This window comes from Ostrinia furnacalis, unplaced genomic scaffold (assembly GCF_004193835.3).
Source record: "Ostrinia furnacalis isolate ACB-3 unplaced genomic scaffold, ASM419383v2 OfSCF6084, whole genome shotgun sequence".
NCBI lineage: Eukaryota > Metazoa > Arthropoda > Insecta > Lepidoptera > Crambidae > Ostrinia > Ostrinia furnacalis.
Window position 1 is genome coordinate 1 of NW_021136323.1, and position 69,817 is coordinate 69,817.

The 69,817-nt window shown below is 37.1% G+C and overlaps 3 protein-coding genes across 3 annotated transcripts; 2 read left to right on the forward strand and 1 right to left on the reverse strand.

Annotated features, from left to right (window-relative positions):
* The first annotated feature begins 20,654 nt into the window (after positions 1-20,654).
* Positions 20,655-25,032, forward strand: LOC114361995 (glucose dehydrogenase [FAD, quinone]). The gene is made up of 3 exons (XM_028317228.1): positions 20,655-20,975; positions 22,181-22,314; positions 22,840-25,032. The coding sequence occupies exons 1-3, from the start codon at positions 20,840-20,842 to the stop codon at positions 24,364-24,366; spliced, it is 1,797 nt and encodes a 598-aa protein (XP_028173029.1). The 5' UTR covers positions 20,655-20,839; the 3' UTR covers positions 24,367-25,032.
* Positions 25,033-31,862: 6,830 nt separating this feature from the next.
* Swt1 (Swt1 RNA endoribonuclease) lies at positions 31,863-44,819 on the reverse strand. The gene is made up of 12 exons (XM_028317227.1): positions 44,618-44,819; positions 44,304-44,433; positions 43,264-44,069; positions 43,044-43,185; positions 42,751-42,909; positions 41,897-42,000; positions 41,181-41,363; positions 40,754-40,940; positions 39,705-39,933; positions 36,953-37,084; positions 32,737-32,877; positions 31,863-32,164 (listed from the first exon to the last, which is right to left on the reverse strand). The coding sequence occupies exons 1-12, from the start codon at positions 44,744-44,746 to the stop codon at positions 32,080-32,082; spliced, it is 2,427 nt and encodes an 808-aa protein (XP_028173028.1). The 5' UTR covers positions 44,747-44,819; the 3' UTR covers positions 31,863-32,079.
* A 2,639-nt stretch (positions 44,820-47,458) lies between these two features.
* Positions 47,459-57,423, forward strand: LOC114361993 (probable phytanoyl-CoA dioxygenase). Its single transcript, XM_028317226.1, has 7 exons — positions 47,459-47,498; positions 50,432-50,539; positions 51,085-51,196; positions 51,941-52,096; positions 54,667-54,813; positions 55,720-55,866; positions 57,358-57,423. The coding sequence occupies exons 1-7, from the start codon at positions 47,491-47,493 to the stop codon at positions 57,421-57,423; spliced, it is 744 nt and encodes a 247-aa protein (XP_028173027.1). The 5' UTR covers positions 47,459-47,490.
* Positions 57,424-69,817: the final 12,394 nt, after the last annotated feature.

Consider the following 69,817-nt stretch of genomic DNA (forward strand, 5'->3'; position numbering starts at 1 on the left):
GAATTCGTAAATTTAATGTACAAGACTGCGGGGTGTCATAAAACCGCTGTAATATTTGCTAAAAGCTTCACTACAAGTCGTATCTTTCAACATTTTAAAATGAAAATTGGTAAGGACATAGATATTATCTCTAAGCGAGACCTGGACATTCCATTTGATGATATTATTATTTATGATACAAATCTATTTTATTATGAACCATTTAACATTTTGATAGGTATTATACCTATGACAGTCGGTTTTTGTTTTGCCTTGCGCCTTTTCTGATTACTGCTGCAATTAAGGAATAATGACAGTGAGAAAACAATTGTAATGAGAAATGCAACTAAGAAGAAACTAGTTGGTAACATTTTTCTAATACATTGTATACAAAGCCTCACAAAGTTTTACCGACACACCTACGTATCTAAGATCTTCGTAGTGATTTACAAATAATATTGAAAAACGTTAACAAAAGCAGGTCGATTTATATAAAACGTTGTACGAAGAATAACAGTAAATTCTTTATCAATAGGTAAGGATTTTTCTATTCTTCTCTACAAAAAGTCACCTAGCAAGAAATGTTTAACTAAACGTTTTTGTAGTTTGACTTTCACACTTATTCAAAGCGGGAATTGACGCCCTTCTTTCGCCGTCTTACGTTTTTCCTTTGTTGGATTTATACACGAGCTTCTTTCATGTTTCGGTCCTTTTTGTAAAAGCTTTGCCTTGTCGCTGTAAAGCTGTGAAAGGTGATAGACTACCCAGATTTAGGCAATTGTAAAATATTTGTATTTTACGAGAATCTCAATAAATGACGAATATTTTTTGGTACAGGAACGTTGAGCGTAGATATACATACAGTCATACAGGGTGTCCCAAAATGTCCCAAAGAAACCCTGTATGTAGGCATTTAAATAGAGAGTCAAATACTATAATTTTCAGCCTCTGACTTGTGTGAATGGGCCACCAAGCAAAAGACGTCTGGTTATCTCTAAAAGCGCTAAGCCCGCGCTATAAAGCTTAGCATGGGGAACACGATAATAATTATCTTATTCACCGATTATAAGGTGCATAAGAATTAAAATAAGATTTTAATAATAGATTCTAGTCTATGGCAGCTTGTCTGGTGGATGTTAGTAACTATTTATGCATAAGCAATTTATGGGCCAAAATAAGTAGAACTGCTTATACGCTAATGAAACGAAACGAAGAATGATTCCTAGAAGCATATCAATACAATACTTTCTATATAATATTAACAACTAAAATTTAGTGGGTTAGGTAGGTACCTACTGGAAAACAAATAGCACAGTAAACATTACGTCAGCCGTTTCTTATTGCTCCGGAATTCCATTAATTACTCAAATCTGCGAGTTGCAAATAGATATCCTAACCACATTCCGAGTTTGCCTGTCGAATTTGTTTACTTTTGGCGTAGGCCGATCCACAGCTAAGATACATCAGTATTTCTATACTGCCACGTCTTTTCCTAATAAATTAAAACATCTACCAATCAGTCTATCGCCATAATAACAATGTTAACAGTATTGTTTTGTATTTCGGTTATTAAGATCATGAAGGAAATAGGTAACGTCGTTTCATCAGGCGAGATGCAGGCCAAAAGCTACCCCGTTGTGGACTTTAATGGTACTTATTGGACGGGGATACTATGTGAAGCCAATCATCACTTAGGTATTATATTTTTGACAATGTAACATAGAGCTACTGCTCTATGTTTCAATATGGCTTTAATTTTACTTAATTAAAGCCATGTTGTAAAGTAGGTATAGCATAATTTACTTGTGTGTTTATGTGTACATGCATGCACATAACGACAGTGTAATGTCTATCAAAACTTTTGAAAAACGAACAGTAGCAAGCCACCACCACAGGTAAATCTCACTTGCCTTCCGTGAATAAGGGTTTTCGCGATTGAAAAATCCGCCAGATGGCAATACGTAGACGCGAGGTCCAAATGCTGCATGATTGGTTATTTTTGACATGACATCATGTAGCATTTGGACCTCCCGTCTACGCATTGCCATCTGGCGGATTTTTAATCGCGAAAACCCTCATTGCAACAACTATACAAAAATGATGCTGTTGTTTTTTTGGGCTGTAGCAGTACGTTCCCAAACAATTCAATTAGTGAGAGTTCACTGTCAATATCAATCTTAGCCAATCATTCTGTAGTTCATTCTGCGATAGTATGCCAAAGCTTCAAGCTCTACCTGAATGATATTATGTATATTGAGTTTCTCTTAGCTTATAGTTATGTATAAGTTATTTACGTGAAAGTGAAATTTGGGTACAGAAAAGGGCTTTACTGGGATAAAATACCTTTTACCTTACCGAAAATTTTCAGTTTTACATTTGTGTACCTACATTTTACTTTTATCGGATGTGATTTAAACACATCATTGAAAGATTCAGAAGCTCTGTTTAACAGCTATGAAACACAGTGGAAAATTAAGTTTTAATTTAATCGTTTTTTTTAAATCAGTAACAATCAGTTTGGTTAGGACATTGCATCATGCATTAATGAATCCGATTGTGAAGAAATAAGATTCCATGCTTCAAGGGCAACTTTTGTTTGTCTGATTGAGCCATATGAGACGTGCCATTCATTTATTGGACCCAATCTCAAATCACGCTGTGTCATGCTATAATTTGTACTGTTAGTTAATATAAAAGATCATCCATGAATAACTATACATTTTGCCCGTGTCTTCCCCTGCATGAATTTCGGCCTGTGGCCGAAAGACCAAGATGAACCTTATCCTAAATGTTTTTCGTTGGATCTAATCTATAAACTAAATACTTTGGTAAATTATTTATGTAAAAAATTAAAGTATGGGTAACTTTGTGCAACGGAGAGGCGTAAAAAGTTACTTTCACATTTTTAATATTAATGGATCGAGACGTGAAAAACTTCACAATGCCAGTTCTTCATCAAGCAGTATCTATACTAATATTATAAAGCTAAAGTTGTGGAACATGACGCTCAACCACCATAAGGAAGCTATGGTGTTAGTGCATCTATTTTACACTATCTTGGTTTGTCTATATATACTGGGCAGGGTAAAAACTTCGTCACCGCGATGCAGGATTGTATGCGCGGTGGAGTTTGCCATAGTAAGATCATAACAGCGCCATCTGTTGGTACGGTTTGTAGTGGCGCAATTTATTAATCACAGTTTGTTTATTTGGTTGAACGCGCTAATCTCAGGAACTACTGGACCAATTTGAAAAATTCTTTTTGTGTTGGATAGTCCGTTAATCCCTGAAGGCTTTAGGCTATATATCATCACGCTAAGACCACTAGGAGCGGAGCACCAATGAAGAATGTTTCAAATCAGTGATTTTTTTCCTTTTGAGAGCTGACGCTGCGTAAACGGTTAAAGTTTCGCATAAATTATGTATGATAGGATTTTCCCCTTTAAAAGTTCTACAAAAAAGTCCGCGACAGCATATGTCTATCTTTTATGGTTGGCTCACTGTAACCTTTTTGTCTGGATGTCTGNCAAGCTAACATATACGCTACAATTTATGACGATATGTGACAAACTAAATTTCAATAAATAGTTAAGAGGTGAGAAATATCTTTAAAAACGCCATCTATCGACGTGCTTTTGACGGTCGTAAACATTCATGAGAGCGAAGCCGTGAAACGTATCATTAGTCCTAATTAGGAACTAAATATTACATTTATAGAACCTGTTCATAATATTTAAAATTTAGTCAATAAAGATATTTTATGTAATTGAATAATTCACTGTGTTTAAACGAGCAAATCAAAGTCTAAATTAGTGACCGCCATCTATCGACGTGCTTTTGACGGTCGTTAACATTCATGAGAGCGAAGCCGTGAAAAGGTATCATTAAAAATTTATGTAATTAAATCATTCACTGTGTTTAAACGATCAAATAGTATTCAAACATTTAGATAATAACGTTAAAAACCATTTAAAAATCCTATGAGAACTTTTTCGACTTCTACACGGACAAAGTCGCGGGCAAAAGCTATTTGTAGAATCATCATCATCATCATCATCATTTCAGCCATAGGACGTCCACTGCTGAACATAGGCCTTTGTAAAATAATTAGACTAAATTATTAAAAGTGCCTACCCAAAGTCATTAGTCCACGCGGACGAAGTCGCGGGCACAGCTAGTATTTATATATTTGAAATTCCTAGTCACAACAATCATTCCATTCAATGGCACGGATGGGCGGGCGTTGTATTATGTAAATGAAGTATTTACCCCAACAATATTTCAGTCGCCATTCAGGGCTCCCATTGTGACGTTATGTATGCTAATGAGGCTTTGACAGGACGGTTCATGCATCGATAGCGTTGTCACTTCGGCGTAACGTGAAGGAATAGCGCCCGCAATGTGTGTGGAACTCAATGGACTTGATCATAATGAATTAATGGGTTGAAAGAAACTTTGTACAGATGACAGCATCAGATTAAATACTGGCATCTTGTCAACTTAGTCAGTGCCTGAGGTATGGAAGCAGCACAGTGGGTCTAGACAAAGTGCAAATTTTAATCGCAAACCAGTCGAAAAGTGGTCGAAAAGCCCCTTTTTTGTATGGAGTTTTGACGGATTCGATTTTCGATTCGATCAAAAAGTGCGTTTTGTCTAGGGGGGCAGGAGAGTGATTTTGTTGTGGTCAAACGTCAGCAATACTTCAGATTTTTATGCACTGTCACGTCATAATTATGTCAATATCACCTAGCGTTGCCAGTTTTTTTTTTCGCCAAGTCGGGACTTTGGTACTTTTTGAGTGAAAATAGCGGGATTCTTCCGTCAGAAGCAGGACATAGTAAAAAAACGTATATAATCAAAAGTTTTCAAATATTTATCTTTTTATTTGACTTAAAATTAAGTTTACGTGACAATAGATAGCTTGGACAGATTTACCTACTCTATCGTTAAATTCGTCTTTAGAATAAAAAAATAAAAAAAAATCGAAAAAAAAAAATATTCTTTAGAATAATATGGGCGTTTCAAACAATAGTCTGGTGAAGTGAGTGTCTCTCTCCGAAAAGCGGGACAGAGGCTGTACCGCGCGGGACATTTAAATTTGATTTAAAAATCGGGACGTCCCGCCAAAATCGGGACGTCTGGCAACGCTGACGTGATATTATCACCCCTCAGCACTGAGTTAAGCAACCTTTAGTTGTGATAAGTGCTATTTTGCGACAAAAATCTAAAAATTTATTGTCATCATTGCATGCATTACTAAGTCACAAACAAGTCTTGTTTATAAAATAAAATACTACTAAAATACTTTGTGATATTAATTACAATTTTGAAAAGGATAAATGCAGTGATAGATACTACTTGCCGCTTTGTGTTTCAAAAACTGTTCAAGAGACTTTAGGATTGAACTTGATATTCCAATGGAGACTTTAGATCATTATCTTGCACAAAACATCTCCAAAAGTCAGATATAGTTTCTGAGATCGTTTGCCTGTAACTCGATTGTTAAGTCTCTTGCTGTCTCAATTTACCCTCTACGTGATCGTTAAAGAAATAGCGTGTGGTTTTCAAGGCAAGTGACATGTCATTAGTAAATAATAGATCCTGACCGTATTCAGCCAGTGACTTGGGATGCGATAAATTAGAGCGCTATTGTGTCTCATGTACCGGTATACCACAATATTTATAGCTGCAGTATGTCAGTATATTTTATGACGAGGAGCACTTACTATTATGTCATCCATTAACCACTTTTTATTTCTTATTCATAATATCAGGTCTTCATCAATCTTTTCGTTGTACGAGTTATAACTACCTAGCTAGTAATTTATTAAAAGGAAGATTGAACCTGGCAAAGTTTTTAAGTTGACTGGAAATACAATGGCATAAAATATTTCCTGAACATAACATTGATTTATTGCGGTTTTTCACTCGCGCGCGCGCCATTGCCGCGTCTTCTCGTAGTTTCGATACGAGCAGCGCCCTCTCGTGGCGTGACAGCGTACTCATTTTTAGTTGGCTAGAGTTTGGAATAAACAATAATTTTTAATTAGTTCTTTATCTTCGAATGAATGGCGCTGTATAAAATTGTCCAAAGATTCCTTAGTTAGCTACCACTTTGGGTTCACAACTTTGTAGTGCAGGAATTGTCCGTTTCCACTACCCCACTGTTATGTGGGTATTTCTCCGGAGGCAAAATTTTCGATGTCTTTGGGTATAGTTCTGTAACCAACTAACAAAATGGCATGCAATATTTTTTTTAGTATAGCTTAGGTTGATCCCTATCTGGCGCAAATTACATTTTTGAAATAATTGCTGTCTTTTTACATAATAAAAATATTTGAAGTGTGATTCTCTGATTCATATGGTGTGTCCGTTAGCCATTTTCCGGAACAAAATGGTTGATGTAGCATTTTCCTTTTGATATATCAATATAAATTAAAATTATTTCGATAGCCAATGAGTTGTCCTTCTACAGAAAAAATGTTTCATAATTTTAATTAACTTAGTGTGTTCGCAAAAAAATAAATAAGCAGTGTCCGGCGTAAAATACTGATTCATATGTCGTCAGCTGTCCTTGACCATAACTGGTCAGGTTTTAATCATAAGAGTCTGGTTTCTGGCGTGGAGGCAAGCCCATCTTGCAACGGATTAGCTAGAAGGCAGACGTGGAGCTGGTTGGCTTAGAACCCGGTGTGACGAAGGCAAATACTTGATTCATCTGTGCTTGGTTCAGGTGGCATGCTGATTACAATGCCTACTTTATAAAATTACATTATTGCATTAAAAATCTAATCTGTCTTTCTTGTGATGCTTTTGGGTTATATAATCATGTAGAAAAATGACAACACTGTAGTCTGTATGTATGACGAGTTTTGCTCGATTTTAGGCAAAAAACTGATTTATCTGTGCGTGATTCATATGGTCAGGGCCCTATATGAATCATAAAATAAATTAGTTTTTGGTCTTTCAAGCACCAAAAAAGGGTTTTTTAACTAAGAATGACATCCCAGACTGCATCTCACTTAAGACCAGGTGCGATTGCGGTCTTGTTATGAATTAAAAAAAACCTTATCATTTTTATGTTAATAATAATTTGTGTTTAAGCAGTAAATAAGTAGTATATCCGTTAAGCTAGCAACCATAATACAAGCATAATTTGTTGCTTATTTTGTGGCTAAATGGCGCTGTATGAAATTGCCCAACGATTTATTTATTTTTATAATTATTTCAGCTACACTTAAGGCGTCCATAGCACATAATAATATACTGCTGAGCATAGGCCTCCAATGATTTCGAGATTAACTGATTGCCATTGCCACAACCTCTATAAGCTCATCTCACCTTCTTCACCTTGTAGGTGGACGTCTTAACAACAATAGCTTGGATAAGTGATACAGCTCGGTAGAGTCATCTAAAATACCTAAGTGCCATAAGATGAAAGTCTACATCCAGTGTGTTTTATCAGTGATGACAAATTGTACTGAAAAGCGGCCTCTCACTGTAGGCTTACGAACCACAAAGTTGCATAGTGTACTATGGAGTGGACTATGCGTTTTTTTTTTTCATGCAATCGAATCTGAAATAAGGAGATCCGTAAACGATCTAAAGTCGCATGGTGGCATAGTCCGATGTTTTAGCAAGCTGAAGTGATAATGGGCAAGACACATAGTATACAGAAATGATGGCCGATGGGATAGAACGTTTCTAGAGTGGAAGCCACGTGCCGGAAAGCTCAGTGTAGAACGTCCTCCCACAGGCAACAGTCCTCATGCAGGGCGCTACCCACCGGTCATTATGGAAATCATTGGGAGAGGCTTATGTTCAGTTGAAATGATTATGATGATGACAAAATATTATGGATGTATACTAAAGTTTCAAAAAAATGATTTTTCACGAATTATTGTGGAATCGTTGCATTTTCTTGTAACAACAGATGATTGTTTTTGTTATAATATGATTATTTTCTTAATTTAGAGCCAATTGTACATAAAGATTATAAATTTTATTTCTATTTTTTAATTAATATGTAACAAATTCTGATTCATATGGGCACAAAATATTTGAACGTCGATATCTTGAAAACTACTTTACAAAAACGAGTCCCTTATCCAAATATATGTTATTGGGTGTACCTATTTTCATATGAGTCTATGTTACAAACCTAAAATTGAATTTGAAATTTGTCCATATAAATCAGCCGAAGAATGCGATTTTGAAGAAGTGCCCATGTACAAGATTTCATGCTAAAGACAGCATTATAAAGGCGTGCAATACGATATTTTACGGGGAAACGTCATTTCACCGTCACGCCATCAACTCTGCGCGGCATTTTCACCTATGTGCAGTACAAAATACGAAGGCAAAACGAAGCTTTGTTTTATATTACACTCTTCAGACATGCAAGCTTTCTTGGCACGAAACTTTCTTTCAGAAGAAACATCTACTAGACTATTCAGGTGCAAACTTCAGACGGCTTCTTTGTTTTATTTTTGTGCTGTGTTTTTGTTTTGGACATATCTGAAAATCTTTTAAATTAAAACAATTTTCAAACATGTCTGTAACAGAAAGCACCACAAACGATTTTGAAAGCTCAGTTAATAAAAAACGGTAAATAAAATTTTCATTTTAGGTCAGTGAAAAGCGTTATTAAAATGGAGAGACATAGCCCGCATACATTTATTTATTTGACGTGTCAAACTGGCTTTGATTAAAAATGAAAGGAGTTAAATTTTATTCAATCTATTTGATTCTTCATTTTCAATCAATAATTGATAAAGCTACACAGTTTTATTGTGTGTCAACAAATGTCAAGTTATATACGATATATAAAGCTAAAATTACAAGCAAAACAATTCTTCCAACACCTCCCTAACAAGAGATGTACCTACCTTCAAAATATCGATAATGAAAAACTAGAAGATTGATTTACTCCATTAATGAGATGGGTACACTCGACAAGTAAATCAATTTAAAATTCAGATTCTCAACCTTATTCCGAACTGTAGTGGAGCGTACCTAATCTACGACTGATAGCCTATTTCCGACCGATCACTGAGTACAATCGGACGCTTACTTAGGATCGAATTTTCCTTCTGATTGTAATGTTATCAGTTAGTAATGTTCGTAGAATCTTACTTCTAAATTCAAGTAGATATTTCATTATTGATTGTAAACTTAACGAAGATATTTAAAGATATTAACTGTTTAACTGGTTTAACTAACTGTTTCACTGATTAAGCTTGTTTTTTTTTCTTCTAAATCTTTATTTAGGTAATCATGGTTTCTTGAAAAGACGCATTTAAAAACAATTTTTGATATTTTCAATGAAAAAATACGAAAGGATAGTGCCAGGGTCTGGACCAAGTGCTGCCCAGAATCAACCTATAGTGCATTTTGTTCCTCAGACCAATACTAATGTGTAAACCGAAGCGCACTGCAATCTATCCCTGGAGTTAAGAGAAAAAAAGAGTTTTGTTTTGAAATATTTTCATACAAAATATCATCGATGTATACGTACTACGCATAAGATTTCGTGATTTTGGCATTAAATAACACTCGCTATGTTGAACTTAACCATACTGCATCCGTACACCTTACTTTAGTGCGACTTAGACATTCTTTATTAGCGATCTAGCGCTGTTGCAATAGTTTGGTTACTTGACAGAAATCATTATTTCCAAAATGAATCAAGAAGTTTTAGTTCTCTATCCTTGCGAAAAAACAATTTATTGGTGTATTACAATCGATTATTGAAGTTATTGTAAGCTAAAACTTCTTGCTCTATTTTGGAAATAATTAATTTCGGTCAACTAACCAAACTACTGCAACAGCGCTTGATCGCTTATAAATAATGTCGAAGTCGTACTAAAGTAAGGTGTACGGATGTAGTATGGTTAAGTTCAACATAACGAGTGTTATTTAATGCCAAAATCGCAAAATCTTATGCGTAGTAGGTATACATCGATGATATTTTGTATGTAAATAATTCCAAACAAAACTCTTTTTTTCTCTTAACTCCAGGGATCGATTTCAGTGCTCTCCAGTTTACAAATTAGTATTGGCCTGAGGAACAAAATGCACTATAGTTTCATTCTGGGCAGCACTTGGTCCAACTTCCATACATGGATTGGCACTGTCCTTTACTAAACATTTACCTATTTAATTACTCTTTAATAATAGAAAAATAATAAAGCTGTTTTTCAATTTCTTCCTAATTATTCAGCGCTGAATAGGCGGCAATCAACTTAATAACTCCCACGAATACAAAGATGCTAAATGTATTCAACGACGAAAAACTTCGCGAACATAAAGTTCAAATTAATTTTGGAAACTTCTCCGTGAGCGTACATTGTGCTTAAGGAGAGCCATATTGTGGAAGCTTGACGTAAGAAATAAATATACTTGTGTTGTTGGCATAAAAGACGATATAAGCCAGGAATGGAGAACCATATGGCACGCTACCAATCACAAAATTAACTATGAAATAAAATTGTAAATAAAGTATTTTGAATGAAGGCTAACGTATTTGCCCTCATCAGTTCATTTTAGTCACTGAACAGTAAGCTCCTATCAGTCGCTGTATAGTAGCTACAACGATGGCGTCAACTGGTGAACAATGAAAAGGGTGAAAAATTATCATAATTGCACTCACTAGAGTGGCGCATCTGTAGAGTAAGGTCCTGTCACTCGCCAATAGCACCACTTGTATGATGGCCATTGATGACACGTCAGATGCTTGGCGTTTCCCTACAAGATCACAAAAGGAACGAGTGGATCAGAGAAAAGACAGGGATCAGCGAATTGGTGGAAGAGATTGAGAGCCGTAGATGGAGATGGGCAGGGCACATTGCACGGATGAACCAGGAGCGCTGGGCCAGAAAGACCCTGGATTGGAGACCCCGCAACAACACCCGCGGCAGGGAATACCGCCTAAACGGTAGACAGACGACATCCGGCTGAACTGGATGCGTGTGGCCAGGGACAGAAGTCGTTGGAGGGTTGAAGAGGAGGCCTATGTTTGAAGGCGAACCCCCTAAAGGCTGCTATAGATAGCTAGATAGATAGAGATGACACGTCTATGACTACATCAAATTTTTTTTTAGAAAAGCGGCACGTTGGTACATAAAGTTCGCCATCCCTGCAACACTGCCTGCTAACCTTGAGATAGCCCGTATTCTCTGCGACATAAGAGCGACATTTGCAGCGACCGTCACGCTTGATGTGCCAGTACAACACAAAGGCATAATCGCGCAAACAATTTATAAGCAATACATTTAGCTGTATCGACCTCTAATCCGAGGGGGCGCGTCACTATAGGGCTGTCAAGAGTCTCATATTGTGGATATAAATGAATAAGTTTAACTAGCCAGGCAAAAATAAAACTAAATTCAGCCTAAATGTTGCCCCAAATTGATAATAATCGGCTGCTACAATATCACTCAATTCGATATACAGCCTTCAAATTCAACGATAACGTGACGATCTCTATTGTCAAAATTAGTTTCATGCTACCATTTCTCATGGTAAGTTAACTTGACGTTCAGACAGGCACTGTTAAAGTGTTTAAATACTAAATATTTTGATGGTAATTCGAATACTGTCGCTAAAGTTACTGCTCAAATCCGGAAACTTTGGGTTCGCAGATGACATAACTATGACAGCCAAATATCTGTCCAGAAAAAGCCAGCAGGCGCGAGGCCGAGTCATTTATTGAACGCCTGAATTTGGCTCTACACAGTGTCTCTGATTGGGGCTATGCCAATCTGGTCCAACGCGTCAAAGAAAACTTACCAACATTACCAACTGAATTGAGAATCTCTTCCTTTTGTTGAAGTCTGTTAAAATACACATATTTAAGACCTATGTCTCTGGGACAGTTTTATCACTAGACTAGAGAGCTGGTAAACAATGTTTATCCCCTACTAAACCATTGTCCACTCACTCACAAACTTACATCTGGCAGTTTTCTTTACAATGAAAAGAACGTCATCGCTTCAGGCGTAGCCCTATAGCAAGTTTTAATTAAATTACAAGAGTCACGTGTTCCACTAAGTAAATTAAAAGGGTTGTCGCGTTGGCGTAAGTGCTGAGCAATAAGCCCTGTATTAGCTTAGCAGGGGAACGTTAGCCTTATTTCAGTACTAAACTCGTATTTGTATCCAACTTCAGTTGATTACTGTACTGTATTATGCTAGAAACGTGATGTAGTTAATTTTGTTGTTTGATTGGTTCTTCATTTAGTCAAAGATGTTTTTTTGACTATCCTTACGGTTGATGACCCTATAGTTTTGTACTTTGTAAAGTGCGTTCTGTTACTGAACTACACATACCTAACTTGCTCTAATAAAGACGTTCTTACCTATTTTTAGGGATAACAAAATGTCACCCGTAGATTTTCATAGTATGATGGTTTTATGTCCCACTAATTTAATGTCAACTGTGCATTTAAACTGAGCAAAGGTTTATGTGATGATTCCTAATATACTTACTCGTATTAAATTCTTAATAGTTTTTTAGTCAGCTAAGCTTTGCTTGTTTTCAAAGTTTATTAAAAGTAAAAGAAAAGTACCTACGCATTATACGAGTTTGTAATCATTAACGAAACCAATCAAGAGCTCCGATCTCAAATTAGTTAAAACAAAACCTGTACTTAAATTTTATAAAGTTTTACACTAATTGTTAATTGCTTTACCAATTCTTATTGCGTTTTTCAGAGCTTCAACCGAAACATTTTAAACTTTCAAAACAAAAAAGCAAATTCAATTACGACTATTGTATTTGAGCAATGCATTACAGTCCGGCGCGTGAAAATATTTCAAATTTAAAAGCGGTTAACAATTTTATTGAATAAAAACAAAAACTTTGGCCAATCAACAGCTGGATTGCTCTGAATATTGAATCTGTGGGTCACCTCCAGCAATTGAGTCTTAATTAATCGTTTTTAGCTTTAGTAATTGGGCACTGTCCTCTATTTTATTACTCTTCCTCAATAAACTGTTTGCCTGGCTAACAGATGATGCTCAGCTTTCGGAAAGTATACACGTGAACCAGAGATATACCTATTCGTTGAGTGTTTTTGAAGGGATAATATGGAAAAACCACGATTGTTTTAGGCTAATTCAAGGTTTGCTTTTAATATCTCATCTATACCTAAATAATTTATAAAGTACATAATGATTGTTTCAACGCTTTTTTGAGTTTTGTCAAACAAGAGCCAAATAGGCCTTCTTAATATTTAATGCTCAGAATTTTTCATCTTATTTGGAAAACTCTGAACAGTTTTCTAAGTAGGTACTAATGAGTGTGTTAATTAATCGTGAGCACAAGTAAGCTCGGGACCATTAAGTATACTTAAGTGATTAATGCCCGTTTTCACCATCAATCCGTAAATTTTAAGTGACCCCTATGGTAACACATAACAGGAATTTTGGTTTCATAGGGGTCACTTAAAATTAGGGATTATGGTGAAAACGGGAATAAAATTAAGCTTCTTATAAAACAAGGTATTTTTAAAAGAGAGCGTCAAAACCATTACTTGCTCAGTGGAGAGCGTTTTATAATCGAGATTACAACTGCGTCTTCCTTTACGAAATACCCGAGTGCGGTTTAAATTTAACGACTGCAGTTATGAATGAGTTGGATCGTAAAAAAGATAAATTACTTTGGATATAATATGATAATTTAAATAATATTCAGACACTTTTGTGCAAGCTCAAAATGTAATTAGGTTTTTTTAGATTTAAATAAATATGTGGAACTCTCTTCACTCTTCTTATAGATGTCGTAAGATGGGAGAAACTAAGGGATAATGATAATATTATTATGGGAACATCAGGCCTTCCCAACCCGTCTGGCCAAATCCTATATGCCTTTGGAAAATTTGAAGGTTATGTTACTGCAGTGGAGACCTGATGATTATGATGACGACAGCTTTGAATAATCTCAGATGCCTATGGCAGTTCTGACGTTCTGAAACCATTTTTAATTCAGCTCATGCGATATAAGAAACAAAACTTGCTAAAAGACATTCACGGTAGGTACGAGTCCATTTCACTTAATGTTATTTTAGCCACAATCTTCAAATTACCTTGCTAAAGTAGTATTGTGATAAAGTGAAAAGTTTTTAGTGTTAATCCAGAGATTCGAGAGTAAATAAAATCTGAAGTTTCGTCAAATTAATGTACAGCATTACCAGAATACAAAGAAGAACAATACCCCACAAGTTTGAAGGACGAAATCTTGGAAGCTGCGAAGTAAGTTGGAGAATTTTGGCAGAAATGGTATACAGTTTCTAAAAATATAATGAACTAAGTTCGTAATAAAATGTCTCAATTTTTAGGGTACAGTTTGTCTTATAAATTTATGAATTAGCTATCAAAAGTCGATTGAATCATAATAGTTCCTGAATAAATAAAATATTGAAACTCAACCAATTAAAGCCCATAATTTATGTGCATTAAGGCTGAGGATTCAATGTTGAACAACCTTGATTATATTCTCTAAAAACACACCTAAAAACTTTTTAAGCACATATTGTTCAAAATAGATGAAAGATTTACGCAGCATGTCGCGATGTTAATATCAATGAAGGCTTGGATGTTATTAATACCTGTGCTAATACTCACGCCCGTATTCACAAACGATGCTTGCAGAAGTGAAACAGGAAATCGAACGCACAGCGTTGAATAGAGCTCGTGATTGGTTCGTGTGTCACCCTGTGCGTCCACGAGCCCTGTGAGATCTCATAGCAATGTTTGTGAATACGGGCATCAGTCTTTTACCATAAGACTGGCAGTATAAACTTCTCAGAAATGACATCCGATCGATTGACGGGACATGTAGGTAATATCTTCATTTATACATAGAAAGTAGGTAAAACTTTTTGCTGAGGGTCAAATAGTTTGAATTATCGGAAAAGTTCTAAAACACAAGTTTCAGTCTGCATAAGGAAAAGGCTCGATATTGGCTCTGTGCACGATTACAGCGCCAACTAGCGTCCACAACTTTGTGGGCTCTGTCACATTGACATTTAGGTCGTTTATTTGTGAAAATATAGCGAAATGAAAAAATAACAAATATTTTCGACTAATAAATTGTTGTGATACCACGATTTGGGTGGAAAAAAGGTTTTGAAATCATTTTGGTCATTCAAATCAAATGAGGTAAGTCCAAAAAGTGTGTTTAATTTTGATTGAGTCGGGGTTTGTTTACTTCATTTATAGTTGTAGTTTTACAGTAAAACGAAAAGAAAAAGCTACTTTAACGGTTTCATTATATAACAGTAAATATATTTATATGTTCCTGTATCGCTAGTAATAAATTAAATATCATTTTCAGATCGAAATGAGTATTGTTTTGAAGACCGGGTTTGTGAGTGTTGCAATATCAAATTCCAACCACAAACCGTATTTAAAGGAAAGTTGTTGGTATTGGCTGGAAAAGTCCGAGATGTAGAAGAATTAAGAACAAAACAAGGGCAGAGTTCAATAATTCACGCTCTCATCATAAGGCAAACATCTGTGCACAACAACTACTGTGACTCATTTTTGTACTACCACGTTGTATAGGTAGTCTAGTTATTTCCAAATTGTAAACGGTTATTAAACCAGCCCTATCGAAATACAGTCCACTCTTTTATTTAAGTTCCCAGTAGGACCCTTTTCATGCGATTAATTAATGATATTAAAATGTATTAAGTAGATTCGCTTTGCCATTGACAGATACATCTGATGACAGAGCTTACATTCTTTTTACTTTTGACCACCCTGAGCGCTGCGATAGATTATGTTACCCCCACCTAGTACTTCGCACCCAGCGAATACGTCAATATAACTAGATTTCCCTTGAGTAAAGGAAAAATCATGCTTGCTAACATTTTACGCCTTTCGCAAGTGCTCAGTTTCCTACTAAAGTACTATTTTGTAACTGATATCAGATCCACTGTTCATGAAGATATTTTATTTAACGGCTAAGTGCAAAAAGAAGCTCCATATTTTTAGTAAGTAGAGTTAAATTATTGTTTATAAGACGGTCATTCTCCGGATCTGGATTATTTTGTTGATTACCCCGACCTTTTTTATTTTTGAATTTAGAGTAAGTTTAGGTAAAACATTTCAAAATAGACNGCCAGTAAATTTAGATTTGATGCAACCCTATATCAATGCACGGCAAAACAAAATATTTACTTTGAGGCTACGCTTAGTAGTTTTTTTTTAAATCGAAATTAAATGATGCGATTTGGGTATTTTGGTGAAATTACTAAAAAACTTAATATAAAAGTAGCCGCCTGACATGGAACGTGTTATGGGGGCTGAAAATATAGGAAATGACCCATTCTATCCGCCAAATCATTTTGGCACACGATGCGCCAAACACCCTGTATATCGGATATATATCATAAATATCCGATATTTTGATATTTATAATAAATATCGGATATTTTCGAACCCTGACTATTATGGAGAATTAGAATTTTTAAAGACATGACTCATTCCTTCTTACTCAGGTTTTAGAGATAGGAAGGACAATGTGCGATTGCAAGTAGATAAACTGTAGCTTATTGTAGACAAGCCTATTGATATGATAAATAAACTGCTAATTCTGGCAATTCTTAATCTTAAGATGTGATCAAAGAATGAAGTTGGATTAAAAAATGTTAGTAATTTATAAGTTTATTTTTCTTTGTAACTATATTTTTAGTGTTTAGCACACTTAATAATTTACATCCAATTTGTATTGAATGTGAGGGTACTCTATTGTTTACTTGGGAGTTTTAGATTACTGTTCCCAAATGTTGTAAATGGGCCATTCTTATTCTTACGCATTTTTGTGTGAGATGTAAGAATAGCATATGTTTTTAAAGAAAATCAGTGCACTGTATATTAATTTACTTAGTAAAATACCTCTATTAACTAGGCCCAATATCATTTTTATCATAAAACTATTAGAAGAATATTAAAAAAAAGTTACAAGTCCAAAATGTCACGGACCGTGTAGTGTGAGATTCCCGGATTTGGACATACAATATTTTTTTCTGAAGAGATGTTATGTTATTTTGATAAATATTACAGTAATTATGCAAGATTAATACATGTTATATAGGACTGTTAAAAATTTATATCAATAATAATTACCATTTTTGATTTTGAACACCAAACATTGTGTGAGCAGTTTTTGTGTCACAACCACGTGCGCCACTTTAAATATGCGTAACTCGGTAAAAAACTATCTTTGATATTGACATCCCTTGCTAAGTTTTTTTAGAACAGTAACATTGTCATCTTATTAGATTTGCAAATGGCTGAACGTAGTGAGTGAGCCGCAAAAAATTATTTCCTATTTATTTGAAAAAAGGGACAACCATAACACGTCCATCCCGTGTACGGTTTTTAAAGGTAGGTATCAATGTCACGCTATTGTATAAAACATAATTATGTACCTCATGCAGTATAGTTTCAGATAATTGCACAAGATCTGCTAATTCACAGATAGTTTTTTGGATATATCGGACACGTTCCAAATTGTCACGGCCATGGTATTAAAAATGTGTCACTACCGCAAACTATTTAAGTACATGGTCGTGACATTACAACGCGTGGTTGTGACATTCTATTTTTATTATTTTAATAGTTTTTGTTGTTCTGCTAAATTATTTTGTGTATTGTGCAATTTTTAGGAGTAGCCTTTTAGTAAGTGTACTTATTTTTCGCTAGTATGATTTTCTAGATGCCACGAAGGAAAAATTATTGCACTTTCTCATTTCTGCAGTAATATCAAATTTTACTGAGACAGCTCCCGGTAAAGGCCCTGCAGAGGTGGTCGGAGTTGTTTTAAAAGGAATTGCTATTAACCATATTTTTAGTGGTACGGTGACTATGAAACATGTTTAAGTTGTCAAAACCAACTGTTATGTGAATCCTACAGAAATCTCATTTGATACTCAATTAGGTACCTACTGTGTTTAAGATTTACTAATTTGTTAAGCATATTATCATATCGAAACCATGTAGGTAGCATATCGGAAGCATGATCAGATAGTGCCAATAATAAAAAGTCTATTTTTTTATTATCTAGTAGATAATATTAACTACAAGACGGTATTTTTGATCTCAATTTTAATTAAATTTTTGGATGTTCAGAAAAAAGTACATATTACCAAATAACATCTTTGTTGATGAAACGAATTTAGTGTATTTTATTGTTAATCAATTCAAACTATTATGATATAAATTTAACAACATAAATATTATTATTTACAGTAAAAATGTAAAACTGTCACATCCGTGTCATGCAGTGTCACAGCCGTGTTTACGTAGGCTATTTTGTTTCCTTTCCGAGGGCTTTAAGGTTGTCCATATACATCAAAAGTATGCTTTTGGTTTATACTTTCGATACACATCGAAAAAAGTTTAAAAAAAAATCTTTAATTTTTTTTTTTTAAATTGGCACAAATTTAAGAATGGCCCAAATATCAAGTAAATTGCATCGTAAATCCGTAGTACAGATAAAATAATCACTGTTGCTAAATATTAGCTAAAACAGGTGGACTAAAACAAACAAATCATGTGACGCAATTGTTAAACATGGTACAAAAACAATGATGTGTGGCTTCCGCTCGCCAGTGTAACTGCAGGCGGATTATTAGGGTCATTATAGGTCAAATGCGCTACAGCAAACCAAACAAAGGCCACCTATTTGGTCGCAAAATGATATTACCTTGCTTTGCTCCGGAAGATCGTCTACGGAGCTACTTGACATGTTTACCACAACAGCACCTACGATTTTACACGGAACACTATCCCTACACAAAAGAAACTAGCTTAGCAGTGAATTTAAGGCAAAAAGCACGTTTACACCATACTTTTCAAAGGATTTTGATAAAAAAAACTCTAGTAAACAATTAGACACAGCGAATCCATTGAAAATTGCAATTTTTTAGATACCACCACAAGAATTAAATTACCCACAGCATTTAATTAAAAAAAACGCGTCAGAATCAGCAGCAGAGCAGAACTGAAAAAATTAAACTGTTCCACAACGAATGAGTTAGAGATTTTAAAAAATAGCATTTATGTGTTACGAAAATAAAATGTTAAACATTGTTGTTTTTAAATAACGTTTTTCATGAGTTTGGAAGTTTACTTAAAATTTAAAAATGCCTTTATTAATGGGAAAATATATTGGTTGTTATAGCAACACTGCATGCTGTTGTCAAAACGTTTCATTTTACGCAAATTTCGTTGGATATTATTTAAAAATATATTATATATTTTGATTTTGGATGATGATTTTTTATTTTCTGTTTTTTTTACTTTCGCAGTTAGCATTTAGCCACAACGAAGTAAGCGGGAATAAATTGGTAAACCTTTAATTTCCAAACCTGAGCCCCGATTACGGTATTTTTTAACGTCAACAATCCAGACACGCTTCTCGATTCTGCGATACGATTGGTCGTTCAACAGCGTACGTCAGCTGTTTTGACCAATCGTATTTCAGAATCAGAAACGCGTCTGGATTGTAGACGTTAAAAGTTACCGTAATCGGGGCTCTGAGTGGAATTCAATCAAGCGTGTGTGATCACGTGATGGAATCGAACCGCTAAATTTTAAAAACTTTCAGCTGCAGATAATCTCCACAACACAATCTTTTAGTTCTCATCACATTATGACAGTGTACGAGTACATTAAAATACCTGGTAGACAGGTCTAGGTTCTATTTGCAAAACATGAGGTAAACAAAATAAAAAGCCAGATCCATTGAACAGCCCCGATCCGACTATTTTAATGATGGTTGGTTGCGGGAAGTACCTGAATGCGGGCAGCACAGGGACCAGTCCTTGTGGAAATCCGTGAGGGGGGAGGCTTTAGAGCAGCAGAGGATGGCATAAGGCTAATTCACTATCATTTAGTCTATTTTAAGTTAATTAAATCCTTTTTACGCTTTCAAAGTCAAAACCAAACGGAACTTACACAGCGATCTGAGAATCAAACCCAGAACCATCGAATAAAAAGAATCGAAAGAACGGAGGTCTCACAGTGCGCGTGGACGCACAGGGTGACACACGAACCAATCACAGAGCTCTATTCAACGCTGTGTGTTCGATTTGTTGCAAGCATCGTTTGTGAATACGGGTAGATCTACTTAAGTTCTCAAAACTATTTTTAGTGAAGATTCAATGATTGAATTTCAATCAATACCTATACTAACCTAATCTATATCTGTGCTACTAACTTACATCGACGTCACTAAGTACTTATCGTAACAATAGTTAGTTATTAATAGTACAATGGTTAAAAGGTAGCTCTTACCTATCACGAAAATGATCTCTTGACTTGAACGTTCATCTCATTATGAATTCTTATGCTTTTATGCAGGTACAGTAAAAAAATACTAATAAATTTGCATTTCCTTCTTTTACTTACCAATATTTTTACAGGTTTGTATTCATATAATAATGTAGACCTACATTATTAATAGGTATATTTTACATTTGAACACCTACTTTACCTAAACAATGTCAATAAATCTAATATCTTACATAGTTATATCTACACGTAAGTACCTACAATAAAATTATATCAACACCAACAGTACTGATTACATGTAAAGATTATGTAAGTATTTATTAAAGGATACAAAGCAAAAAAGTGCATTTACTGCCTTTTAGCTAAATGACTCAGCCATGTAGGTAAAAATATTAAATTCATCCTTCACAGAATACTTTTTACATATCAAATGAGTAAGAAAACTATATTTAACGCTTTGTTTATGTCTAACGTATAGTAGTCGCATAACTCCCGGTACAGCAAGACTGTTCAATACAGCTGCAGCTGCTCTTCGTAAAAAATATTTTTTAGCAAAAATGCTCATCCAAATTCTATCTTATTTAGACTTAAAAGTGCTGCTGCCAATTTTAAGATTAGTGCAATTTATTCTAGTGAGTTTTGGTTCGATCCCGATGGGGTACAGGGACTATCCAGATCAATCTGTTGTCGCAGGTCAGTTTCGTTTATTTATTTTTCTTTTTTTAAATAATATACCTACAATGCTAGTAAAATACATTTGTCACCAATCCCTACTCTGGTAGTCGTCGTAAGAGTCGTTGGTTGTCGTAAGAGGCGACTTAAGGACTACACATCAAACAGAGAACGGGCAGCAGCGCTCTCTGAAAAACATAAATATTTTAATCTGCAATCTCCAACCCGCCTGCCAAGCGTGGAGATTATGGAAAAACCCTCCACTATAGTGGAGGAGGCTCATAGTCCAGCAGTGGACTGTAAAGGGCTGTTGATGATGATGATACCTACAATGCAATGTGTCCGGGCAAGCCAAACAGTGATCAAACTTTAAAAAGCGTGGTGATCTATGGATAATTTTAACGATAAAATATCTCAAAAACTGGGTTCTGTCTGACCTCCTCTTTTTTGGTATTCACCACTTCATACATAAAAGCAAGGTCATTTAAGTACGTTTCATTTGTATTGTAGGTATTACCTGTGGTATTACTAGTAGTTTAGCTACTTACTTATTCTACAAAAGGTAAAAAATATCTCTTTCGTTTGTTCGTTCGTTTTAGCCGAAAGACGTCCACTGCTGGACAAAGGCCTCCCCCAAGGATTTCCAAAAATATCACTTTATTCCTAATTTATTCAAGCTGAACAAAGTTCGTTCCGTTACCATACTTTATTTTACACAGACCAGTGGTGAATTAAATTAGGCTGAAACCTAGGGCGGCAGATTTACGAAAAAAAACACAAAATACGAATTTCCGAAATTGCAGCGAAATTAGTCAAAATATCATTATCAAAAATATTTCTAATAAGTAGGCCTCATACATAAGGAGGTCCACAGACTCCCACTCGGTGAAAGTCGCGGGGGACAAACATCAGGATGCGCTGTGAAAATCCCTAGTAGAGGCATTTGTCCAGCTGTGAACGGAATTTAGCAGTGGCGTAACTACCATCCGATGCTCATGGCAAATTCTGTGCATGGGGCCCTTGGCGTATTTAGGATTATTTTTCAGGGGGGGCCTCGAGACCATCGCGAGGGGTGCGATTAACTTGGGCCGGGGCCCGCTTAAGTTGGGGGCCCGTGGCATTTTGCCAGCCCTGCCACCCTATTGTTACGTAACTGGAATTTGGTTGAAACGAACGATGTACTCGTACCTACCCTGTATTTCTTGTTATGAGATCTTTCCTTTCAGATGGGCAAAGCTTCGACTTTGTGGTGGTGGGGGCAGGATCCGCAGGCTGCGTGCTCGCCAACAGACTTACTGAGGTGGGCAACTGGACTGTGTTGCTCATTGAGGCAGGGGACAACCCTCCCGCAGTTTCTGAAGTGAGTTACACTTACCATCCACTCGTCAATAGGTAGGGCATCTTTATTCCACTAAATTCCGTGAAACACAAACGTTATACCTACTTGGCTTCGGTTGCCAAAGTTATTTACCTACTTATTGGGCCAAAGTTTCCAAGACCTGTTTGCAAGGGCTCGTAGACCCAGTTTCGCAAAAGATTTTATTATTATTAATTTATAATGATCATTAATTTATGGCTATGTTTATAACTTCCAAATAATTGGCTAAATACATGCGGAAATTGCGGACGGCTGTTAATGCCATCACATTTGTTCGAAAAAAAACACTTTTGCGGATTTCATAATTAGCGTTTCAAACTAACACTATTTTGCGAATTTGAAAAATATTTTAACTGGTTTTAGCACTTTAAACTAACACTATTTTGCTAATTAAGTGAGCGTTTGGTTTTAGCATTTTAAGGTAAACTTAATCATACAAGTACCAGTAGGTACTAAGGTAAAACCAATTGTTTGTTTTTATGTTCACACAAAGGTTTTTTGTCACAGAATCCAATGCTATCAGTGATGGCCCAGCCTTCTCTACCAGACTGGGACTATCATTCTGTAGATGACGGGTTCTCCAGCCAGGCTCACCGCTCAAAGAACGTCCATCACAAGACGGGCAAGATGCTTGGAGGATCCAGCAGCATCAACTTCATGTATTACGTCAGAGGGAATAGAGCAGATTACGATGGCTGGGCAGAGCTAGGCAACACCGGGTGGGCATGGGAAGACGTTAAGAAGTACTTCAAGAAGGTTGAGCGCTATGAAAACCCTGATAATGATGACTCTCGAGGTATCCATGGACTAACTGGCATCACCAAGCAAGAGTGGAAACACAGAACTAGTATGTATCTTGAGGCTTTCAAAGAAAATGGACACAATATTCTGGATGATCCTAATGGGGAGAATCAAATAGGTTATTCTGCAGCTCAATTTTCAATAGCAGATGGTACTCGTCAGAGCACAGCGGTCACTCATTTGAAACCGATAAAAGACAGACCTAACTTCTTCCTTCTCAAAAACAGTTTGGCGAGAAAGGTGTTATTTGACCAAAATAAAAAGGCTGTAGGAGTTGAAGTGGGACTAGCAAATGGAAAAATTTTAACAGTCACGTCAAACAAAGAAGTAATATTATCCGCTGGTGCAGTGAACAGTCCTCAGTTGTTGATGCTGTCTGGTGTAGGACCGAAGGATCATCTGAATGACATGAACATTAAACTTGTTCACGACTCCGCAAAAGTGGGAGAGAATCTTCAAGATCATATGATGGTTCCCGTGATGCTGACGGGGGTGAACGGCATTTCATCGATGATCCAGAGCATTGATCCCTTCTTAAATTGGGATAGATTTCCAGTACCAACATTGATTGGATTTGCGTCCTTAAACAAGTCCGAAAGCTATCCAGAATATCAGACTACGCTGTGTCCTTTGGGTGCTTCTCATATGATGCTTTTAGTAGTTTGTAGACAATTGTTTGATCTGGAAGACGAAGAGTGCTTGGAGTTATTAGCAGCTTCAAAAAGAAGGGAAACTCTCAACGCGTTGGTCACTTTGCTGCATCCAGAATCAAGAGGGAACATCAAGTTGCGAAGCAACGATCCGGCAGCTCCTCCGTATATTTACAACGGGTATTTTTCCAGCAAGAACGACTTGGAGAATCTGTCGAGTTACGTCGAAGACTATGTGAGTGTGGCAGGTACAAGTTGCTTGAAGAGTTTTGGTTCTGAAGTGGTTTATTTGCCGTTGAAACAGTGCAAGGATTTGGAGTTTGGTAGTCACGAGTACTGGAAGTGTTATGTGCTGAATGTGGTAGGGTCTCACTACCACTTGGTGGGGACTTGCTCGATGGGTCGGGATGGGGAGGGGGTGGTGGATGAGAGGTTGCGAGTGCGAGGGACTGGGGGACTAAGGGTGGTGGACGCGAGCGTAATGCCGAAGATTACAAGTGGAAACACGAATGCACCGGTTCTCATGATCGCTGAAAAGGCGTCAGACATGATCAAAGAAGATCACGGGCTAAGCAACAGTTAAGTTTAATATGAAAAATAATAGACAAAACAATTTAGTAAATTATGTAAGTCCTTAAAGGCCTTTATCACTGCTGGATTAAGGCCTTTAGGACTGACAGATTACCTCGTATGTATCAACCAATTGGTTTTCAATTACTTGTTGGTAGTAATTTTGTAGATAAGATATCCTGTAATGCTATATTATGTATAATACAAGTACAATAAACAATATCTGCTTAGTTTGTGACTAAGTAGATAGCGCAGTGTAAAATGTTCAAGGATATTTATTTGTTACATTATTAGGTATCATTATGGGCCTGTTGTTATATTACCTACCATTGTTTTTCCTGTACCTACTGTTGTAATGTTGTTCTGTCAATAAAGTTTATTTAAAGGTGTTGCTATAGACGTAATTCGGGTCCCGATTCCTTTTTAAGAAAAGGGACTAGTTACTAAAGGTGTAAAACTTTGACTCGTCCTTATTGTCCGGGTAATTAGGCGTACTTTTGCGGTCTTGATATGCCGTCAAATGTACAGTCGACATAATACTAGTGTGAGTCTTCACCAAACGTCATCGCTAGCGACCGCGTAAAAAAATGGCATGAAATGTATGAGAGTTGTACAGCGTTCCTAGGGGATACTTCCATCCAAGAACTAAAATTTTCATAGATTTTTTGACGCACTCGATAGCGACGAATTTCAATGCAAACTCGCACTAAGCACACAAAGCAATTTAAAAACTGTAAAAATGAAACAAGTGAATATTCTCGTCGTCCTCACATTTATTTAATGCGTCGTTAGCAAGTACGCCGTATTAACACATACTGTAGTTTTAACATTTATACACATCTATTTACATGAGAAAACGTTTCGAAAACGATCACAGAGGAGGTCTATGTGCTGGTCGTGAAGAGGTCACATTGAGTCACTTATTAAGCGAGGTTTAGACTAGCAATAAATCTTGCAGAAGTTCGCTTGCCACAGCTATTTACACAGTGGTAAACAGCTTGCGGAAGTCAACTTCTGCAAGTTTTATTGCTAGTCTAAACCTCGCTTTAGTCATGGCGTATGCGGTAAATTATCGTTTGGATATCACTGACATACTATGGAGGTGTCAGGCTTGAGAAACCAGATCTGGCTAGCCTGATATTGTGGATTAACCTAAATAATAATAAATAAAATATACTACTTAAATTAATACCTGCTGGGCTAAGATGCGGGCCGTGATAAAATTTTCTCAATGAAGTCACGTCAAATGTATGGGCTTATCGCGTAAAATCGATAAAATGCCTCGATATGCTTTTATCACGGCGTGCATCCTAGGCCTACTGGCCATGGTTGGGATCAGGTATAATACAACAACATCAAGTCAACTGGTTGTGTGAGGAAAATTGCAAATTTTGATGCAACGTCAAAATTGCCTGATATGGCTAGATTAAAAAAAATCGAATTGTCAAAATTATTTCCTAGAAAGAGAATTAACAATTATAATCTGAAGACAATATTTTTCCTTGATACCTTTTCATTAGGAAAAATGAAGTAGACTATAAATTTTATCGCCAAACTTAAATCCATTTGCATACTGCGGCGGTTTGCACAAATGACAGCATATTGAGCTAAAAACTGGCATCTTATTTATTTGTAATAGGTGCTATTTTACGACAATATTTTATAGTCTGATGTGCTGTTATCTGTTCAGTTAAGACCGCTCTCTCATTACGCAGAAATAAATAAGCTTAACCCTCAAGCAGGCAATGTCCTTATGAACTCTATTGCCTTGTGTTAAGGTCCGAAACCATTAAAAGATTTTAACTTGCATGTCCGATTGAAGGTTACCTCATTTGAAAAAGGCATATAATAACAGTAATCATGTTAAACGTGACACTAAAGATATATTATAAGCAAAATCTTGATAACTGTTTATTATAATGAGTACTAATAATGTCAACCCACATTACGATCAGCACGGATAGCATATAAACCAAATATATATTATTTTCAGTAACTAAAAATACATAGAAATGCTTAAATAGTTAACAAAATATGAGTAGTAACCAAGATCAACATAAGACGGTTACAAATTATGTTTTAATACTACGCATATTAAAAAATAATATAAGCATAAGCTCATAAGTTGATTGAAACAACATTTCTCGATTTTTAACATCAATATTCTAAAGACATGAAATTCATGAAATATTTCATCTTAGCATCTTCCAGCAACCTGTGTGATTGCCGGCGGTTGTGGTGATTAATTTAAGATAATTATAATATAATCGCGCTATTCTTTAATAATGAAAATTGATTTCACAGACTATATTAATTATTCAGGATAATTACAAATATTTAACAATTTAATGTATGATCAAAAGTTAGCTCTAAGTAACCAAGGCCAGGCCTGGCTCACTCCGCGCGGTACATCCGATAATTACCTACAGCGAAGCACCCCGCCGGCGGGTATTATATCAGTCGAGTGTCACGCGCGCGCCCGTCAGGACGCTGGCGTGCGTTGTAGTACCTAATTCTATGATCGAAGTATTATTTAAAAATGGACATAAAGAGAAAGAAATATTATTGTGCGGCGTTCGGGTGTTTAAATTCGAAAATAAATCTACCGGATTTATCTTTTTTTTCGCTTCCCAAAGATGCTGAAAGGTATGTTGGCCATGTAGGTAATCAATAATTCTTAGGATAGTATAGGAACCTAACCTACCATGACTACTGCTCAGAATGCGTTCGTTCGTTTCAGCCAAAAATGACGTCCACTGCTGGACAAAGGCCTCTCCCAAGGTTTTCCATAATCAATGCGTACTTACCTACATACGTACCTCATTACAAATAAGTAGATTAATTATTTTTTTACTAGACACTACTAGACAGCAACCCTAACAGCGTAAGAAGAGTTCAGAGGCACGCGATAGAAAGAGACAAAACTTGTAGGTGAATAAAATTGTAGGAACTTAGTGCTGTGCGAGCTGAATTCCACTGTATCGCGTCGTAGCAAGACTCGCATTTATTTAAATCGTCTTGCGGAGTAATCCTTCTGTACCTGTACTATTACTTATTCTGTGCCAAGGCGTACAATTCATAACCATAAGTTTAACTTTCTTTACAATCATTAAAATACCTTTATAATAAGAAGAATGTTTGCAGGGCATCTAGCAATTTCTATGCCAGCCCATAAAACATAATGTCTGCAGCCAATAACTATTAAAGAATTGCACGATTTAATATTATTATTTTATGCTTTAGAGATAACACGCAATTTTTCTTTCAATTTTATATGAACAAGAAAGAACCTTGCATCACCATATCACCAAAAGATAATAATTTTAAATAAATACTATTATTAAATCGTCGAGAGAACATATTATTGCAACTTCCAAAAATAAATTAGATAATATTTTAATGACCAACAAAATCTCTAAACCGTGACATACACATTGTATGTTAAAACATGCGGGTAAATAAAATATATCTCATGTACAAATGTAAACAGGAAGGGAAATAATCTTAATCTTAACCTAATAATTGCCCTAAATCAATAAAATAATTACATGTACAGTCGACAACACATCAAGTTGTAAATTTTTGTTGCAAAATAGCCTGTGTTACAACGAGACAAGATGCCACTGTGTTTAGGTTGATGTGCTGTCGTCCGTACCTTCTTCACCCAAAAATAATGCCTGTCTTTTGTTTAGGGTCATACATGGTATAAACCAGCAGCATCCTGTGATCAGCTAGCTTTGACCAAGTTTATTTGTATGCAAAGTTTGGCAAAGATTTCAGTGCAAACTTCTTTTCCAAATGCACATTATGAAATGATTCAAAATAGTATATTTTTATACGGTATTGCCTAAATAAGTGACGTCATCATAAACTCAGTAGTCCTTATTTGGTACCACCAATTATGAAGGCATCGATTTGAAGTTTCTGCAGCTAATGGATCATTTTATTAGTCGTGTCTTTCTCTGAATTACCAAGTCCTTTTCTTGACAAGAATTATTTTCAGGAAATACAAATCAACCAAGCAGATATATACAAAGGAAAATACAGATACCCGTAACGCTTAATAACTTTTATTTTTCTCAACATGGGCCCGATTCCGACTGTTATTCCACTATAATATCTAAAACTTGAAACGTTCGAAGAAAGCAAAAATAAACTACTGCTAAACAATGTTGCTAAATAAGGATTTTATATTTCAATTAATCATCGTTGAAATATCGCGAAAACTTAAAAGAAAGCACTACAAGTTAGGAAAGGAGTTTTTAAAGATAGAATAAACCAGAATCGAGCCCAGTGTTGCGATGCTTCGTGATTGTCTCCGTATTCACCTAATTGAAAACGTTTCAAACATTCGAAAATAATTAACATTCATGGACCCCACAGTGGTCCTTACATTTTTGCCGATTTTTTACCTTTGTCAATAGAAATCATCCGTGTCATTGTTTGGTCAATATTAACTACATTTAGCTTGATCCTAAAAACTTTACACAAAAAACTTTTGTGAAGATTTTTAAACCGCTTTCAGTTATTTTAGAGTTTCGTCAACGAGCAACATTTTTACCTTTACTAAGGCTTACGTGGGAAACATTATGGGTCAATGACCACAATGTACAATATCCAAGTATGTTGTTCGTTTACGAATAACATGACTCAAAGTGACACTATAATTTTACATATTACTAAACATGGAATAATGGAATTGCCAGGACACTCATAGTTACGCAATTGATCGCAAAGTTAACAGTTAAATACATTTAGAAAAAAGCTTTAACACCAATGTGAAAATATGGAAATACGTAATTATTAATGCCTTTTTATACTCTCAAAACAATGCATACAACATCCAATACATTGCACAAGTAAATATTCAAGAAGAAGTACAAGAGATCTTTTATGAATTATCAAAATGTTTTCAAATTCCAAATAAATTCGATCCATACTTGGAAACCAAGATCTTTTTGATACAATTGGACACCATACTATTTACACATTCTTGTATACGATTTTTAATAGATGTTGTATTTTTCGTATACATTTCATGAAAAACCGGATTTTTAAGTCATTTATCTTAGACAATTTGTAATCAATACACTAGCAAATGCGAAGTCAGTATTCTGTACAGCTATGACATCGATATAGGTATCTATTTTACACATGGAGACGACCACTAGCTTTAATTTACATCAAAAATAGCACAACATATGCATACTTATTTTTGTATGCAAACAAAGCAGGTATTTGACTGCAATCACACCTGATGTTCAATGAGATGCTGTCTAGGTAGGTATACCTGCCCTGTAAGTGCAAATTCACTCTCATTCTTTATTGCAGCTGACAATCTTCTTTAGTTAAATGTCAAATGAATGCTCTATTACTCAAAGAAAGAATAAAAATACTACAGCTTTACTTTAGAGACTGTAACTCTTGCACAGTTGGGATCTCAAGTTTAGTTGTAAAGGTTTAGATTCTAAACCTTCACAACTAATAAACCCTAACTGGAAAAGGCTAAGGGATGATTTATTTTAATATCTGTAGCGTAAAGATATGATTGGAAGTTATCAATAAACTTTACCACTTTCCGTGATTTTGTAATAATACTATCGATTCTATCTAATTTTTGACGTCAATTTCACAATTTTTTCATGTATTTATTTACAAAATATTTTGAAGAGACTTTAGATATTTGACACTCAACAACTAGAAAGTAAAGTAAACATCTTAAAAAAGTAATAAATATTTATGTATTGACGTAACAAATTATGTAAATGCTGCTTAGTATGCATATGCTGTGCAGGGCTAAGCGGGTTCAGATATTGCACGAATACCTTTTGCGCATTATTCACTAAAATTGAAAAAATAGATCGTTACAAACTTATAATATAATGTTTAAAGACGAACAGCCGTCAAAATATAATAATTAGTCAGTCTTCGAAGACATTCGAAATCCCTTTCCTACGAAAACAAGTTTTAAAGTTATGAAAAACTCAAAAAACGTAATACAATGCCTTGGTGTATTATATTTTTTTGATGGAATCACCAATAATGGAAAATACCTACGTGTACACAAAAAAAGATGTTGAATTCACTATCCTCTAGTTTTTTTTAATCTATTTGTCTTTTTTTACCAACTGTCAATTTCCATTTCTGCTGAATGAGGGTTCTCGCGTATGAAAAATCCGCCAGATGGCAATACGTAGACGCGAGGTCCAAATGCTCCATTATTGGTTATTTTTGACATGACATTGGCAGATATGTCAAAATCCACCAATCACGCAGCAGTCAGACCCCACATCCACGTCCCGCCATCTAGCGGATCTTTCATACGCGGAAACCCTCATTTCATCGCTTTTCCCCAATTTTTTTATAATTTTTATGTTTTTATTTAATTGTGTATTCAAATATAATGAAATCATCATAGCAAAATTGTGCTTTACCTCATTTTAATAGGGTATAATCTGGTTTGCGGTAAAATTACGCCAATTTGGTGATTTGTGAAACATAAGTAGGTAACAGTGAAAAATAATTTAATTATTAGAAAATCTTTAAAAAAACTTTGAAAGGGATTTCTTTATAAAATTGAAAGATAGTATTCTCATAAATTTTTCCTAAATTGGTACAAGTTTGTACAAACTGCGGACTAGATACCGATACAGTCGCGGTCAAAAGTAATTCATCATAATATGCATTTTTGTTCAAGCGGCCATATAAACATCGGTTTAGGTACAGTCAGCCTAAGATAATGTAAGAATGCTAGGGTGTTGCATAATTTCTTAATAAGGAATATGTCCTAAGAAATATTGCACAACAAAAAGGAACAATTTCATATATTTTTACACAAAATCTAACCCACGACTACTCTTGATAGGCTCGTATTCGAAAACGACACTCAAAATTGTTTTAGCTTATATTCAAGACTGTGATTGCTTGAATTTATTCTAAAGAGTGGAGATATAAGAAATTGCTCGCCAGCTAGGTTGTAACTTGAGTAGATGAGAATTAAGAGTATTAATGGATAGACCATTGTACACCACAAACTCATAAAAATAGGAGATGTTTGTACTGGTTACTTGCGCACAGTTAGTGCAACCTAACACGAAAGGCACACATCAATCAACATTAAAAAAAACTTAATTAACTTGTTAGAAAAACTTGAGTTTGAGAAACTAAAATTAATAATTATTATGACAGAGTTTGAGTGTCATTTAAGAATGGCCCTATTGAGCTAGCTGCGTACCTCGCTGGATTGCGACTCTCCCTCCCACTCACCCGTATATCTCCCCCCGTCCGTACCAAATTCGAGCGTCGACGTGACGTCACGGCCGCCAGAGGTGCGCAGGTTGTACTATTACACACTTAATGAGGGATTTCGCGTTTGAAAATCCGCCAGATGGCAACACGTAAACGCAAGGTCCGAATGCTGCATGATTGGTTATTTGTGACATGACATTGACAGATATGTCAAAATCCACCAATCACGCAGCAGTCAGACCCCACATCCACGTCCCGCCATCTAACGGATCTTTCATACGCGAAAACCCTCATTGAGACTTTCATATTTTCCAAACAACACCCAGTTCTCAAGGCTGCCTGTACCGTTACAAATTGAGCTTAATTTTTATACGACACTTATTAATCGAGTAAACAAGCACATACCGTTTGATGATATAAGTAGTCAAGCTCGGTTACCTTATGATATAGCCTCGTGGCCGCGACTGTACTGATGGTTTCATTCGTTCGGCATTTTGCTCTTGCACAGCTCCAATAGTTCGGACAGTTGGGAGAACTTTGTGCACGCTTCTTGGAGCATGTTTCTGAAACAACATAACATTTATCATGTATATGTATAGTACATAGCATAGCACATAACTGAGTGGGCTCTTGGATAGAGGAACGGTGCAAGAGTGGTGTTTTTGTTATGTCAAACGTCAGTGAAACATGATATGTATGCCGTGACAGCTCTGTTACGTCACAACTTCACAAGTTACCCCTCCCACAGCGTTCCATTACCATAGGAACTTGTATAATTTTGCGATATACCTGTGTGCTTAGTGCGAGTTTGCATTTAAGGTCGTCGCTAGCGAATGTGTCAAACAAATCTATGAAGATTTTAGTCAAATACCTGCCTTGTTATGCATTAAAAAAAAAAGTTCTTGAAAGTATCCACTAGGGACGCTGTACAATCTGTCATACATTTAATGTATTTTTTTTACGCAGACGCTAGCGACGACGTTAAGTGTAAACTTGCACTAAACCCTCTGTAATAGTATCTAGGTTTTATTTTCTTATTTTGATAAAGAGATTGGTTGCAAAAAAAATCTTGGGAGGGAATAAAGATGTCATAATTTGTTATGTCATAGAGACATCTTCCACAAGTTCAACGTACCTGCAAGAGTTGCAAAATACCCTCAGGCTGTCCTTGTCTAGCGCGCTGGCGTCTTGCCGCGCGAGAGCGAGACCGCTGCGGAAGGCCGCCTCCAGTTGATCCAACTGATGCTCGCCGATCTCGCCTTCTATGCTGAGCGCTCTGCGGAAAAAGGATTATACACCGTGTTACTTTGCATTCTTGCCATATTCACAGAGATAAAAGTAGGGAACAATACCTATTATTTAAGATAAACAAGAGACTCCCATAAAGAAAGTACACTAAGATTTTAGTAAATCTGGGGGCACGGCAGTGCCCCCGCCAAGTCGAGCGCGAAGCAAACACTGCCGTACCATCCTTTACTGGAACCATTTCGCCGCATTTTCAGGCCTCTATTTGAGAACCTCTGGATAAGACCAGAACGCAGAAATTTTCGTCATCTAGTAAGCTATAATCACATACTTAAAATCCAAAATTTCAAGTCTGTAGGTCATTTAGTTCCGAAGTTAAGCGAAAGCAAAGTTTCGCATTTACGACACTCACTCACTCACTGATGATCATCAAAATAGAACTAGTACTTCCCATAAACTCAGAGAGCTGAAATTTGGTACAGAGTTAGGGTTTAATGGCCACATAAAGGGAAAACTATAAAAACTAGGAAAATCGAAGATCTGGAGTAACACCACATTCATAATCAATACTACTCCGGCACCGTGGTGTTCGCCTGTATCGCTCACCGCTAGATGGCGCTAGCACTAGCAAGCGGTGTCCAGATCTTTTTCCTTTCTAGAGCCCCCCGTCGATGAAGTTGAATGTTGTGTAATTTGACTAATTTGCATTTAGTTGATTTCGTTTATTATATAAATATAAATGTCAATAAAACGACGACTTTAAATAATTTTGCCACTTTCTACAAAAAGAAGTGAAATCCCACCAAAAACATTCTGTAAAAAACTAGCCAAGTCTCGATGGAGCTGCTTGTTTATCTCTAAAAAGTAATGAAATCTAGACAAAGTCGTGCCAAGTCTATGGTTCCTTACTGCAATTTCTTTATTATTATAGTTAATGTTGTGTGACTTGGCCGTTGAACAATCTTTATTTAGATAATCATACATATTAAGTATTATTGAAATACGCAGCTTTATTAAACCTACAATTGACTGGTTATTGCTGAATCAACGTTTTCCAAGTGGCAATTTTCCATCGTCAATGGGTAGCAGTTCTGGCGACAGATTGGTGCAATGGTGTCATGGAGCACCTGGTTTTGTCACCCTTCAACGGCCAAGTCACACAACATTAACTATAATAATAAAGAAATTGCAGTAAGGAACCATAGACTTGGCACGACTTTGTCTAGATTTCATTACTTTTTAGAGATAAACAAGCAGCTCCATCGAGACTTGGCTAGTTTTTTACAGAATGTTTTTGGTGGGATTTGGTTTTTCAGTACAAATTGGAATAAACCCATTTTGTCTCGCACGTTCTACAGGTGCAAGTGGAATAAACCTAGTGGGCGTGGCCTAGTTCTTAATAATCTGTTGTTTTATGGCTCTGGGTACCAGCCTTTTTATACAGTCATAATAATTATTTTAAAATACTCTTCAGTTGATTTCAGATTTTCCTTTCTACTTTACGGGCTTAGGACCGTCAAAAATACGTAATAATTATTAGGGTTTTAATTATTTTTAACATTGTACCCTATTTTTACAAATTAATAAATTAAGTATGAAATGAAATCACCTTATTCACAATTAATTATTTATTTATAAGTTCCTACTTACAAAAAAGTTTACGTACTGCGAAGCAAGTGTTCAAAGTGTCCTCCTTTCTGATGAAGGCAGAGTCTGGCACGGCGAAGCGTAGGTTTTTCGCTTTAGTTTTTGCTTTTTGCAACACATAAACGTTTTGTCTCACAGTTTCACTAAAACAATCCTTTCATGTAACGCGTTTACACTGTTTATCTCTTCTGCGCATACCAGTCGTTTCAAGTCACTCCAAAAATCCATTGGTGTCAGGTCCGAGGATCGTAGTGGCCAAGCTACTGGACCACTCGTCCAATCCACTGTTCACCAAACGTATTATTCGCGCACTTGACGTCCTTATTGTGGGGGTGCACCATCCTGCTGGTAGTGGAGCATTTGGTGTAACGCTAAGGGTACGTCATCAAGCATTTCGTCTAAGAAGTCGTACACTCCAAGCACCATTTTGATTAAATTATTCGTTGTTTGATTACACTTCAGACATTTTTGTATTATTTTTAACGTGATTTGTGATTGATGGATTTCTCAGTTTTTTACAAGTGTCAAAAAGACATTTTAAAGACAATAGATTGCAATAGATATTTAAAAATACAATAAAAACTAAAAAAAGTCTTCATCGCCATCGCCAACAAGTGATGTGCATGCGTTACGATAATTAGTGATGTGTTTAACAGATTGTCGATAAAATAAAATACTCATGATTTAAAAAAAAAATTTCGGGCATTATTTTTTTACGGATTTGTGTTCAGTATCAGTAATATAGTAACCTCTGTAAATATGGCAAGAATGCAAAGTAACACCCTGTATGAATGCCTGTATAAAGCCTGGTCCGTGAGCACTTAGAATACCGTCCAATGACCCCAAGCTACCCATCCCTATCGCTCGCGCGTAATTATATTGCTGTCGCGACTGTGCGACGCGCGCCCGCAGTGAGTGTGCGAGCGCGACAGAAACATAATTACGCGCGAGCGGTAAGGATGGGTAGCTTGGGGTCATTGGACGGGATTCTACGTGCTCACGGACCAGGCTTTAGCTGTTGTGAAAAGGAATTGTATACATACAACTCCGGCCAACATACTGACGGCCGATGGGGCAGAAAGGTTCTGGAATGGAGGCCGCGTGCAGGAAAACTCAGCGTGGGACGTCCACCTACAAGGTGGACCGACGACATCGTAAAGGTAGCAGGGAAGCGCTGGACGCAGACCGCTACCAATCGATCAACATGGAAAGCATTGGGGGAGGCCTATGTTCAGCTGTGGACGTCCTATGACTGAAATGATGATGATGATGACATACAACTCAGATTCCTTTTCAAGTGACTGAACAACTTGGGTGTGCATAAAAAAAAAAGAAACATCCACGATTCACTCGCGTAAAATGTGAAAATATCTCCGTTCTTTTCAGCGTGCCACTTAGTGCCTCCGAATTATCAAATAAATAGTTGCAAAAAACGGTTCTGTTTGACGTGACGGCGACGGCATCACGCATCTCTTTTATCACACAGTGTTGCTGCTAGCGACATCTTGCTCGCTTAGGCCTCAGCCTCGAGTTAAGCGGGCAGCGGGGCGGGAGCGGCGGCGGCGCGGGAGCGGCAGGATCTTATGCGTAAAATCAAATAGACCGGTTCTCGAAAACAGCGGCGCGGGAGCGGGCAACGAGCGGGCAGCGCACTCCTTCTTTTGCCCACAATAAATCGAGCGTTAGGAATAAATTTGAATCGAAATAAAATTGTCGCCGTTGTTCAAACATTTCGTTTGCGAATAAAAACAAATATCTCCACAACACAACCCCGAACACAACACTTCGCCGCTAAAGCGCCGCGCGAGCTGCCCGCTTGTTTCGAGAACGGGTCTGCGTTGCCCGCCCCGCTCCCGCGCCGCCGCCGCTCCCGCCCCGCTGCCCGCTAAACTCGAGGCTGAGGCCTTAGCCCTTTGTTGCTCTTTTCCGCTAGGTTATATTAACTTTGATGATGATGATCCATCCGACCGATTCCGGCCATGGCGACCACTCCGACTCTTAGCCGTCTTGGCGGTGCTGTGGTAGGGCCCAAAAGATAAGGAGACATGTAAAGTGCCCCATAAGGGCTACCTTTTCTTTTTTTATTATTTTCTATTGACGTTCATAAGCCCCAGAAGGGGGAGAACTGTAATATATAGGGACAAGGACGAAGAAAAATAACTTGTAGGGAGTCAAGAAGTGTGGCGCGGTGGAGTGCAATCTGCCGTAGGCAGCCGCAATTCCAGTATAACCGCAAGGTTGGTATGGCCATGGGTGGTGGTGGGTTGACGTTCATAAGTGCCACTTGTGGTCTAAACTGAATAAATAAAATTTGATTTTGATTTTGTGTGTGTGTGTATGTGTGTGTGTGTGTGTGTGTGTGTGTGTGTGTGTGTGTGTGTGTGTGTGTGTGCATGTGTGTGTGTGTGTGTGTGCGTGCGCATGTGTGTGTGTGTGTGTAACTTTATGGCGCGGCTCACCCGCTGAGAGCCCGCGCGAGCTGCTGTGCGCGCGCGGCGAGGTCGCGGGCCAGCGGCGCCAGCGCGCCCGGCTCCTCCGCCATCTTGTCCTCCAGGCTGTGCGGGATGCCCAGTCCACTTGATATTTTGGCACTGCAACGACACGCGCAAAATAAGATCTCTAGTCTGAACCATAAACATTGGCATTATTAATTACTAGCGACCCGCCCCGGCTTCGCACTTGTGCTAAGTAAACATGTAAACCTTCCTCTTGTATCACTCTATTATTTATTAAAACGCATGAATAGTTTTAAAGATAGGCAGGCATACATAGGGACAGACAGCGGAAAGCGACACGTGACATTGGCCTAATCGTGGTTCCCAAAACTTTGGAAAAGAAGACTTTTGCAATAGAATATTGAAAGCTTCACACGTGGTATTCGCGGAATCTTTCTAAACTCCAAATTATTGCTATTAAAATAGAAGATCCCACCAAAAACATTCTGTAAAAAACTAGCCAAGTCTCGATGGAGCTGCTTGTTTATCTCTAAAAAGTAATGAAATCTAGACATAGTCGTGCCAAGTCTATGGTTCCTTACTGCGATTTCTTTATTATTATAGTTAATGTTGTGTGACTTGGCCGTTGAAGGGTGACAAAACCAGGTGCTCCATGACACCATTGCACCAATCAGTCGCCTGAACCGCTACCCACTGACGATGGAAAATTGCCACTTGGAAAACGTTGATTCAACAATAACCAGTCAATTGTAGGTTCAGTAAAGCTGCGTATTTATAATGTATGATTATCTTAATAAAGATTGTTCAACGGCCAAGTCACACAACATTAACTATAATAATAAAGAAATCGCAGTAAGGAACCATAGACTTGGCACGACTTTGTCTAGATTTCATTACTTTTTAGAGATAAACAAGCAGCTCCATCGAGACTTGGCTAGTTTTTTACAGAATGTTTTTGGTGGGATTTCACTTCTTTTTGTGGAACGTGGCAAAATTATTTAACGTCGTCGTTTATCAACATTTTTTTACGATATTAAACACAAATAAACTCAACGACCTTTAAAATGGACAACGAATCAGATTGTTTTTAATTATAACATAACCTAAGCGAACCTTACAGTATAATAAACGAAATCAACGAAATGCAAATTACACAACATTCAACTTAATCGACGACTTTCTCTAGAAAGGAAAAAAATCTGGACACCGCTTGCTAGTGCTAGCGCCATCTAGCGGTGAGCGATACAGGCGAACACCACGGGGCCGGAGTAGTATTGATTATGAATGTGGTTACTCCAGATCTTCGATTTTCCTAGTTTTTATAGTTTTCCCTTTATGTGGCCATTAAACCCTAACTCTGTACCAAATTTCGGCCCTCTGAGTTAATGGGAAGTACTAGTTCTATTTTGATGATCATCAGTGAGTGAGTGAGTGAGTGAGTGTCGTAAATGCGAAACTTTGCTTTCGCTTAACTTCGGAACTAAATGACCTACAGACTTGAAATTTTGGATTTAAAGTATGTGATTATAGCTTACTAGATGACGAAAATTTCTGCGTTCTGGTCTTATCCAGAGGTTCTCAAATAGGGGCCTGAAAATGCGGCGAAATGGTTCCAGTAAAGGATGGTACGGCAGTGTTTGCTTCGCGCTCGACTTGGCGGGGGCACTGCCGTGCCCCCAGATTAGCGAATCAGTGAAATTACGGTCCAGAGTAGTCGAGAGTCGTAAGGTAGTTTACGCAATAGATCCGATTTCCATAATCGGATGTTTCTAGTTAGTTTTATTGTTATTGAAGTTGTCTTGTAATTTTTGGTACTCAAACTACTTGTGTTACTTCAAGTGTGAAAATGGGTATGACGCAGAATGTGCACTTCGCAAAATAAGCACTTCAAAAAATGCGCACTTTTCTATACAAATGTAAAGGCTGAAGATTTGTTTGTAAAATGCTCATTTTGCGAAATGCACATTCTGCGTCAGACCTGTGAAAATATAGCTAAAACGCTTAGGTAAAAGTGTTTGTAATGGAAACGTTCTATCCCTAGTGCCTCCGTCTTGTTATTTGACAAGCAGAATGTTTTGTCATAAGAATCAATTTGTATCATAAGTAATACCTTAACATACACTCGTATGGTAAAGCGACTGACAGACGCCTCACTATAATTTAAAATTGAAATCGACACAAAACAAGGGCACCTTCGTACACCATTAATAAAACATGGGAATATTTTACCCCAAACAGTATGACCGTGAGAGATACAACAACAAAGCATTGCTCAATGTTTGCATATTTTATGTAAAGATCGAGATTATCATTCGCATCTTTACTTTGTCGCGCACAAAATGTATATGTACATTTTTTTGACATGTGGTTGACATACAATTTTCAAACTGGAAATCATTGAAGGCCTATGTTCCACAGTAGACGTCCTGTAGGTAGTGAAAATGATGGCGTTTACATTTTTGGTACCATATAAAATCAAACTTTATATTCCTTATTCCTATTAGTTCAGTGTGGGCGACACAATGCAACATTCCTATAATAATACAACTATAGATAGTTTCATCCACGAAGACGCGCCCCACCATATTTCCGTGAATGTTTGAGTGTTATCGGTACACGCTAAATATGAGTGCACACGCACACTACATTAATGACGCTCAAATTGCTCGGATCAATCTCCCCGCACCCCGCGCTTCCCTCGGCCAAAAATTGGGGGATGAAACGATCTATATGCATTAAAAGAACTTCAACTCACCAATAACTTGAGAACACCGTCCACAGTGCTTCAAAGGCGTTGATGACGCACATCTCTCTGTCCCTGTCTACCGGCACCGAGACTGGTGGCGTCTCGCTCTCTCGCGAGATCCTTTCTACCGTCCGCTTCGCGAGCTCCATATATTCCGGTATGATCTGGCACTTAACCGCCACTTCCAGACAGAGTTCCTTGAAGTTTGATACTTCTGATTGTGACAGCGATGACGGATCTGAAATAGTGGGTTATAACCTGTATTAAAGTTATGAAAGTTAGCAGTCGTTAGACTTAAGAACAGAGAATCATCTGAGTGTCATTTTGGTAACACATACACTGTGAGTATGATTAGAATAAAATAGAATGATAACTGAAAATAATATAAAAATACATTTGAATACAGAATAATAGGTTTCCTACATTTGCAAGTAATCTACGTAAACACCCTAGATGACCTGCTTCAGACGCAGAGGTCCCGGGTTCGATTCCCAGTGGGGGCAGATTTTTCTGTTCGGTTTGGTTGGTGGTAGGGCTTGTTTTAAGTCCGCCAGGTTAGCTACCACCATCGTACCTAAGTCTGTCGCCATAACAACAATGTTAACAGCATAGTTGTGTTCCGGCAGTTAGAGGTAAGATAGCCAGTTCCTCCGTGGTTGAGGATTCCGGGTGAAGCTCGCTTCCACCTTCGGCCTGATCATCACTTACCATCAGGTGAGATACAGGCCAAGAGTTTCCACGTTGCGGATTAAAAAAAAGACATAATATTTTAATTGTCTGCGCGTCCGCTAGACTCCAGGGCGCCTTGAACACACGTGCTGCCATAGAGACTATCTATCTAAAGCCCGGTCTGTGAGCACGTAGAATTTTGTCCAATGACCCCAAGCTACCCATCCTTATCGCTCGCGCGTAATTATATTGCTGTCGCGACTGTGCGACTGGCACCCGCAGTGAGTGTGCGAGCGCGAAAGCAACATAATTACGCGCGAGCGATAAGGATGGGTAGCTTGGGGTCATTGGACAAAATTCTACATGCTCACAGACCAGACTATACCTACCTTTGCTCTGTATAGCCCGCAGTGCGTTGCTCAGCTCCGCTATGAGGTGCTCGATGCGCGGGAACACCTCGCTGAACACCGCGACCCAGTGCTTGAGCAAGCATTGAAGCACGTCCGCTAGACTCCAAGGCGGCGCCTTGAACAGCACGTGCTGCCATAAGTTGTTGTATTTGGCCCGCATTTCGTTCTGAAATTTAAACTTTTGTTATAGTATGACAGTTGACAAGTATGTCTATTGACTTGAAGAGTATCTATAAAGTACCATCGCCGAGCACGTAGAATTTCGCCCAGTGACCCCAAGCTACCCATCCTTATCTCTCGCGCACTCACTGCGACCGCCCGTCGCACAGCCGCGATAAGGATGGGCAGCTTGGGGTCATTGGACGAAATTCTATGTGCTCGGCGACCGGACTTTAGTGTAGTGTACCTCTAGAATATTAGCTAATAGTTGGTACAGCGCAGTTTGATGGCACTGCAGTTTCACGCACAAGTCGGGCGCGCGAGGCTGCGGCCTGTGCACTATCAGCGGTCGGAGTTCATTCAGGCTGATGCATTTCACGCCGTTGATGACCGCCTTATTGCAGAGGTTCTTGTCGTTTGACAGCAGGATCTGGGATTAACAAAAGATAAAAAAAACATACTTAATAAAGGTGGCAGGAAGGCGCTTGATGCAGACCACTATCGACCCGCCTATCTGGAATTATTAGAGGGCTATTTTCAGCTGATATGACGATAACAAAGAGTTTTTACTGAGATAAAGGTGACAACAGATGAGAGCTAAAGAGCATCCAGGATGTAGGCATGCATTATTTATCGAATCAGGTCAAGTAAGCGTGGGTATTGTCACGCAAATAGCATTCAGATTTAATTTGCATGAAGATATTTAGACTTTTTCTCTGTGCTCCATTGAATCGTCTCCAACTTTAAAGATCCATAAAGAGCATCATATTAACGTCAATCTGACCAGCATGGTTTGGCCATGTACACTCAAGATTAATTAATTGAATATGAATAGAATTTTGAGTGCTTTTAGAATAGGATATCAATCATTTGTCAAAACCTAAGGAAGTATATACAATATATTTTCTTCATGTCATTCAGTAAAAAAAATGAAATTTTGTAGAAAGTTTTGTACGTTCTTACCACAGGTTTTCCCCTTTCCGACTGCTGGAGACAGCAGTTAAGTATTTCGTCATCCGGGATCTCACAGGGATAGATGTGGGAATTCGCGTCGCGGAGGGACTGCCCTGAAATAAACGACTTTTGTAACGTGCATCGTAAACAAGAGAAGAGGTTCCCAAACTTATTTGAGACGCGCCCCCTTTCGACTATACAAAAAATTCCGCACCCTCCCCTTCTCCAGTCAAGGTTATTCATTGGTCATATCGAGCAGTCTGGAATGCATTCTCTCAGCGGTCGCAGGTTTTTTATACTTAAGTACACATATATATGGCCCGCGCCCCCCTTTAAAGGTCTTCGCGTGCCCCCCACTTTTGGAACCAATGAACTAGACTCTAGTTTCGAAAACTTCTAGTTACTAGAGGTTTCCAAAACTTTTTGTAGTCTAGCCTTTATCTATTCGAATCGGTGATATCGTAATCTTATGCAGAAAAACATCGATGTTTTGGCTCTATCTTTCTCTCTGATGGTGACATAATGAGTGACAGAAATAGCCAGAAAAGGATGTTTTGTAGAATAAAAAAAAAGGAGTAGCTCAAAATATCGGGATATTCAATGGAATAAAGATGAAAATAAAGTCTTTACATCGCACGCGCAAGTCTTAGATAAGTATGGCATTGAATTATTAAAGAACACAAATGAATTATTTTCTTATGTTTGCTGTATTAGGTAAGACCTATCCTAGAATGTTATCATGCACAGCACATTTACTTCAAATCAACAGACTAAACAAATAGCACATGCTATTATATACTGGTTTCCCAAAAATGATAATTAAATAACTAATTCAACAAATAAAGAATGCAGAATAAGTTTACCTTTGATACGGCTGCTCTCTGGCAGAGATTTATACAGGTAATCCATAGCAGACTTGGCCCGTTTACATATTGCCCCAGTCCCATTGTTATTGTCTTTTAAGCGGTCCAACTCATTGATCACTCGCCATGGCACTAGCAAGGTTGGGTGTTCGCTATACCCTGGGGAAAATTATTGTTATAGTAATCATTAAGCCCTAAGCACAGCAAAATGGAGATAGATGATTTTTCCTATAAGAATTCATACATAGCAATAAACTCAAAATTCTGAAGTAATTAGTATAAATTATGCTTACCTTTTATATGTGAATTCACCACATTTTTTATCACATCAAGTTCGTGTATAAAAATGTTTGTATCAACCACTAAAACTAGATTGTCATTGTTACTACCTACATTGTCTTTTGTATATTGTACTGCTGGTACATTTTTTATTACCTAGAATATAAAACACAAAATAATCAATACAAGAGGAATATTAAGGATATTATTCCAAATGTTAAAACATTGTCTTACCTCTTTACAGTCCACATCCATAGCTTCACCTGTATAAGATGCTTCATTTGTATATTTAATATCTTTTGTATATGCTATTTCTTTACTAATATTTAAACTATCATGTGACGTATCAGACTCTGGCTCATTACTCAACCTTGACCGCAATGCTTCCATTCGATCTTTAGCCGATGAAAAAGTTTTGATCGGTGTCTCTTTGCTGGCCACTTTGTAGGACAACTTAGATTTTATAGCCGATACTAATTTACTGGCTTCTGAAAACTGTGGTGGAGTGGCAGGATGTTTCATAAACGGATACTCTGCTGTTTGATTGCAAATGCCCTCTTCTATGTCTGCAAAAGTATCCTTTTGCTTGGGTTTATTGCAGTATTCTTCAGGCAGCTGAGCTTTCATTGACGATATAATTTTGTTAGCAGCGAAAAACTGTGATGGTGATGGTATTGATTGGAAGCTGTCGCTGCTCGGTGACTGAGTGTTGGTGGAACATTTTGAGTCATTTGTATTTGGACTTTTGAGTTCTGTTTTCTGAACTTTAGCTTGTGGTTCTGTTTGTGTGTGTGATGCATTTGGAGATATTCGTTTATTGTTAGCTTTAGAGGGAGATTTCTCATTGTTGTGGAATTCTTCTTTCTGGGTATCAGCTGCTAGTTGGGCTCGGAGCTGGGAGAGGCGAGAGTTGGCACTGTTCTTGGGTGTTGTTTTCAAAGCTTCTGGTTTGGGAGGACTCCCTTTTTTATGGGAGTCAGGAGGTTTTGATGGGCTTGGCTTTTTAATGGGAGTTTTAAGTTTTTCTGGAGTGGGTGGTGCTGTAACAAATATGGTTTTTAATGGGTTTAACTAATCTAGGCACTACTTACTTATAAATAGATATACAGAATACTAATCATAAACATATTTCATTAAACACAGTACATAGCCTTGTATGTGCTAGAAATTCAGAAAAGTAATTTGCTATTATAGTGGTAGTATTTTTTATTCCTTTGGTTACTTTTCCATCTACCCACTAAAGTAAAAAACAAATGGGTGTTTGATCAAAATACCTTCTTTTTGTTTCTTCTTATTTGGACTCCCTTCTTTACCATCACTGTGCCTTTTCAGATTCCTTCTTTGGGCTTCTTCTCGCCTGTTTTTCTCCGAGAGACTGATTTTCCTCTTTCTTTGCTTGTCAACCTTGAAAAATATTGTAGGAATTATTGATTATCCACATAGGTAATTCAAAATTCAATATTTTCATCAAAATGCATAGTGGGCTATAATATCACTGTTTAAACAAGAGCAATAACACATAAATATATTAAATTGAGTAGTAATTGTACGTAAACGCAAACATTTTTCAATAAATTACGAAACAAACCTGCGGTTCATTCCATGAAGATTTCCCCGTTCTCCTATTGAAGAAATACTTTCTCCCGGGGGTATTTTTAGATATACATTGCACCCAACCGTCAGGTAACTTCTTGGAATCATTATTACCTGGATCCATGGCTATTTACATGAAAATAAACAATGAAATGCATTTACACTTTGTAAAGAAACAATTCGCCCGTTTGACAAAAGGTAATGATTTTTTTTNAACTCTCATAATAAGGAACACAGAGATAGAGGAGAAAGAAAACTTTCTCATTAATTGTAGATTAAAAAACCTAATAGCTATACATTTTCAATATTTTCTAATATTTTTAAGATCATAACCTCACACAATGACACAATAACATTTTTTTTTTTTTGTTTCGTTCTTTCCTCTTGCAGGAAAAGGCAAAGGCATTCGCCATACAGCCAAGTCTTCAGTTTGTATTCACGGAGACGGCGCGAGAGAGAGGAAACATTTTCATTTTGAAGCCGACTGAGTAATTTTTTTTTTTTTCCCTTCAACTTCGGCATTGAATTTCTTCAAATTTCTTCTTTAGTGGTAACTAAGAACTTGTATAATGCTACGAAACAGTTTTCATTTTTGAGAAGATCAGGTAGAGAGCGCGGGATGACTTCTGGTTCTTTATATACTTGTAATAAGTCTTCTATCAAAATGAGTCTTTGGAGTGAAAATATAGAACACTCGAAGAATATGTGATGGAGGGATTCATTAGCTTGATTGCAGAATGAGCATGATGGGGAGGTGATCATGTTCATCCGGTGGAGATGTTCATTAAATCGGCCATGTCCAATTCTTAATCTTGATATGTAAGAATAAAACTTTCTGTTCTTATAGGTTCCTTTTGTAAACCAGGGCTTTCCTATTCCATGGTTAATCTGGTGGTACCATTTTCCTTTAGTTTGAATACTTTCTTGCCAATGGTCTAGCCATTTTTTCTTCATTAATTCTTTTAAAAGGGTTGAACAGTCTGTAATTATGATATTTTGATCTTCTTAGAGTTAACTTTTTTTAAATGACAGTTAACTTTTTAAACACAGAGTACGTAATGTACAGATATGGACGTAATGTTTTTACTTTTTAGATTTAAAAAGAATAGTGCAAAGTTATTTTTATAATAGTCGTATTGTACCTAAAAAACTTTCAGTCTATTTATGTAAAACGCCAACTGTATAAAAAATAATATAATCAATTTATCTAGACACGCGGTAGCGTGTCAAGCCAAGTTCAAGCAAAGGAACTGGCTAGCCAGCGCCAAGTGTAATATTACACGAACCATTTGGTGCCACTTTTAATCCTATGTATTATAGTTCCAAAATACTGAACTGTCCTATCGATGACATTGACAGCGGGGCGCCACCGTCTATACCGAATCGCTGGTTCCGATTTTTGCCATGTTGGAAACCATAAAGTTGAACGATGGTAGCGCCCCCCTGTCATTGAGTTTGGCGGGACAGTTCAGCGTGGGTCATCTATAACAGGCAAGTGACAGCCAACCGCGCGCGGGTGTCTACTCACTATCCACTGTCTTTTCCAAACAAGGCCGCGGGTAGTAGCTAAGTACGCCTACCTTTTACGTTTGTCATTCACCATGGTTGCTCATTAAATTTCATATTAATAAACATTAGTAAAATGTCGGTTTACATAAAGGACTTCCTACTAGAGGTCGCGGGTTTGATCCCCGACTACATTTCAACATTTGTTTGATATTTATTTACACGATAAGTAAGTATGAGTAGGTAATAGTTATTTAATTTTATGCCTACATGATTAATATCCTTGGACTTTTTGAACTTCACCTTTAGTCCCAACTCAACATGTCGGAATTGCCGGAATACCAAGTAAGAGGACCCGGGTTCGATTCGCGGCTGGGCAGAAATCTAGTCAGGGTGTTACGTACTATATGCTACTTTAAGTAGTACGAATATATCCGTTAAGCTAGTACCTACTAGCACCTTATAAATTTTTGGATACTGTACTTTGCAAAGTCAGCCTGTAACATACCCACACAACTAACCTACCCCTGTATTAAGATCCTTCCTGGCACTCTACTTATTAATGATATCAAACAAAGCTCTTCTCTCAAATCCTCTGATCCTGAAAGAGAAATACCTTCCTTTTGTTTTTGTCTTTACAAAGACTCTCTTAAGCTTAGTTGCACCATTTTACTTTAACTTTGACAAACGTCAAAAGTCTGTTAAACTCCGTACAAAAACACCGGTTAACGTCATAGTTACTGTTTAACAGTGTGGTATTTTGTAATGCCACAAAGTATTCTTAATAGTGCAGATAGAAAATTTTACTCAAAGGAAACATTCCTTGATTTCCCAAAATGTTATTGCCACACCCGGGAATCGAACCAACTAAAATATGTTAAAAATTACATACTGTATTTACAAGCTTTATATTGTTTTATTGCATTGATCGTTAGGGTTCAGTATAAGGATAAAATCTCTCTAACAAGCTTGATAAATCAAATGAGTGGAAAATCATGAAATCTTATATTATTTACATAAAATTGTATGGTATGATAGTGAATTTTCGAAAAAAAAAAAAAGGTAATCTTTGAATGCAGTTCTCTTTCTTTTCAAAAATAAATAAATGTTTTCTTTGAGTAAAATTTTCTATCTACAGTATTAAAAGTACTTTCCCTACAGGTGGTATTACAAAATTCCACCCTGTATTAGGTGGTGCAACTCAGCTCAGGGGCGAAGTCGCGGGCTCAGCTAGGTCACATCAACGTCACCTACTTATCTCATCACAATATAAACTTTTTCAACCGCACGTGCGCACTTATAATTACTTATAACCACGCACAGTGAAGACAGTCGATCGTGAAAGCCAGTGGATTGAAGACCATGGAAAAGTAAGTTTTTCTATTGTTATACACAAGTATTTATATGAGTTTTATTTGGTTTAATTTCGAGTCTAATTTAATTTTTTGCCAAAAAAAGTAAAGTAAATTTAAGCATTTTCAGACGATAAGGGAGAGTCCGGCAATTTGGACCAGTTTTTTTCAATCCCATTTTACACATAGTTTTCTTTTGTTTTGCTAATGTTCATGGTATATAATTAAAGAGAAATTATTCAAATTACTGTTTCATAGGTATTAATCAACATAATTGTTGTATATTTAGCACAAATCAACAAAATACGAGTTCAGTTCAGAGCTTCGGTCCAATTTAGCCAACCGGTTCGATAATTTGTACCACAGGGTTACTAAATTGGATTTCAATAAATTTCAAGCCTTTAAAAAACTATGGCAAAATATTATACGATACATTCATAACAAATTAGGTAACGAAAAGGAACAGTAGTTAATAACATAGACAATCGATATTGTTTTACACGTTATCACGATTTTGAGTAAAAGTTTTGTAATTTCAATTATCGTAACGCACACTTGTACCTAATCTACTTTGCCAGTCTTTTGCTTTCATTTATTGTTAGTCAAACATAACTACGCAATTATAACTTCAAAATATGATGAACTAAAAAAAAATTCAAAATCCTTTGGTAAAGTTCCATACAACTTGATGTGGTACAATTTAGCCGACTAGGTGATAGTGATTTTAAAAAATCGGTAAAAAATATAGCTTATAAATATCGAAAATTTTTTCAAATAATTGTAATCCACACTAATTTACGCTTCTAAATAATATATTAGAAACACCCTGTGATTAAATTTAACAATATTACAAACTAAACATGCATTGTCAAAAGTTACTTGAAAATAATGAAAAAATAATCTTCAAAATAAAACACACGTGTTCGTTGTCACGGCAAAAACCAAATGGCCGATATTAATTGAATTTAGTTGTGTATCGCTGAGTGTTGCAATTACAGACATTCAATAAATACTTTACGAAATATGAGGGTGGTACAATTTACCCGGCGGTACAATATACCGAACTCTCCCCTATATTGTCCCGAAGTGGTGGTAGGGCAAGATACATTTGGGACGCATAAAATAAATGCCCTGAAAAAGCCCTAATACCTACCTAAAAACAAAGAATTTGAATTTATCAATCCCAGTAAAAATAATGTACTAATTAAAAATTATTATAAACCTCTTTTTACGAAAAAGATCTGAACATATTTTCGAATTTACATTATTTCATTTTTTGACCTGTAATCGCCAGATCGTCGGTCCACCTAGTGGGGGGCCTGCCCACACAAGCCTATCGGCCCGTGGTCGCCACTCGAGTACTTTTCTGCCCCAGCGGGCGGGACACAGTTAGGTATGTGCCCCGCCCATTGTCACTTGATTTTAGGAAATCTGTAGATAGGCTATGTCGGTCACTTTGGTATTCTTATCTCCTCATTTCTGAAAATTCTGATTTGATCACGCATGGAAACTCCGAGCATAGCACGCTCCATAGCTCTTTGGGTGACCCTAAGCCTTCTTATGAGGCCTATAGTAAGCTCATTCCTTAATAACTACGATATAAACATGAATAGCTGACGGCCGCTGGGGCAGGAAAGTTCTTGAGTGGCGACCACGAGCCGGAAGACGTAGCGTGGGCAGGCCTCCCACTAGGTGGACCGAAGATCTGGTGAAGGTCACGAGAGGCTCCTGGATGCGAGCGACGCAGGACCGGTCTTTGCGGAAATCCTTGGGGGAGGCCTTTGTCCAGCAGTGGACGTCTTTCGGCTGAAACGAACGAATAAAATTGCCTTAATTATCTCTAACTTGCTTACTTCTATCTAAATGAAATTGCGTGAGTTTGAGCAATAGGGATGTTTCCTGGGTCAAAAAGCAAGAGTTTTAATTAGTCCGTCAGTTAACTTATCAAAAAATACTCTACAGGTATTTTTCACTTTTTCAAACTAATGAAAATTTAAAGAGATAAAGCGCGCCAAAGTTCATAAGAAGAGGCCCGTGACGTCAATGCTTGCATAAAAGTGCCGCACGTTGTGACGTCGTGCGGAATTTCAACGCACCATAACTATATAATTATTTGTTAGATTGACAAATAAAAATATATGAAAAATATATTTTTTGACCGACCGTGGACCGACGACATCGTAAAGGTAGCAGGGAAGCGCTGGACGCAGGCCGCTACCAATCGATCAACATGGAAAGCATTGGGGGAGGCCTATGTTCAGCAGTGGACGTCCTGTGGCTGAAATGATGATGATGATGATGATGATATTTTTTGATATTAAACATGACGGACTAAAAAAATTTTTTTAGGAAACTAGCCTATAGTAGAGAATCTATTAACTCAAAGAATAGAATAATAAGAGCGATCAGGGTAATCATTGATAGAGACATTAAGATGAATGCTACATTGTTTAAGATCTAATTGGTTTCTGCAAAGGGATAAACATATTTGGATACTTCTTGTACTAAATAATAGAAAAGACCTAGACAAATAAAAAGGTTTACATTTAGCATTACCTTGCTGAGTACTAGTAGTAGTACCAATGATTTCCATAATGACGGTTGGTAGCGGCAGTAGCGGTCTTCATAGGAAAGCGTTGCATAGGACGTCCACCCACAGGTGGACCGACCACCTCATAAAGGTAGCAGGAAGGCGTTTGATGATATATTTTATTATATTATAATAAACTGAAATAATTATAATAAACTGAAATAATTATAATAGACTGAAACGAGAATTTTGACTCTCGGAAACCGAGATCCTAAGGCTGAGTTGCACTTTTACCGTAACTTTGACGATAACCGGTGTTTTTTTTATGGAGTTTGACAGATTCTTGACATTTGTTAAAGTTAAAGCAAGATGGTGCAACCCAGCCTAAAACTTTTAGACAGGAAATCTTCACCTTTTTCAGGTCAGCTCGCGAGTACAAGCTGTCAGCTGAAGAGAAGCAGTTCTTCGCTGATAATGGGTACCTGGTCATCAGGCAGTTCTACGACACTGCGGCTTGTGAAAACTTAAGGTAAGTACGCCCATAACTTATCAAGGCAAACACCATAGCACTTTACATACTCGTATGTTAGCATAGTAAAGCGATAATTTCGTTACGGGTCCAATGACAGTCTAACTTTCCCCCGGGACAAACTTGACCTTCACTGGTTGGGTTTTTATTTGCGGTCAAGCTGTAGATCCTGGTTGCAGCGGTGAGAACGAGGTGGGAATAGTCACATATAATAAGTGACAATAGCCCAATAATGTCGATTTCGAATTGGCCGAATCAAGATCTGAGGAATCCCCTGCTGCTGGACTACTTAGGCTGAGTTGCACCATCTTACTTTAACAGTACCTAACTACGAGTATAACCATAACAGGTTCGTTTTTTTATTTGTTGTTTGTTTTTTGATATCGGAAAATGTATCTAACAAATCGTTTTATCGTTAAATATGGTGCAATCCAGTCATATTCTGGTGAGAACCTTGTGCATTAGCTTACCACGAGGCCAACGGGACTATTATGATGTTTAGTATAAAAATGTGGAATTAAACTGATGTCATCGAATGTTTCCAGGAAGAGATTCCTGCAAGTAGTGAATAAAGAAGTGAAAAGAGGCCGAATGGCGGTCATCGAGGATTTGGAATTGAAGAAGAAGACGAATATTCCAGAAGAATATGTCAACAAGGTAAAGGGGAAGCAAAACTTTTTATTAATATTTTCCCTTCCTCAAACCCGTTTGGGCAACGTGGAGTGAAGGCATATCCTTTCATTATCATCATCATTTCAGCCATAAGACGTCCACTGCTGAACATAGGCCCCCCCAACGATTTCCATAATGACCGATTAGTAGCGCAACCAGCGCCATCTTGCTACCTTGAGGTCATAGGACCGCTTTGTGGTTGCACGTCCTACGTTGCGCTTTCCGGTACGTGGCCTCCACTCTGAACCTTACTAACAGTTCTGAGTACTATGCAACCATACCAAACCATAACATATCCTTTGCCTTTGGTAAACTAAAGAAGGTAACACTCCTAAGGGCTTAGTGTGAGTTTACATCAAACGCCGTCACTAGTGAGCGCGTAAAAAAATTACATGAAGGGCCGATTCGACCAAACTTTTATCCGAGAATAACTCCTGGTATGACCTGTGGTATGACTGGCACATTGACAGCTTCAGTATGGGAAACTGAAGATTTATTCTGAGATTAATATTTACTCTTGTTTGGTCGAACCACCCTAAATGTATGACGGATTGTACAGCGCCCCTAGCGGAAACTTTCAAGAAGTACAATTTTCATATATCTATTTTTTTAACGCGCTCACTAGTGAGGAAGTTACTTTGGTGTAAACTCACACTAAACCATCTGCAGTGGCGAGACCAAAATGACCATGATGATTATGTTCATAACAAAATAGTATTTTAATTGCAGCTTAACTCATTGAGTTACGACTCAGAGTTCCAGAAGCACACTGAAGACGCTCGGATGGTGGACGTCCTGTCACAGCTGCTGACAAAAGACACTGTCATCATGAACAGCATGCTCATCAACAAGCCTCCGGGCACTCCGTGGCATCCTCCTCACCAGGTGAGAGTGACTGTATAGATTATAGACCATTGGATCCCAAACTTATTTGAGACGCGCCCCCTTTCGACCATACAAAAAAATTCTCTTCCAGTCAAGATTATTTATTGGTCATGTCGAGCAGTCTGGAATGCATTCTCCCAGCGGTCGCAGGTTTTTTATACTTAAGTACACAGATGGCCCGCGCCCGCCTTTAAAGGTCTTTGCGCCTCCCCTGGGGTGCGCGCCCCCCACTTTGGGAACCAATGGTATAGACCAACGATTTTGGCAACTGGTGTTTAAGAGGACAAGTTCTGGAATGGAGGCCATGTACCGGCAAGCACAGCGTTGGACGTCCACCTAAAAATCAAAATCAAAAATAATTTTATTTCAATAATTAACGTCCGTACCTATTCACAAACGATGCTTGCTTAAGTGAAGCAGCAAATCAAACGAACAGCGTTGAATACATTGAGCAGTGTTGGAATTCGTACTATAATTATAGTATTTGTACTATTATTTCATAGTAAATACTATATACTATCCTAATTACGAGATAGTACGAGATAATACTATATTTTTTATTCCGTTCCATTTTCCCTTATTTTAAGCTAAAATTTTACATTTGGCAACTTATATAAGAGGAAATTGCTGAAATGGTGATCAACATTCCATAGACAATATACTATTCTCAACCATTCTTAGATTCATATTTTTATTTAAATACTTTTTGCTATGAGAACTGGACCAATAACATTTTTATTAAAGGTTTCTTTATTCAATTAAACTTTATTTTTTCATTTAAATCCCTATTTACCTAACGTACTATATTTTTCAAGAAATACTATCTTTTTATCGTCCATAGACAATAATTTTCGAAGAGCGCAATTCCAACACTGACATTGAGTTATAATGTACTACGTAGTAATATTACTTCAATGGTTGAATACAGCTCTGTGATTGCTTCATGTGTCACCTTGTGCGTCCACGCGCACTGTGAGACCTCATAGTAATGTTTGTGAATACGGGCGTAAATGTATCAAGAAAAATTGCATGGAAAGCCTGGGAGTGTGACATTTCCTACGTACTGCTGCAACTAATGTGTTCGTTTCATTTCAGCCAAATGACGTCCACTGCTGGACAAAGGCATCCCCAAAGATTTCCACAACAATCGATCCTATAGTTCCAAAATACTGAACTGTCCTATGCATGACATTGACAGTGGGGCGCCACCGTCAATACCGGATCGCTGGTTCCGATTTTTGCCATGTTGGAAACCATATAGTTGAACGATGGTAGCGCCCCCCTGTCATTGAGTTTGGTGGGACAGTTGAGCTTGGGTCATCTTTACTGTGTAGTAGGCATGGAAATGATTGCTATTTTTCATTCATTTTCATTCTATGAAATGATGATTTTCTTTCATATGATTTCACATGCGAAATTTCACAGGCAATGATTTTTATTCGCAGTGTTTTAATGTAGCTCTTTCATATAATGTGCTACTTTTAATGAAGTATGAATTATGATGAAGGATTGCTAATTAGCTAAAATATGAAATGTAACAATGTCTGTTTCATTTATGTCGCACAACAAAAAACAAACAGTTTCACAGCACATTAATAACCGCGCGACCACGCGCGACTAATGAAAATCATTCATTTCATCTGCCTGCTATCTAATGAAATCACACGAATCATGACAAGGAAATCTAAACCTTACACCTTTGAGTTTAAAGTTCATATTTAAAATGCCCAGTTTCGTCCGTCATCACATCTCTTGTCCTTTTCTAACACGCACATGATCAAATCATTCCTTCTTACTCGCTCGGTCGATTCGCAGAGCTGCGCTCACGAACTTCGCTCGAATGAATGAATGAAATTCATGTGATTCGTGATTTCGTTGACTGTGAAATTATAGCAGTCTTTGTGAAGTAAAATAGCAGGTGTGATTAATGAAATTCATTTCATATGATTTTTCACCTGCTATTCATGAAATGTTCCATGCCTACTGTGTAGGCTAAGTCAGTACTGGCAGAAAGTTAAACTGTCATTGAACCCGTAATAATATTCGAAAAATCAAAGCCTTTAGTTATTACTCACACAGATGTTGCAAAAAAAGTCTCACTTACTGTCACATTAGGCATGGTAATATACAGTTTCTGAGTAAATAAGACATTACAAGTATATTTTGCACAAGAATTTACTGTAAATATTTAATACTAGCTTTCCGCCCGTGGCTTCGCCCGCGTGGAATTTTGTCTGTCACAGAAAAACTTTATCACACGCGTCCCTGTTTCAAAAACCGGGATAAAAACTATCCTATGTCCTTTCCCGGGATTCAAACTATCTCTATGCCAAATTTCATCAAAATCAGTTCAGTGGTTTAGGCGTGAAAGCGAGACAGACAGACAGACAGACAGACCGACAGATAGACAGAGTTACTTTCGCATTTATAATATTAGTATAGAAGTAAAGATAGATTTTCACAAAATTTTTCATTGATACGTATAAGTTTAGTATGTCAAAAATAAAATATAACTTTCAATGATTCCAGACTCAATATGTATGTTTTAGCAGAAGACGTATTCATTTCAGGACGTGTACCACATACCCCTGAGACCAGTAGACAAGATCCTGACGACCTGGACAGCCATAGACGAAGCCACACAAGACAACGGCTGCTTATTCGTCATCCCGGGGTCGCACAAGGCTAATATCATATACGAAGAGCATATCTTACCGGTAAGGGCGACGATCTGGAGGTGCTTGGATGCGAGAGGCGCAGGATCGGTCTTCGTGGAAATCCTTGGGGGAGGCCTTTGTCCAGCAGTGGACGTCTTTCGGCTGAAACGAACGAACGAAGGGCGTAACCGCTTTGTGGTCAAGTGGTAAGACCACCTGCTTCAAACGCAGAGGGTTCGATTCCCTAACGCAGAGGTTTGTCTTAAGTTCGACTGGCTACCTTCATCTTTTTTTTTTTTTTTATGCTAGCCAAGGCAGGTATTTGACCGCAATCGCACCTGGTGTTAAGTGAGATGCAGTCTAGGATGGTAGATATCTGCCCTGTAAGTGCCTATTCACTCTCTTACCGAAGTCTGTCGCCATAACAACGATGTTAACAGCATTGTTGTGTTCCAGCAGTCAGAAGTGAGATAGATAGTTCCTCTATGGTTGTGGATTCCGGGCAAAGCTTGCTTCAACCATCCGCCTGATTATCACTTTCCATCAGGTGAGATACAGGCCAAGAGCTTCTTCGTTGTGGTTAATCTTCGTAACATACAAATCGAGCAGAAACATAAGAAACACAGTCCGGATATAAGACATAACATAGGTTGAATTAAAAATGGTCATACCATTTTCGAAATATCAAGTTAAGGGACAATTTCAATTTTGGAAGACATAGTACAGTCGGTGGGCCGACGATCTAGTAAGAGCAGCAGGAAGCTTGACTAGCCTATGTGAAAATCCTTAGGGGAGGCCTTTGTCCAGCAGTGGACGTCATTCGGTTGAAAAGACAAGGAACAATTTCGGGATATGCAACAAGAAATAGCTCGAACTTCTGCCGTGGATACTAAATGATCTATATATATATACTAAATGAATGATGATGATGATTTATTGATTACCGACAACTTTATTGGTTTACAGGGTTTCGTCAACAGCTTATTCTTCTCGATAAAAGATTTAGACCTCCTTGCTCCAATGAAAAAGTGGGTGGCGCTGCCCATGAGGCCTGGAGACACTGTCTTCATCAACTCCTTGCTGATACACGGCTCGTTCCCAAATACCACCAAGGTAAATACTTAACAATTTTGTAGAGAGAATATTCATTGACACTACTATTAGGTCTAGCGGTCGGTGCTTGAGGAATGGGAGCGTCACGGGAGGCACTTCAGCTTGCTAATCCGTCGGTGTATGTCAGCGACTTTAATTCATTTACGGATATCTTAATTTAATTTTCTGATTCGATATCGTAAAGAAACGCCGAGCAAGCCCTTCCCATAGCACGCTGTGCAACTTTGAGCTTCTGTATAAAGCTTCAAGCACACCAACGCGTGCAGATTGCCATCGCCGGCGAGCATAGGCCAATGACAGGTCGCGCGACCCATGACAGTCCGTGCAACCTGTCATCAGGCCTGGCTCACTCCGCGTGGTACATCCGATAATTACCTACAGCGAAGCCCCCGCCGGCGGGTATTATATCAGTCGAGTGTCACGCGCTCGCCCGTCAGGACGCTGGCTTGCGTTTTAGTATGATTATAATTCTATGATCGAAGTATTATTTAAAAATGGACATAAAGAGAAAGAAATATTGTGCGGCGTTCGGGTGTTTAAATTCGAAAAGAAATTACCGGATTTATCTTTTTTTTTCGCTTCCCAAAGATGCTGAAATGTATGTTGGCCATGTAGGTAATCAATAATAAAATTCTTAGGATAGTATAGGATTCTTTTTTTTCTATAATAGTATGTTTAATTTATCTGTCTTATGTTAAAATAGGTAGGTATGAATGAAGACATTGTAATAGAACAAGTTTTTTTAATCTTAATTAGGTATATTTGAAATGTTATTTTTACTTACCTACATACGTACCTCATTACAAATAAGTAGATTAATTATTTTTTCACTAGACAGCAACCCTAACAGCGTAAGAAGAGTTCAGAGGCNACCTATGTTCAGCAGTAGACGTTTTATGGCTGAAATGATGATGATGATGAACTGGCATTCTCTCGGGAACGGTGGCTGTCAAGCAAGATGTTTAATTTATAATTACAATTTAACCACACCACATAAAATTATGGGATGTGACTCCTTTTTCACCACCAATACTTATTACAGTCAGTATTACAGCTTCACGGCAAATGAAACCCATGAAAGGGTGGTCCCAGGTAGGGTTTGTACCCGGGTAATCCCGGAACCGAAAGAACCGGGAAAACCCGGGTTTTTTCGACAGCTTAAGAACCGGGTTTTAAAAATTCAAAACCCGGTTCTTTCGGTACTTTCGGGTTTTGCATAGTTATCTAAAAATCTGTTATAGGTATTAGGCATGAGTCGTCACAAGAAAATTTGCGAACGTATAGAGAACCTAAAGATATCAGATTAGCTACTAATAAAGATTACCTGATTATTAGTTTTGTACTTTGTTTTTTTTTATGAGATATGTAAATATTTTAAGTATTTTTCTTAATTTTTTTTTAATACACTGGCACATTTTTGTGCGCTTACGCTGCGACAGGTTATACAGAAGATTGAGGAGTATAACTTGCCACTATGCTTGGCGTTCGTAGATGGCGGTCTTCGATTCGATCGGGTCTTGGGCAGTGCTTACAGTCTCTTCAGCGGTGCCGTATTGACTATCGGTATATCGAGGTGCTGAAGTGCTTGTACAAAAACGCCACCATGTCGGTCCGAGTAAAGGAGCAGAACACGAGGACGATTCCTCTGCAGTGAGGCGTTGGGCAGGGAGATGTTATATCTCCTAAACTGTTCACCACTGCATTGGAAGACGCTTTCAAACTCCTTGAATGGAAAGGATTCGGCATAAACATTAATGGCGAGTACATCACTCACCTTCGGTTTGCCCACGATACTGATTGTGGTCATGGCAGAATCGTTGTAAGATCTTGGCACAATGCTCAAAGACCTTAATCGAGTTTCCTAAGAGGTAGGCCTGAGGATGAATATGGACAAAACAAAGCTTACCTATGTCCAATGTCCATGTTGCGCCCTACCCAGTTTCGGTTGGGAGCTCAATCCTCGAGATTGTTGACAAGTATGTCTACCTCGGACAAATTAACGATCCAGCTAGGTAGGTCCAATTTCGAAAAGGGGGTCAATGTCGAATCCAACTCGGCTAGGCAGCGTTCGGGAAACTACGCAACATCTTTTCATCCAAAATACCTCTGTGCCTGAAGACGAAAGTCTACAACCAATGTGTGTTACCAGTGATGACTTATGGCTCGGAAACGTGGCTTCTCACTATAGGCCTTATACAGAAGCTCAAAGTTGCACAGCGTGCTATGGAGAGGGCTATGCTCGGAGTTTCTTTACGAGATCGAATCAGAAATGAGGAGATCCGTAAATGAACTAAAGTAGCGAATTTAGTTCATTTACGGATCTCCTCATTTCTATGTCAGCGGACTCAGGGCCGCCGATGCCAGGCTGCCGATGGGGCAGGAAGGTCCTGGAATGGAGGCCGCGTACCGGAAAACGCAGCGTGGAACGTCCACCCACAAGGTGGACCGACGACATCATAAAGGTAGCAGGGAAGCGCTGGACGCAGGCCACTACCAATCGATCAACATGGAAAGCATTGGGGGAGGTTTATGTTCAGCAGTGGACGTCCTATCCTATGGTTTATAATTTAAACAAATAATAAAAATAATATAATTAACTTTTTAAAATAATAAAACCGATTTCAAATGCGTGAACACAAAAAAAAACTAAAAATTAAAAATATTGCGTATAAAAAAGTTCATCCCCAATTTTCCACCCTTGGGGGTGAAATATTTTCTTCAAATTCGCATGAAACCACCCTTTTGATAATACCTATTCAACAAAAAAAGAATCGTTCAAATTGATTTATAATCAGCGGAGATATTGCGTATAAAAAAGTTCATCCCCAAATTTCCACCCTTGGGGGTTGTTTCATCATTTAAACTTTAAATGATGATGATGATGTTATTTTTGTATAAGAGTTGGCAACACTGACTCCTTTATTTGCTTTGCATCTGACAGTCAATATATAAATAGTCAAATATATCGTTAAGTTGGATGAAAAAGACTGATTGTTGTACCTCAATTGAAAACTAATTATTTTACTTTTTTTTATTTTTGTGAGTAGAATTTAGTAAAAATAGAAAAATATTGTAAATCATGTTTGTTGATTATTCCTAGTCTATTCAATGAAGTGTTATTTCAATAAAAAAAAACATAATCAAAATATTGTTTGTTTGGAACCGAAAGAACCGAAAAAACCGAGGCTCCCGGTTCTTATGACCACCAGACCCGAAAAACCCGGTTCCTCAAACCAGAACCGATTCTGCATTCCCTAGCCCAGGTGATGCCTTAACAGTCAGGCAGGATAAAAGCTTTCAATGTTGTTTATAACGGCCCGACATTCAATAAACGACGTGTTCTAACCTCGTTTTCATTTTATTAGACTAGCTTTTGCCCCTGACTTTACCCGCGTGATCTTTGATTTGTCACAGAAGGAATATGGCGCGAGTGCTCAATCAAAGACTGATAATATACTAAGTTTTTTCTGGGTCCAACTATGTCATCTAAATCGGATCAGTGGTATAAATAAGCATGAAGAGGTAACAGACAGACTTTGCATTTATGATATTAGTACTGATTAATTTTATCAGCCAAATAACTACTGGACAAAGGCATCCCCCAAGGCTTTCCATCTCATCAGTCATCCAGGTTATTCCCGCGNTTTTTATGGAAAAAAGGCTCTTAAAATCTTCTAATTGTAAAGTCTGCCACTGTTGATTGACATTTACAAATACTGTCCAACACCATTAGAAAACTAGGCACAAAATACAAGCAGCTATCTGCTATTGTCACCAACCGCGTGTTCCATATGCATTCGTATTGTGCTCGTCAATGATATGTATCTTCCAGAATACAATGCTGACGTGCCTTTTGTCGGCACTCCGATGTTTTTTCCTCTTCTATTTGTATTCGATAGATGTGCTGACATGTATTGGTTAGGATGGCCGTTTATAGGAAGTTAGTTAACACTTGATTTTGATTAAGTACAAATTAAATCTAAATGTCAAAAAAGTTAAACGCGCGATGAACACTGGTTTAAAATGTCATTTTAGTGACAGATTTATTATCTGTGGTCAAAAACTGTCACGATATAATGTTAGGTTCTTTTAGGTCCCATTTGCTTATGTAATTAACTTATTATTTTAATTGAGGTAAAATGCAAATATTCCTCGATTATTTATTATTATGTTTTCTTTAATAATTACTGATGTTTAATTAGGATCATTAGTAGTTAATATCATTTATAATTACTATCAGTTACACGTCTCTTCATTAGACTAATAACATTATTAGGTACCGCAGAAATTCTTGTCGGTTTTTTCTTTTATCTATTGAATCTAGATTAGCTTGTAATGCATTATTCAATTAAGCAAAGTGGCATGTTTAATAGACTCTAGACTTCTTAATACTCCTACTAGTGCTTTTACACGGAATATCTGGAAAACTATCGATATATCGATTTTTTATATCACTGGAAAAAGGCCATTTTAAAGATGAAATAAAACTTTATAAACTTGATAGTTGTCTATTAAACGAACCGCTTGCAAATCAATCAAGTTACACAATAATTATTTTAATTTTAAAGAAAAAATTGTGTCACACATGACTAAATAGTTACGTCTTGTCATTGTTCCGATTTGTTTGTTTACTATTAATAGCTGTGTACTACACAAAAGATAGTAGTGTAAAATACTCAATACTATCTGCATTGACAGATATTTAGGTATTGTCTGAGCTAACTCGGCGCTTAGAATGGTTGTCTAAACATTCTTAAAACCATTTAACGTGCTAATCAAACTCGGTAATCACCTATCTCCGCTCTGAAAGTTACTTTTCGTCANGCGCGGACACGTCGTGGAAATCAATTTTTGACGACTTAAGATTTTTTTTAAATTACTTAATTTACTATTATTAACTATCTCTGTGGTTTAACAACAAGAACCAAAGTTATACTATTAGATAAAAATATTTGTTACTAAAATATTATGATATTCGGGTACTTTTTGGCCCCGGACACGTGATTTTCTTGGCCGGTGGAATGACCCAAGATAGGCCTGTAGACGCAGTGCGGCTGCTATTTTTTAAATTTAGGAACTTACGAACAGATGAGAAAAAACGAATTACTCCGTAATCTTGGGGAATTAGGATAATAATTTGGAGCTTGGCGGTTTTCGTACCTATTTAGTTAACAACGTCAGTTAAACCTTTACCTGGTAGTGGCTGAATTGTTGCCACCATATTTTGAACCTTATTGAGAAAACATAAGGTACAAAACTAATGAAAAATATTTTTCTCTATACTAGTTACAACTCCGTAAAAACAATGTAATCTAATGTAATGCGTAACTTTGAATCATATTATTTAAAAAAATGTTTTTTTGTATGCTAGACAAGGCAGGTATTTGACCGCAATCGCACCTGGTGTTAAGTGAGATGCAGTCTAGGATGGTACATATCTGCCCTGTAAGTGCCTATTCACTCTCGCCTTGAAAACGCCCGGATTATAGTGTTCAGGAAATACTTATTTGGGGTGTATTACTCAGGTGTATTACTTATTTGGGGCTCTTATTTATACGTTTAGGTAAATAACCTGTGTGTGAAAACACAAATTATCTTCTTGGACTGGTAGTATTTTTAACTTGGTATTTCAATACGACCAGATGTTCTCGGAGTGAGTCTACCGTGACTAAAGCGTTACGCATTTACGATATTATAATTAGACGCTATTCTTACTGCACTTCCTCAAGCACATCTTAAATTAGACTTGTTACTCGAATTACCTTTCAAAGTGCATTGCTCTCGTATGAAAATAGATTTGCATTTTAGCGACGAGACTATCAGACCAATGTAAATATAGACTATTCACCAATAGGGTCGCTTTCTTCACTGTGGAAAAGTAGACAAAAATATTTTTCCCACCATATTAAGAAAATTTGACCTTTAATTGGTCGCGCGGGGTCCATTGGACCTCAAGCAAGTTAGTGTGTCATATTTCAGCAAATGTTACTTTTTCAAAAATAAATCCTGGAGTCCGTCGGGCCCCACGCAACTAATAGTGTATTAGGCGCGACTAGCCAAAGGTTAAGGTAGAAAGAAGATTAGTATTTTAGAGTCCCTAGGTCATCCTACTAATATTATAAATGCGAAAGTCTGGATGTCTGGATGTTTGTTACTCTTTCACGCAAAAAACTACTGAACGGATTTTGATAAAACTTTACCGTATTATTGTTTATAACACAGAATAACATATAGGCTATAATATTATGACGATCTGTGACAATCGAAATTTCACGCGGGTGAAGTCGCGGGCAAAAGCTATGAACAATATCGCTTTAAGACAGTACAATTCCGCAAATTGCCACTTCATTCATGTCATGTTAATATAACTACATTAACTACAGCTGCGGGTTTAAATCCCAATGGACCATAATATTATAAGTGCGAAGTAATTGGACGTGTGTGTAGGTTACCGTATGTAGTAATAATCTATTCATAGGTTTGTATTTAAGTTACTATGCTTACCAATTCGTTACCTGATCGTCAAAGAATAAGCTAAACTTGGGGCTACTTAATATGCTAATAAATAAGTTATGCTCTAACAAATATTTAAAAGAAGTAGTACAGTGTCGAAAAAGCGGTAAACTTCCGTTTATTCTTCGTTCCCAATTGCATAATTTGATTTTCCTCAAATAGGTATTAAAATATACTATTCTCCAGTCAAAGGTCAAACCAAATGAGACTGTCCCTATTTCAAGCCGATAGTTTAATAAATAATCACAGCATCTATCTAAATAATTTGTCTGAGTGGCAATCCTGAAATAAACTGTGAATCGAAACGCTCGCGTTGCTCCGTGGGAATCCGCTTCAGTATCTCTTCGCTATTGTATTATTTAATGATGTTTCGGATATTTTATCGCGAGAGGTATTATTTCAAGCTTCTTCGTATTAAAAATGTACAAATTTATGTATCTGTATAAGACATTCTGATTGAATTCTTCACTCTCAATGCCTTAGGAGGAAATCACTAACCTTATTATGGGTATTACAAAAAGTTATACTCTAATTGAACCACATAATAAGTTCAAACTCTTTTAGGCCTTATTACAAAAAAATAAACCCGGAATGAACACTGGTTTAAAATGTGATTTCCATATTAAATGTCAATTTAATTTATAGTTCAACCAGATTTTAACTTTTTCAAGTCAACTTAATTAAGTTGATTTGATAAACTCTAGAACAATATTTAGTGAGTGATAGAAATCAAAGTCACAGCTAAAAATCTTGGCAGTTAAACCACATATTAAGCCACAAAATCTTCTCTAATATAATATCGTATTGTAACCAGAATTACTTATTGTTCACCTATTCAGAGCCGTAAAAGCTAAGTCTATTGTAAAGACCGGATCCGAAGCATTCTCTCAAATCAGTTAATAAAGGGTAAGCTTAAGTTCAATCTCAATTTCAAAGAAAATTGAAGTTTGATTACAAATCCTCAAAGATTAAACTATTGACTTATTGACTGACTCAAATAAAAGTCTTTGAACAGAAGTGGATTAATGGATTTCATCTTAACTGAAACTTAACTTTTATTTACTTGAAGCTGCTATTAATTGGGATTTTCCTATTTTAACGCTTTAGTTGTTGAATAAGTTGATTGATTTATTAACCTCGTTATAATAGATCAGTTTGCCTTCTCCGATTTCTACTTATACTTTGATAAAATAGTGGCTGAAAGCCTTCTTTCAATATTTCTTGTTACGTTGATTTAATTTATGTAAGCAGCTAGCGCTCTAAATAAATGACTTGATACGTTGTTACGATCATTATGTTGTTTAGTCGTTCGTTCATTTCAGCCAAATAATTATGTCAAATGCTGGACAAAGGCCTCCCCCAAACATTTTTACAACGACCGGTCCTGCGCTGTCCGCATCCTGGCACCTTCCGCGACCTACACCAGATCGTCGGTCCACCTAGTGGGGGGCTTGCCTATATTATTACGTATTCCGGCCCGTGATCGCCACTCGAGAATGTTGTTAATTAATTAGTGAAAACGAAGCATATAAAAACACTCAATATTTAGTTCGGTACAGTGTAAATTCTCTGTTTATAAGTTCTTATCACCGCCCCTTCACTACATAGTATAAAATAAAGTCGCTTTCCTGTCTATCCATCCCTATGTATGCTTAAATCTTTAAAACTGCGCAACGACATTTGCGGTTTTTTTTAAATACAATAGAGTGATTCAAGAGGAAGATTTATATGTATACTTAGCACCGTACGAAGTCAGGGCGGGTTGCTAGTTTCATATAAATGCAAACAACCGTTCCAACCATCTCCGTAAGTCTCCCATTAAAACTATCTGTGCTTACCAACTGAGATCATACTTGAGACGGCTTACAGTTTGCGCAGCAATCTGCATTTTAAACCCTCGTAATGTCCACGCATGGCTTGCGAGCTCCTAATAATGAAATGGACTGTGCAATTTGCCTAGATTACACCCATGGGGTTACGTCAGCAGGGAAGGACGGGTAAATATAATAACATGGATTGGTGGTGCTGGAACTGGGAACTGCATTGTGTTTACTTGGCAGTTATATGGGATAGGGTAGGTATTTGAAAATAAACGCGTTACCCTTATTGCTTACCTTACCTTGCAATTGATAAATTATGCAATAGTAATAGTAGTGTTAATTCAATAATTATTATTAATAATAATTTTCTTACATTTGCATGACATTCAAATAATAATGATACTGGGTACTTTTTAATATTAAAAACATATAACTATATTTTTTTGTAATATTTGCATATCGTATGTACGATAGAATATGTTGGAAACTTCTTTCTCTATAACCTTGTAACCGTATTCTGGCAAATAAATGATTTTATTTATTTATTTATTTATTTATTTATTTAATAGTTAGGTACACTTGTATAGGTTTTACCCTAATTAATGGGGGGCCTACCCATACTACGTCTTCTGGTCCGTAGTCGCCACACGAGAGCTTTACTCGTATATCATAATAGCCTCTTTACAGTAGATTTTTGATGGAACATGACAATATGCCCCTGACAAAGTCAGCCTGCGAATATTTTATTGAAAAAATATGCGTCATACTCGTATTTAGACCGTAATTGAATAACGGCCATGTACGATCAGAAGGAGCTTCTTAAGCCCAGCAAGTTGCTTGAACGTGCCGAACGTAAGGGAAAATGGTTTTGAATTTCATCAACTATGAGCTACCCCGTACGAGCACTGAAAAGGTTTCAATATTAATAGATGACGCCATACAGTATCACTTTCTGATGCAAGATATAGAAGATACAGCTAAAATATACGCCAAATATTAACAACTGTCTCGGAAAATTTGTTTTCAACATTGCATCATGTAAGGTATATTTTTTATTTCGAAAATTTGATTTACACGTTTCAGTATTCGCAGATTGTTCTCGTTTTATGAACTTAATTTTGCGTCAGCTTCAATCAAGCCGCGGGCACTGGCTGTCAAAACCGGTTAAAATGTAAAATATCGGTTCAGATTGGTGTTGAAAAGTAAACACATTTCAGCGTGCGACTGTACCTGTGTAACATGCAGCGAAAAACTAATTTGCACTAGTGCCGTTCCATCACACGTTTGTATTGTACCTGGCATACGTAGGTTTGACTAGATACTGTTTTTCAACCGACTTCAAAAAAGGAGGAGGTTCTCAATTCGACCCGTATGTTTTTTTTTTTTTTTTTTTTCTATGTTTGTTACGCGATAACTCCGCCAATTATGAACCGATTTGAACAAATCTTTTTTCGGCGTATAGGTAATACCTCAAGGGTGGTCCCATTTAAATTTAATAATAAAAAAAACAACTCCCAAGGGTGGAAAATTGGGGATGAACTTTTTTATACGCAATATCTCCACCGATTATAATACATGTTTCATAATCTTGGCACCGACTCCAGAAGTATCAATCATGGTATACCTACATAAATATTAATAATTCGTCCTAATAAATAAGTAGGTAATTAGTAATTATTTTTCTACGTTTTAGTGTAGGTTTTTTGGAGTCGGTTTTATTTTTTTTTATAAAATTTTACTTATTTCTTGCTTTTTAGTTAACTAATTATTACCTTGATGTTACCACTGAAGGTAGGCAGTACACTGAGACCAAAAAAAATTGGTTCATAATCGGCGGAGATATTGCGTATAAAAAAGTTCATCCCCAATTTTTTGAAATTGTGTTTCAAACTTTTTTTTATTTTACCAAAATTTTGGTACTGTTTCTATTCAGCCAGTTTTTGCGAACTTTTGTTTAACAAATAACGAGTATTGTTTTGAAGTGTTAGAACTGTTATTTGAACGTGTATTTATATGGTGCGAGCATTAATGAACTTTAGGGCTATATTTCACCGGGACACCATGGCGGCGCAACCAGTCGCCGGCTACCGACAAAATGTATACAGCTCTATAGAGAGTTACTCACCTGGTGTCCGTTTGGTTGCGCAAAGCTGTATACATTTTGTTGGTAGCGGCGACTGGTTACACCGCCATGGTGTCCCGGTGAAATATAGCCCTTAGTGCCTTTAAATAAATGTCGATCCCTAATCTCAACAGAAAACATAAATAGACCTGATTCATAGACCATATAAAAGCTTAAAAAAATACGTAATAATCTAGATCCATCGTTATATAAACATAACCAGTAACCACATCCATAACACAAATAAGTAACGTGTTTGCGAGTATTTTTATCCTATTCACAGTTGACCATGTAAACACAATAGTATTACAGTAACAATGAATGGAAGCCCTAGGATGTCAAACTAGTGACATGTCCGAGGAAAAGCTATTATGTTTCTTTCTAGCACATTCTCTTTCACTAACCACATTACAGAGAAGCCCTTTTTTATTTATTTCTAAAGCTCTATACATAGAATTGTAGAGAACTTAGGACGGGTTGCATCATCTTACTTTGACTTTAATAAACGTCTTTATGACGTCAAACTCCATACAAAATGCACCGATTTATCGTTAGTCACGGTTAAAGTTAGGTGGTGCAACTCAGCCTTAGAATCAAAAACTAAACTGTTTTTTTTTTCTAATAAGTAGTAAATAGTAGTTTAGACTTTTTTTTTATAAGTAGGTACCAGAATCAAGTAAAATAATTTTCTAAAACTAATTTACAAGTTTTGTTTAAAGCGTCCCATTTTAAATGATGACTTACACATAATACTAAAGTGTTCGCTGAAAAGTACCTTAGCTTTCTTTTAATTCTGTTTTTTTTTCGCCCTATATTATCTGACCACCAGATGGCGTTAGTGTGATTTATATCTGTAACATTACATTGCGCACCTGTGACTCCGTTTTCCTGTTCCTTTATTTATTACGTGCCTCTTAATAATGTACGCAATAAACATCGCAAAGGTAATAATGAAAATAACCTTGACGTCACATATCGTGTACCTAGGAAAAAGGCTACAGTGACAAAGTAATTTTTACGAGATGGTTACGAGAAAAAGTATGTCACTTCAATAATACAGTAAAAGAAGAGCTTAAGAGCAAAATTTTTGACGATTTGTACTATTTAAATAGTCTATAAAAATAAAGAAATGTTTGACTTTGACTTAGAGCAGTGTCACGTTATTAAAATACATTTATATCATTATTGCTGTAACATATTTTCGTCAAATTATCCAAATCAAAATGATTTTTTCTAAAACTCAACGTAAATATTTCAAATCTCTACAACGTGCTATGAACTTACGACATAAATCTTGTTTAATGTTCATCTAATTGAAAAAGTGGCTGACAAAGGTCACTGAGTTTCTTCCGCCACTTCTTCTCAGCACTAGGCCATAATGTTGTCCCGAAGTGGTGGTAGGGCAAGCTATGTGGGACATGTATGTATAAGCGCCCTGGATAGAACTACTGATTAAAATGTTTGATTTGTGTAATTTCAAAACCATCAAAGGGTGTAGTTAGTTATTAAATTAAGAAGCTTATGAAGTCTTCAGTAAATACAAAATATTAGTTGCGTTTTACCCTAAAATAGAGTTCGGTCAGCTTTCGTCAAATCCTGTGGACACATCACAAAGAAGATTTGGCACATTGTATGCCGAAGCCACCCAGCTTATTTTGATGTCGGGATTTTCCGCACTATTATACCGAAGATTTAGATGAAATAGTGTAAATATTTATATTGCCAGCATCTTTTCTGGATTATCAAGACCTTTCTTTCAACTTTGATGTATTGGTATCGCAATTATCTTTTAATATCTATGATGTGACTCATCATTATCATCACTTAGCTATCCGCTGCTATAGACATTCCCTAAAATGCGTCAATGTACACTGTTTTCGGCTTGTTATTGTGACTGTATCTCGTCAGTTACAAATGCAGTCGCAGTGGTTGTAGCTCATTTGTCGTAGCGCTTTGGAAAACTGTGCACCTACGCTACGACCTCAATGGATGGATGACCATTATTGACTATGTTTAATGGCATTTATAAAAAGCAATCCAATAATGTTGAGGTGAATAGTCATTATGCCATTATTCCTACTCCTTCTGACTGGTAAGGCTGAGTTGCACCACTTTATTTTAACCGTAGCAATAACAATAACCGGTGCATTTTATATGGAATTTGACAGATTTTTGACGTTTGTTAAAGTTAAGGTAAGATGTTGCAACTCAGCCTAAAACTTACACTTCTTCAACAATGCTGCTAATAAATTTTCTAGTTTAGCTTAAGATACTTTGATATGTCTTATTCTATCACAAAACGTGAGTTGATGTCAGCGTTGCCAGTTTTTTTTTTTCGCCAAGTCGGGACTTTGGTACTTTTTGAGTGTAAATAGCGTCAGAAGCGGGACATAGTAAAAAAACGTATATAATCAAAGGTTTTCAAATATTTATCTTTTTATTTGACTTAAAATTACGTTTACGTGACAATAGATAGCAAAAGTAGCCATAGAAAATGTTATGTTAGAATAAAAAAAGAAAAAAATTAAAAAAGTTTTATTCTTTAGAATAATATGGCGTTTCAAACAATAATCTGGTGAAGTGAGTGTCTCTCTCCGAAAAGCGGGACCGAGCCTGTCCCGCGCGGGACATTTAAATTTGATCTAAAAATCGGGACGTCCCGCCAAAATCGGGACGTCTGGCAACGCTGGTTGATGTTATTATCCCACAATAAAATTCTAGAGACAATGTATCGCCGATAAGATCTCAACTGACATTGCAATCATAATTTTATATCCCCGCAACACCCTGCAATACTCTAGTTCTAGCACTCGTAAAACAAAATAAGTGTTGCACTAACAATTTTGTAGTGGACAAGTTTTACGATTGATACTATTATTTTTGTCGGTTCCTCGTAAAAGCAGAACAGTTTATGAGTGTACATTTACTTTTTATGGTGCCCAGTAATGGATAGTATATGACAACGTAACGGATGTGTGTTTCTAGTTAACAGTACTGAGATAGTTATATTGACATTGTAAGTGCCTATGATCGATCTTTGAATAATGTTTAGGTAAAGGTTGCAAGTGATTAATTTATTGAGGAGAAAATAGGTAGGGTCATGCACATAATGGTCTGTTGCCAGACGTTTTTATCAAAATAATATTTAACAATCTTCAGCTAATAAAACACCTTCATAAAACTATTTTTGGGCCAGTCCACTATTTCCTGAGGTTTTCAGGGACAGAAATCGCTGAAACTAGTTCGTAGTCAAAAGTATACTAACTTCATATTATCAGCGTTACCGATCTTGATTTCGCTACTAAAACTGATGGAAGAGGATGACACATACACTTTAGTGATCATTATGACACCTCATGTCAATTTAATAGTGATATCGCGTGACGAACATGACCTCGGCAGCCCTCATCGCTCAAGCATCGCCAGACATGTTTAGTACAAGTCGAATTTATTGATTTCTTTTTTTTATATCTTATGCTTAGCCTTTTTTTTTTGT

Excerpts from the sequence above, each read along its gene's own strand:
- LOC114361995 (XM_028317228.1), top strand. The coding sequence starts at position 20,840 with ATGCTCATCCAAATTCTATCTTATTTAGACTTAAAAGTGCTGCTGCCA. Across the intron at positions 20,976-22,180 it reads AGATCAATCTGTTGTCGCAG|ATGGGCAAAGCTTCGACTTT; the intron begins GTCAGTTTCGTT and ends CTTTCCTTTCAG. Across the intron at positions 22,315-22,839 it reads ACCCTCCCGCAGTTTCTGAA|AATCCAATGCTATCAGTGAT; the intron begins GTGAGTTACACT and ends TTTTTGTCACAG.
- Swt1 (XM_028317227.1), bottom strand. The coding sequence starts at position 44,746 with ATGGATCCAGGTAATAATGATTCCAAGAAGTTACCTGACGGTTGGGTG. Across the intron at positions 42,910-43,043 it reads GGTGAATTCACATATAAAAG|GGTATAGCGAACACCCAACC; the intron begins GTAAGCATAATT and ends AATTTTCCCCAG. Across the intron at positions 41,364-41,896 it reads CGGAAAGGGGAAAACCTGTG|ATCCTGCTGTCAAACGACAA; the intron begins GTAAGAACGTAC and ends TGTTAATCCCAG.
- LOC114361993 (XM_028317226.1), top strand. Across the intron at positions 51,197-51,940 it reads CAGAAGAATATGTCAACAAG|CTTAACTCATTGAGTTACGA; the intron begins GTAAAGGGGAAG and ends TTTTAATTGCAG. Across the intron at positions 55,867-57,357 it reads CGTTCCCAAATACCACCAAG|ATGGCGGTCTTCGATTCGAT; the intron begins GTAAATACTTAA and ends TGGCGTTCGTAG.